Raw genomic sequence first — 70071 nt, 5'->3', positions numbered from 1 at the left:
TGCGGCGAATGGGAGCCAGCCGCCGGCACTGTAGCTTGCACGGGTACTTGTGACGGGTTGTGTGAGGAGCGCGGTCGTCCCTTCCCTTTGCCAGTCCTGCTGCGCATTTATGGCGAGGCCGATGGGGGGACCCACAGGATTTTGTCTGTCTTGCCCATCTGGACCATATCCGAGGGGGATCCCTGCCCCGGGGGCCCCAGCGCGCCCGACCCCTTTGCTTGGGGTCGGACGAGGCGGAACTCCGTGGCGAGGGGTCGGGCGCCCCCGACCCCGGGGTCGCAGTCGGGCGAGGCGGAAACTTTGGAGAGGGGGGTCGGCCGTTCCCGATCCCCGCGCCGTGGTCGGGCGAGGCGGAGCTTTGATCATGTCTAGGTGGGCCCGGGCCTTCGTGTCTGTTTCCTTAAGTGGCATATTTAAGGGATCGTTAATATTTCCCCCCAACAGTAGCCCCCGAGCCTGTGGTGGAGCAGAAGTGCTCCTCCGGAGGCTTTTTTCGCTGTTTCACCGCGGGCTCTGTTTTATGGTGCGTTTGTTTTATTTCAGCCTGGCTGGGGAGCCTGCAAATTGTGACCACACGCGTGGTGGCTGGTTGCAAAACTGGCCCCCGAGCTCCTGCTCGTTGCAGGAAACCGATCGGGAGGCTATGTCGACTTTTTGATCGTTGTCCCTCAAGCGTCCGTTCGCTAGGACGGAGGGGTTGAGCCGGGCCACGTTATCCGTGTTGGACGAACCGTGGTGCTCGTTTGAGCTGCAAACGGGTAGGTTCGAGTGGAGTCCCGGTCCCCGTTCGGGAGGGTTCGGCTCGGGCCAAGCTGGTGGCGCACTCCAATTTCCCGCCGGCCAGTTCATATAGTTCCCGGATCCGTTCAACCGGATCTGGGGGCTCGTTGCCTTTCCTCGTGGAAAAACCATGAATTTTATACCGGGCGGGACTTGAACGTGAGGTTGGGGCGCCCTTGGCTTTCGCTCGCCTGGGTACTGGCCGCTAGCGGACCCGTCCCTTCTCACCCCTTGCTCGGGGGACGTCGTGAGGCAGCTGTCGAACCCGTGTTGGGCCAGCTTTCGAACCTCTGGACCGTAATGGGCTGTAGGGGCGTTTTCAGCCCCGTATCCCTTTCTTACCTCCCTGCGGGCCTTGGGCCGGAGTGGAGCGGTCGTTGCGCCTGGGCCGAACGTGGGGGGCGTCGTGGGCGCGCTACCCGGGAAGTGGAGTTATGGGGAGCGCCGTCCCGCGAATCGAGGAGGATAGGATGTTTTCGCGGCCGATCGTGCGCGCGGTTTTCGAAAAGGAAACGGGCGTGGCAGGAGCGTACCTGGCGCTGCATTTGTGGCGGCCGGGGCATCGATTTGGCTTCCCCGGTACCTTTCCTATAAAAGCAGGAGCTCGCCGCGCCGTTTCCGCCTTCCTTCTGCACTCGAGCCTTCTTGCCTTCCAGCCTCACGCTCAGTTCATCCGCGCTCGTCTCATTTCCTTCGCTCCAAGCCGCGCGCTCTTCTTCCCGTCTCCGTCGATCTCCTCCCTCCTCCGGCGATGGGTTCCTGGGGAGTTTCTCATTTCAGCTCCTCGCGCACCGAGGGCCTGGTGCGGAAGGGTCTCCTCTGCGAGAGGACGGCGGCGGGCGAGTGGGAGCTGCCGGGGACAGAGCAAGTTCCGTCGCCTCCCCCCGGCTACGTCGTCTCCTTCGCTCACTTCCATGAGCGGGGATTCGCTTCTCCCCCGAGCCGCTTCTTCCGCAGGCTCCTCCACCACTATGGGCTCGAGCTCCAGCACCTCAACCCCAACGGGATCCAGCACATTGCGGCGTTCGTCGCGCTGTGCGAGGGATTCCTGGGCATCGAGCCCCACTTCGCGCTGTGGAAATACTTTTTCACAGTGAGTCTGTACCAGAAGTCGGGGAAAGCCAGGAGCCAGCAGCGGTCGCCTCCGGTGCCGATCGGGTGTGCCGGGATCCATCTCCGTCATACTCGCTCCAAGGAGTATATGACGGTGAAGACCTCGGCGTCCCACAAGGGGTGGCACAACCAGTGGTTCTACGTGAGGAGCTACCCGGACTCCCCCCTGCCAGCTTTCACCGGCCGCACCATCGACGTGGCGCCAGAGGTATGGGCGTACGGGCCGGTGGAAAAGGAGAAGAAGCGGTTCTCCAACCTGCTGCAGGCCATCGAGCAGCTGAAGAGGAATGGGCTCACCGGCGCCGGGGTCATCGAAGCGTACCACGCCCGGCGGGTGGCGCCGCTGATGCTCCGGGTCCGGCCGCTTGGCGCCATGACCCCTGACGCGCCGACCGAGGGCACCACCTTGGCGACGGGCGCACTTGCCGCCTCCGAGATCCGGCAACGGCTTCGGGAGGCGCTGGAGGATAGGGACGTCGAGTACCCGATTCCCGGGCACCCGCCGATGCGCCCGGAGCCGGGCTTCATAGACCTGGTAAGGAGTTGGGGCGTCGTCTTCCTTTCCTTGTGTTCCGCTATTTGTTGCCCTGACGCGGAGCTGCTTTGCGTTTGCAGGGCTCACTAACCCAGGTCGCGGACTCCCTTCCGCCGGTGCCGGAAGATGCTGAACGGAGAGCTCGCAATCGTCTCCAAGCCGAGGCGCAGAAGCGCCGCAAGGACAAGGAGACGGCGAGGAAGCGGAAGAAGGCCGCCAAGGAGTTCCAGCAGCGGCGGAGGGGGTCGGTCGTGTCCGACGATGACGACGACAACAATGAAGATGAAGAGGATGAAGATGAGGAAGATGATGAGGAGGAAGAGCTCGTTCCCCCCCCCGGTTGGGGGCCTTGGTGATTCGTGAGGCGCCCCCGCAGACGGCCGCGGGGGGTGAAGCGGGGGAGGCGTCTACCCGGGCTTCGGCTCCTCCAGGCCCTGGGGCTGTGCCTCAGGGGCCAGCATAGCGCGCGCCCCAAGAGCTGGCGCGGGCCGCCCCCCAGGGGTCGGCGCAGGACGTCCCCAGGAGCAGGTGCAGGGCGCCTCCCAGGGGTCGGCGCAAGGCGTCCCCCAGGATCGGGCGCGGGACGCTGCCCCGGGGTCGGCAAGGGGTGCCCCCCTGGTGTTGACACGGGGCGCCCCTCAGGGGTCTTCGGAGCCTGCCCCCGCCGCGGCTTTGGGTCCGGCGCGGGGCGCTCCCCAGGAGTCCGCTCGGGGCGCTCCTCGGGGGTCCGTGGAGCCCGCCTCCACCGCCGTGCCCGCTGCCGGAGAGCAGCGAGGCGGTGACAAGCGGCCGTTGCCGGATGCACCGGGGTCGGCATCTGGCTCCGAGTCGAAGCGCGCGCGCCGCCCTTGCGCTTTGAGGACGTAAGTTGTCCTTCCCTGCGTGTCGTTTTTCTCCTCTTTTTTCGTTCGTTTCTGCTGACGTCTGGCCATTGATGTGTAGCACTTCTCCCCGTGGCCTCACCCTGCAGCTGGCGCCCAAGAAGGCGCTGCGATTGTCGGCCTCCTCCGGGGGGCGGGCCGCGGCCCCGCCTGCGGCGAGCGGCGGGTTTCCTGGTACGGCCGCGGATCCCCCCGCGGAGGTGGCCCCTGTGGCGGCGGCTAGCGGAGCGACGGCGGTGTCAGCCGCGGGAGGGGGAGCGGACTCTACTCCGCCTTCGGTTCCTCCGGTCGCCCCTTCAGCTCAGGGCGTCATCCTCCCGGGCTCTCAGGCCGGGGAGGTGATCGACCTCGACGCCGACGAGGCAGAGGAGGTGGCGGCGACGGGAGGTAGGGTGGATGCCCCCGCAGCCGTGGCGGGATCAGAGGCGGAGGGAGCGCCTGCTCCCGGAGGCGCGGCGGTGGTTGAGGCAGTGGTGATGGAGGGAGGGGCCACCGCCCCGGTCACCCCCGTGGGAGTGGCTCCGGCGGCTGAGGTGGAGGTGCCCACTGGGATACCGTTGGCGGCCTCGGCGGCGACGAGCGTGCAGGTGCCGGGGCCGTCGGCGGATACGGCGGCTTCTAGTGCCATGGTGCCGACCTCGACGGCAGCGTCAGGGTCGGCCCCTGTCTTAGCCTCGGCTTCCTCCGTTCCCAGGGCGTGGAGGGGGTCCGTCCTCCGCTGGTCATCCCGCGATGACCCGCCGAGGCATCTCTTCGCGCTGGACGCCGCCGCCGCGTGGCACAAGTGGCAGGCGTTGCAGGGCGGCATCGCCCAGGTCCAGGCGGCTCTGTCTTCGGCGCTGGGAGTTCTGGGCAACACCGTCCTCCCTGGCAGCCAGGTATGTTGCTTCTACTATTGGTGATGAGTACCTCTCTTTTGCCTTTTGCCTTAACGGCGTGTTGCTTTGCAGGCTCTCCAAGAGGGCAGTCGGGGCAAATCCGATTTCCTCCGGCGACAGCAGGGTCTTTGGGATCGCTTCAATACCGAGAGGGAGCGCACCGGGGACCTGTCCCTGCAACTTGGCGCCGCCCAGGGGGTCATTCGCGACCTGCAGGGGCGTGAGCGGGCGGCGTCGGAGGAGGCGCGGCGTGCGGGGGCCAGGCTCCAAGCCGTCACCGAGAAGGCCCGCCTCGACCTCGAGGAGTTCCAGGCCGTCGCCGAAAGGGCCCGCCGCGATGCCGAGGGGCTTCAAGCTGCTGCTGAGAGGGCCCGCCGCGACGTCGAGGAGCTCGCGCAGCTGAGGGGGGAGCGTGACGCCCTCCGCACGGAGACCGGCCAACTTCGCTCGCAGGTGCAGGGACTTCAATCCGCCGTGTCCCGAGGGGCCGAACGGGAGCGTGAGTTGAAGACCCAGGCCGACGGTGAGGTTTCTTCTGTTCCCACGTTCCCGTGTTGTTTATGTTCTGTTCTCTGACTTGGTGGGATTTTCTGGGTGGCTTCTGCAGGTGAAATCGCCATGTTGCGGGGTCTGCTCGACGAGGAGCACGGTGAGCACAGCGCCCTGCGAGATGCGGCCCGCGTCGTCTGCGACGACTTTGGCGTATCTCCGGAGGAGGGGTCAAGCTCTGTGCCGGCTCGTATCCTCGGGGTACGCCGTCGCCGTCGCGAGATCGCCGTGGACGCGCTTCACCTTGGCGTGCGGCGAGCCTTCGGGGTCTTCGGCTCTCACTATTCTGGCATCAATTTTGCCGGGATGAGTGAAGGGTACGCCGCGGGCTACACCGAAGCTGAGCATGACGAGATCGATGCTGCAGTGACCACGCCGGCGGAGGCCCTCGCGAAGCTCCTGGAGGATGAGGCCGTCCCTCCTGCCGACCCTTCGTCAAGTTAGCTGTGCCGGGCTTGCGCCTCAAAAAAGTTTGTAATTATGTCAGTCTTTGAACTCGTTTTGCGTTGGCCATACGGGCCTGTTCTATGACTTTTGTTGCGTGAAAAACCCGATTCCCTTTGTTATTTCTTTGGGCTCGAAAGTTTAGAATGCGTTGTCGGGTGCGTCAGTAAGTTTTGATGAGCGAAGGTGCCGTAGCCGCTGGGGCGTAGGGTTTTCGCGGTCCGATCAAAACTTGCCTGAGCACCGTGCACGCATCTTTCTCTTTTTTGCATCCAAAGGTCTAGAAAGGGAGTGTTTGCTTTGAAAAAGAAAAAACGTTTTCTTTTTAAATGGCGCCCAGCGGCTGGGGTCGGGACCCCTGATAGCCCCCGAGGGGTATGCGGTCCTGGAGTAAGGCCAGGGTCGGATACCCCTGAGCTTAAAGGAAAAGGCCTGAACCGAGGTGGCTCGGGGTTTCTTTTTTCGCAGAAGAACAAAACTGGTAGCCCCCGAGGGGTATGCGGCCCTGGAACGAGGCCAGGGTCGGATGCCCCTGAGCTTTAAATGAAAGGACGGAAATGACGGCAAGTTTATGCAGAACTTGGAAGTGAAAGCTATGGGTAAAAGCGCCTTAGCTGTTCTATGTTCCAGGCGTTGCTGAAGATCTGCCCGTCGGGAGTTGCCAGCTTGTAGGTGCCTGGTCGTAGTACTTGTATGACGATGAACGGGCCTTCCCATGGGGGAGTCAACTTGTGCCGACCCCTGTTGTCCTGGACGAGGCGGAGCACTAAATCACCGACGTTGAAGGCGCGGCCTTGTATTTTGCGGCTGTGGTAACACCGTAGGGCCTGCTGGTATTTAGCCGAGTGTAGTAGGGCTACATCTCGCGCCTCGTCGAGTTGATCTTGTGCGTCCTCGAGTGACGCCTGGTTTCCCTGTTCGTCGTATGCCTTGACCCTTGGCGACCCGTACTCTAGGTCGGTGGGCAAAATGGCCTCTGACCCATAGATCATGAAGAACGGGGTGAATCCCGTCGCCCGGCTGGGGGTCGTCCTCAAGCTCCAGAGGACTGTTGGAAGCTCCGCAACCCACCGTCCGCCGAACTTTTTAAGGCGGTCGAAGATCCGTGGCTTGAGACCCTGGAGTATCATGCCGTTGGCTCGCTCGACTTGCCCGTTCGTGCGGGGGTGCGCCACTACCACCCAATCCACTCGAATGTGGTGGTCATCGCAGAATTGGAGAAATCTCTTCCCGGTGAACTGCGTGCCGTTGTCGGTGATGATGGAATTTGGGATCCCGAAGTGGTGGATGATGTCGGTGAAGAACTGTACCGCTTGCTCGGACCTGATTTGTGCCACTGGTCTTGCTTCGATCCATTTGGAGAACTTGTCGACAGCGACGAGCAGATGGGTGAAGCCCCCGGGCGCCCTTTTGAAGGGTCCGATGAGATCCAGCCCCCAGACCGCAAACGGCCATGTGATGGGGATGGTTTGCAACGCCTGCGCGGGCAGGTGAGTTTGGCGGGCAAAGAACTGGCATCCTTCGCAGGTGCGGACTACTTGGGTAGCATCCGCGACCGCGGTTGGCCAGTAAAAACCTTGTCGGAAGGCGTTGCCAACAAGTGTCCTTGGCGCGGCATGCTGACCGCAAGCCCCGGCGTGGATATCCTGGATCAGAACCTTTCCCTGCTCGATCGGGATGCAGCGCTGGAGGATCCCAGTGTGACTTCTCTTGTAGAGCTCCTAGTCGATGATGGTGAAGGATTTTGCGCGGCGCGCGATCCTGCGGGCTTCTGTTTTGTCTGCCGGGAGCGTGCCGCGGACAAGGTAATCGAGGTACAGGGCTCTGCAGTCGATTGGGGGGTCGGCCCCCGCAGCGGGGTCTGCCGTGATTTCCATGACTGCGGGTTCGGACGGCTTGGCTTCCAAGGTCGAGTCGGGTGAGGCAGCGTTGATTCCCTCGGGACCGGTGCTCGGGTCCGGGACAGGTGGCGCGTTGCCGACCTCCCCCGGCTCGGGTCCCAACCCCAGGGCTGGGAGTGCTTCGCCGACCCCTGCCGGCTCCAGATAATGGATTGAAGGCCTCAACTGGTCGCTAACGAAAACGCCGTCGGGGACGGGCATCCGGCCGGACGTCGCCTTCGCCAGCTCGTCAGCGGCTTCATTGAAGCGCCTTGCGACGTGGTTGAGTTCCAACCCGTCGAACTTGTCCTCGAGCTTACGAACCTCGTTGCAGTAGGCTGCCATTTTGGGGTCGTGGCAGCTCCACTCCTTCATGACTTGTTCGACGACCAACTGAGAATCGCCCCGGATGTCTAGCCGACGGATACCCAGCTCGATGGCGATGCGGAGCTCGTTGAGTAGGGCTTCGTACTCGGCGACATTATTGGATGCAGGGAAATGGAGGCGGATCATGTACCTGATGCGCACGCCCAACGGAGAGATGAAGACGAGGCCTGCTCCGGCGCGGGCCCTCATCAGTGACCCGTCGAAGTACATCGTCCAGTACTCCTGCTCCTCTGGCGCCGACGGTGCTTGCACCTCCGTCCACTCGGCCATGAAGTCGGCAAGTACCTGGGACTTGATGGCGGTGTGGGGGACGTAGGTGATACCCTGGTCCATAAGCTCAAGCGCCCACTTCGCGATCCTTCCTGTAGCATTTGGGTTCTGGATTACTTCACCAAGAGGGAATGATGAAACGACCGTTACCGGGTGGGAGGTGAAGTAGTGACGCAGCTTCCTCTTCGTGATAAGGATGGCGTAGACGAGCTTCTGGATCTGTGGATATCGTGTCTTGGACTCGGACAAGACTTCACTGATGAAGTACACCGGGCGTTGTACCTTAAGAGCGTGCCCCTCCTCCTCCCGCTCCACCACTAGGGCCGCGCTGACCACCTGGGTGGTCGCCGCGACGTAGAGCAGGAGGGACTCGCCGTCAGCGGGCGGGACTAGAATTGGGGCCTTCGTCAGGAGGTCCTTGAGTCGGTCAAGTGCCTCCTAGGCCTCGCTGGTCCATTCGAAGCGGTCAGATTTCTTCAGGAGCCGATAGAGAGGGAGACCTCGCTCGCCGAGGCGCGAGATGAAGCGGCTTAGGGCTGCTAAGCATCCCATGACGCGCTGCACCCCCTTTATGTTCCGGATTGGCCCTATGTCGCTGATGGCCGCTATCTTCTCCGGGTTTGCCTCGATGCCGCGCACAGAGATGACGAAGCCTAACAGCATGCCCCTTGGGACACCGAACACACATTTCTCGGGATTAAGCTTAATACGCTTACCCCTCTTCCTTTCGAAGGCTAGCTCCAGGTCGGGAACGAGCTGGTCACCCTTCCTGGATTTAACCACGATGTCGTCGACGTAGGCCTCAACGGTCCGCCCGATGAGATCTCCGAAGCACTTCAACATGCATCGCTAGAAGGTAGCCCCCGCGTTTTTGAGGCCGAACGGCATCTTAACGTAGCAGTAGGGACCAAAGGGGGTGATGAAGGAGGTAGCGAGCTGGTCGGCCTCTTTCATCGCGATCTGGTGGTAGCCGGAATAAGCGTCGAGAAAGCTGAGGGTCTCGCACCCGGCGGTTGAGTCGACTATTTGATCTATGCGTGGCAAAGGAAACGGATCCTTTGGACACGCTTTGTTGAGACCGGTATAATCGACTCAGTTGTGGCAAGACTCACGAAGAAGCAAAGTGCGCTTGTTCGGACAGTCCCGAATCACATGGCCAAATCCTTTGCAATGATGACACTGAATATCCCGTGTACGGCCTGTGGGAGGGGCGGCGCCTGTGGAAGGGGCAGCGCTGGCAGGTTTGGCCGTTCGCTCGCGCGGTGTAGTGGTGGGTGTGGGTGGCGCAGGGAGAGCGGGTGCGGAGTTGGATGTCGAGCTTCTTCCTGCAAAGGAGTTAGAATATGTCTTCGAGCGGCGTCCCTGCACTTCACGTTCAGCTTTGCAAGCATATTCAAATAATGTTGTCATATCTGTGTAGTCCTTATAATCAAGTATATCCTGAATTTCGCGGTTCAAACCACCACGAAAACGTGCCATAGCAGCGTCGTTTTCCTCCAATAACCCACAACGAATCATGCCTATTTGTAATTCCTGGAAATATTTCTCAACAGATTTGGAACCTTGCTGAAAACGTTGCATTTTATTAAGCAAATCGCGAGCATAATAAGAAGGCACAAATCTGTGGCGCATAGCAGTTTTTAATTGCTCCCAAGTGGTTGGAATGGTATTGGGATGTTTGTGTTTATATTCACGCCACCAAATTAAAGCAAAATCAGTAAATTCACTAATAGCAGCTTTAACTTGAGAATTAGCAAGAATATCATGGCATGAAAATTTCTGTTCAACTTCTAATTCCCAATCAAGATATGCAGCAGGATCATATTTGCCATTAAAAGGTGGAATTTTAAATTTAATCTTGGAAAAGGAATCATTACCACCGGGACGGCGTGGCACGCGGCGGGCACGACCTCGGCGGTCGCCATCGTCCTGGTCCGAGTCACTACCATAACCCTGCTGCAACTCTGCGACTGTTGTGTGCAATGCATCGAGTCTTGCCACAACTGAGTCGAGTGTGGCCTTAGCGGCCGTCTGTGCAAGGTCGAGCTGATCACACCGCTTGGTCGTCGAGGAGATCGTCGAGTCCAGCCGTTCATGAATCGTCTGAATGTCGGTGACAAGCCCTTCAACATGCGCCCGTATGCCCTGCAGCTCGTTAGCCCCCGCGTCGACATCATCTGCCATGGTTAGCGCAAATACAAGAACAAAAGCGACGACAAAACAGGGGTGTAACGGCTCATAAGGCGCTCACACTAGTGCTGTTATCAAATTCTTATCCGTTCTTACCACGCACACAGGGGCGAACTGCAACCAACCGGTGGAACTTGTGAAAGATTGGAGGAGCGATTGCCTGGAGAAACAAAAGCTGCTCGTCGTAGAACTATGTGGATTTTTGGGAAGGCTGCACTCAAATGAAGGATTAGCACAAGCAAACAATAATGCAAAGTTGAATTATAGAGCCAAACACGTAACAAGAGTTGCTGGTAACAAGGGAAATCGAAAGAACAGAGGCAAAGGTGGAGAGGGCGCACCTCTTTTGTTTTTTTTTCTGTTTTTTTTTTCACAGAGGGTGCCCCAAAACTGATAATATGAACACAGAGGATCTCAAACAGCAAATTGTGGCACTCTCTCTCTCTCTCTCTCTCTCTCTCTCTAGAGTAAGGCGGACCTCAGAATAAAAAAAGTACCAAGAAAGAGAGATATGGATATGAAAAGCTGGCACGGAATGCGTGGGGGGGGGGGTGCGGTATGCGTGGGGGGTGCGGAGTTGCCCCGGAGAGTCGTGACCCAGGGGGGTTCACGGCGCGCGCAAAGGGAGTTTCCACCGAAACAAAACCGGATCACCTTCCTTCTCCCTGTTGGACTCTTTTTTTTGGTGCTTCTTTCCTTTTTTTTTGCACTTTCCTTTTTTTGATTGCTTTCTATCTTTCTTTTTTTTTGGATAGGGGATGGGGCGATCGGAGGGGTGGGATGGCGCGACGCGGTTGTCGCGAAGGGGGGCAGTGGGCGTGGCGTGGTAGGGTTGGCGAGCAGCGGAACGGCGACGGCGGCGAAAACTAGGGTTAGAGGAAAAACGAGAAACAAGAGATTAAACACAAGTAACCAACAACAATTGAACGAGTAGGCACACAAATTCAACAAAGACACTTATTGAAAGAATGTGCGAGGCTAAACGGTTGCTGGGACAAGGATCTAACCTGAAAAAATTTCTTTTGGTTTTTGTGGACTGTAGGAAGGGAAAACACTCGGTAAAACTCACCGATCAACCTGGAAAGCTGATACCACTTGATAGAGTCGGAGTGCCCGATGTTTCGGTGAGTGGAGATAAATTCGACTTGGTGGAAGTAGACCCTCACGATCCGACTACGACGAGCGAACCCGAAGCGCCAATGCAATCGCTGAACAAACTTCCTATGGTTACCAACCTTGCTGGCGCAAGATCAGCCTGATCACGAAGATCGATTCCTGTCCGCAATCGAAGAACGAACAAGAAAGAGAGGCGAGCAATCTAAATATCACTCGAAGGTGGAGTTCTGAATCACACAAGGACAGCGCGTATTTGCGCGTGTTCGAGAGTAGCTAAAGCTAGATGTAAAACAAAACTCAAGTCGTAAACAAAAAGGACTCGGACTAAATAAAGGGGGCGCAGCCCCTGGAGTCCGAAGGGGTCACGCACGCCCAACCCTAGGCGCCCCACCTGGGCTGCCTTGTTGGGCTATCTTCTTATTCCGATGGGCCTTCGTTCCTTAACACCATGATGAAGTTTAATTCTCTCGCACGGGCCCGAGTGATTGGCCCAACTGGATGATCAACTGTAGGCGCCTGAGGTGGAGGAGCAACTGGAGGCGCCTGAGGTGCTGCTGGTGTAGATGTACTTGTGGTGTCCTCATCATCCTCCATTTCCCGTTCTTTTTTGGTACAAGGACAGGATTGGCCAGCCACTCGGGGTGGCGCACTTCCTTGATGAACCCAGCCGCCAGGAGCTTCTGGAGCTCTTCACCAATAGCCCTGCGCCTTTCCTCGTCGAAACGGCGCAAGCCTTGCTTCACTGGTTTAGAGCCGGCCCTGATGTTCAAGGAATGCTCGACAACTTCTCTCGGGATGCCAGGCATGTCCGAGGGCTTCCACGCGAAGACGTCGCTGTTCGCGCGGAGGAAGTCGACGAGCGTGCTTTCCTATTTGGGGGATAGAGCCGCGCTGATCCGCACAACCCCGCCATCGGAATAGCCGGGATCGAGAGGGACTTCTTTGATACCTTCGGTGGGCTCAAAGGAGGTATTCGACTGCTTGGCGTCGGGTTGATCTTCGGTCACCTCCGCAAGCTGGACCGCCATGCCGCTTGTGACGGTGATGGCCGCGGCGTACTCGCTACACTCTACGTCGCACTCATATGCCTTCTGGAACGTCGTGCCGACGGTGATGACCCCGTTGGGCCCTGGCAGCTTGAGCTTGAGGTAGGTGTAGTTGGGGATTGCCATGAACTTCGCGTAGCACGGCCGTCCTAAGATGGCATAGTAGGTTCCGCGAAACCCCACCACCTCGAAGGTGAGGACCTCCTTCCTATAGTTGGAAGGGGTCCCAAACGTAACAGGCAGGTCGATCTGCCCGAGGGGCGTCGCCTGCTTCCCTGGCACGACGCCATGGAAGGGTGCCTTGCTGGGACGGAGGCGGGAGCGATCGATCCCCATAGCGTCGAGAGTCTCGGCGTAGAGGAGGTTGAGGCCGCTGCCCCCATCCATGAGTACCTTGGTGAGGCGCGTCGTGCCGACGATGGGGTCGACGACGAGAGGGTAACGCCCTGGATGTCGGACGCGTCCAGGGTGGTCGGACCTATCGAAGGTGATGGCCGGCCCGGACCAGTCGAGGAAGGCCGAAGTCGCAGGCTCGGCCGCGTAGACCTCCCGGCGCTCCAGCTTTTGCTGGCGCTTGGTGTTGTACGCTGCGGAGCCGCCGAAGATCATGAAGCAGCCGTCGACTTTAGGGAAGCCGTCTTCCTTCTCTTCGTCGCCCTTCTTTTCCTCATCGGGCTTCCGCTTCCGGTTGCCTTTCACCGGATTGCCCATGAAGTACCTCTTCATGAGGTTACAATCTTTGTAGGCGTGCTTGACGGGGAACTCGTGGTTCGGGCACGGTCCCTCGAGCAACTTGTCGAAGAAGCTGGGAGCGCCTTCGGGGGGCGGCTGCCCCCGCTTGCGCTCGACCGCGGCCACGAGGGGGGCCTCGCGCCGCTGCTTGCCCTTCTTCTTCTGCTGGCGGTTGGAAGTGCCTTCGTCGACGTCCTCCTCTCATTTCGCCTTGCCTTTGGAACGATCGAAGATCGCTCCGACAGCCTCTTCGCCAGAGGCGTAGCTAGTGGCGATATTAAGGAGCTCTTCCGTGGTTCGCGGGCCTCGGCTCCCCAACTCGTGGACGAGGGGCCGGCAAGAGGTCCCTGCTAGGAAGGCTCCTATGACATCGGCGTCCGCGACGTTGGAGAGCTCGGTGCGCTTTCTGGAGAAGCGCCGAATATAATCCCGGAGGGACTCGTCCGCCCCCTGACGGCAGCTCCGGAGATCCCAGGAGTTGCCGGGGCGCGTGTACGTCCCTTGGAAGTTTCCTATGAAAACCTCTTTCAGGTCGTTCCAGTTGCGAACGCGTCCCGAAGTGATATGTTCTAGCCAAGCTCGCGTGGAGTCTACCAGGAAAAGGGGTAGGTTGCGGATGATAAACAGGTCATCATCCGCCCCGCCGGCTTGACATGCAAGCCGGTAATCGCTGAGCCACACTCCAGGATTTGTCTCCCCTGAGTATTTGGCTACACTCGTGGGTTGCCTGAAACGCGGCGGAAAGGGCGCATTTAGGATGCGCGCGGAGAAGGCCCGAGGCCCAGCCGTTCCTGGGCTCGGGCTGCGGTCTTCCCCACCACGGTGAACGTGGTAGCCTCGATCTGCCCCGTCCCCCCTGTCCGCGCGGGAGCGTCTCCGCGCGTTCAGGGTGTCGCGGGCGTCGCGGATGAGACCGACGCGCTGGTGGACGGATCGAGCCTCGCCTCCCGCGGGTGGCGGAGTTCGTCGGGCGGACGCGGCCTGATTCGCCCCCAGAGGGGGTTGATGGACAGATTCCCCCCGCCGTTCTGGTGGTGCGTCAGGCGTCGCCCGGCTGGCGTTCTGCCCGCGTCGCCGGGACGCCGAACTTTCCGCCTGCTGGACGGCGGCGCACTCGAGCAGGCTACGCATCTCTTGGCGTGCCCGTCGCTCCTCGGGCGTCGCCGGTTCGGGGAGCTGTCGGAGCAATACCGCCGCGGCTGCGACGTTTTGGCTAGCGCGGGCAAAGAGCGGCGGACGCTCTCCGTCCGCACAGATGCGTTGCTGGACGTCGCGCGCCCGTTGTCGCGCTCCCCCCTCGTGGTGGGGGTGCTCTACTTCTTGGCGAGCGCCCACGCGCGCTTCTGGTTGCCGAGAGCACTCCGGGGCCCTGGGTAAGGCTCCAGTTGTAGCTGCGGCGCGCGAGGGGGGAACCCGTTGTCTCCCCTCGGCACCATCGCCGTTGGACCCCTCGGAGTGCGCGTCGACCACAAGGCACTCGCGCGAGGGGTGGGGACTCCCGCTGCTGGAGCCAGCGTCAGAGATTGTCCTCGCCGCGCCTACGAGCTCGTTGCTTGCGGGCGACGTGGTCAAGGACCGCGCTAGGAGGCGTCCCTAAGCCCCCGTGGCGTTGCATAGCCCGAAGGGCTGTCCTCTTGGTGAGGTCCTTCCAGTGGGCGAGCGACCGCTCGCCGCCGTCCCGGCGGCAGGGCCGGGGGCAGCTGGGCGAGCGGGTAGGACGAGGACAGGGATCAGCTCGATCCCTTCCCCGGTGGCGAGGAAGTCCAGGCTCCCGAAACGGATCAGGGAGCCCAGAGCAAAGCTGCTATCATAATTGGCCATCTGAGACTGGAGATGTACGCGCAAAGGTCCCCTACCTGGCGCGCCAACTGTCGTTGTCAAGATCAGCGGATCAAGACTTAGACTAGTAAATTTCTTTTATGCGCGTAAGCCTCAGGTGGTTGCGTGGGAGACACGGGTTTAGACTGGTTCGGGCAAAGGAAGCCCTACATCTAGTATCGAGGATGTTCGTGTTGCCCACGCGGGGTTCTGTAGTAGGGGTTACAGGTCGACGAGAGAGGGACTGGTCCCAAGTCTCTTTAGTGCTTGCGCTCTCAGGAAGAGTCGTTGTCTGCTATGGCTTGTGGGAGAAGAAGCCGATCCCCCCTCCGGCCCTGGGTTCTGCCTTTTATATCGCAAGGGGGTGGCCGGAGTTACAGTGGGGATCGGGTAAAGAGGACTGTAAAGAGTAAAGCGTAGAATGGTAAAAAATACGGCAGGAAGGAGGAGCAAGATCCTAGGCGTCCGACGCCTCTGTCGGCCCTGGGCGAACGCCGGCGCGCATGCCGGAGGGGGAGGTCGCCGTATGCCAAGTGTTGTTGCACCCTACAGGTAGCTCCTTCGATACCCGTAGGCGTCGGGTCATGATGAGGGCGTTCCGTCGTTACCCTGGTGTCTGTTGGGGAGGACGGTGGATGCTGTTATTCAGACGATGGCTCCCGGAGGGAGGGCGTCACATCCTTGCTGTGCGGGACCTGAGGGTGCGCGAGGCCCGAGGACAGGCCGGTCTCTCCTTCGCTCCGGCCGGCGCAGGCCATGAGTACTCTGCGGCGAATGGGAGCCAGCCGCCGGCACTGTAGCTTGCACGGGTACTTGTGACGGGTTGTGTGAGGAGTGCGGTCGTCCCTTCCCTCTGCCAATCCTGCTGCGCACTTATGGCAAGGCCGACGGGGGGACCCACAGGATTTTGTCTGTCTTGCCCATCTGGACCGTATCCGAGGGGGATCCCTGCCCCGGGGGCCCCAGCGCGCCCGACCCCTTTGCTTGGGGTCGGACGAGGTGGAACTTCGTGGCGAGGGGTCGGGCGCCCCCGACCCCGGGGTCGCAGTCGGGCGAGGCGGAAACTTTGGAGAGGGGGGTCGACCGTTCCCGATCCCCGCGCCGTGGTCGGGCGAGGCGGAAACTTTGGAGAGGGGGGTCGGCCCTTCCCGATCCCCGCGCCGTGGTCGGGCGAGGCGGAGCTTTGATCATGTCTAGGTTGGCCCGGGCCTTCGTGTCTGTTTCCTTAAGTGGCATATTTAGGGGATCGTTAATATTTCCCCCCAACAGTTTGACACGTTGCCCTCGAAGTCCTTGAGCATCATGTCCGTCTTGGTCAAGTCGTCATCGCTTTTTCCAAGCTTCCGGAGCACGGCGTATGGCATGATTTGACTGCAGCTCCCCCGTCTACCATCAGTCTAGTGAGGGGGCGGCCGTCGACATGCCCTTTAAGGAATAGCGCTTTCATGTGTTGTCGTTCATCATCTTCGGGCTTCTCGAACGTGGCCATCATTGGCTCCAAAGCCAACTGTGCCATCTGTTCTTCTATTGCCGATATATCCTGTTGATCGGCGGGAGTCATGAATTCCATCGGCAGTATGAAAACCATGCCGATATCGGCTGCCGATTCGTCACCCGCTGATTCGTCGTTCTCTTTATCGTTTCTTTTGGGGCGCCATACCCGAAGTCTTCCTTCCTTCTTGTCCGTCGTGCTCTGTTGTTCCTCTTCCTGCTGTTCCCATTGGCGGAGACGTTGGATTCTTCGTTTTTGAGACTTGGTCAATCCATCGGGACACCACCTGGGGTTTATCGGTTTGCCCCCTGACTTGGCGCGTTCCCACTCCGTTTCTCGTCCTAACGGGTTTTCGTCTGTCACCCAAGCATCGGCCATCTCTTCGAGCCGGCTGTGAACATTGGCCTTGTTTTCTGACCGGTCATGTCGATCAGTCCTGCCCCCCTGCCTGTCATGGCGTCTATCTTCCGACCGATCGTATCGGTCACTTCTGCCCCCCAGCCGATCATGCACGGGAGGGCGCTGGTCATCTTGATTGCGCCAATTCCTGCTGATCGGTTCTGGCCTTCCGTCTCTGGAGTGAGACCTGTTGAACGGCCGATTGCTATGATATGGACCGTTGCATTCTGGGCAATTATCGGCCGAAGGTAGCCTGAGGTTGTTTTCCCAACAGTGGATGAAGAACGGGCACCTCCAGTGATCTTCGTACCGTCGCATTGCTTCTTCCCGGGATCTTGAGCGTTCATGCTGAAGTTGGTATTTCCGGAGCAGGAACTGGGAAGTAATGCGTGGCTCTTCCGATTCGCCATCGTCGTCCTCCATCCGCCGCTTCCCCTTGACATCTTCAGGCGTAGCTTGATTTCTGGGGTCAACGGCGCCACTCTTTTTAGCCGATTCGGACGTCAGCACCTTTGTTTGGAGTGAATTCTTTCCCGTATCAACCGTGTTGGTGGGGAAGGGGTGCTGGTCGATCTTCATTGGCTTGGCCGATTTTGTCGGCACTTCAAATTTAAGTCTGCCCTGCTCAATGGCTGACTGTATCTGCTGCCTGAAGATTTTGCACTCATTAGTATCATGGGATGTGGCGTTGTGCCACTTGCAGTATTTCATCTTTTTTAGTTGTTCGGCAGAAGGTATTGTATGATACGGTGAGAGTTTAACCTGTCCTTCCTGGAGGAGAAGGTCGAAGATTTTATCGGCCTTCGTCGTGTCAAAACCGAACACCTCTGGCTCCTTTTTGCCGAATGGGCATGATATCGGCTTCTTTCCAATGATCCACTCCGCAAGTCCGACTTCAACGTCTTCCTCGTCCTCCAACTCTTCCAGGAACGCCACTTTCTTCTGGAAATTCCTCCGTGGATCGAAGGAACGTACCTCCTGTCCAGACAATCGGTGGACGATCTGGCTTAAACTCTCGAATCCGCAGCGTCTGACACACGACCCAGGAGAATCTGCTTAGCTACTGTTCGGGTGATCGCCCTGGTGCGGTTCGCGCGGCGTGCCAGCCAATCTGACCTGTTGATTGGCAAGGTAGAATACGTGTCAGATCCAGAAATCGCGATCGGCTAAGTTTCCGATCTTGAGAGAGCTTATCAGCGAATCGGCCGATTTGCCGTAATAAAGAAATCGGCTATAAGGCAGCCGATCACTGTAGCCTTGTAGACAGAAAACTACTAGAGTAATTGACACAATGCTATAGTAACAACACTAGGAATAGATCCAATCGGCAATATAAAATAGATGAATTTAATAGCAAAACGTAAAGAAAAGCCGAAACCACCGATTCCTAGCTGGATAACTGGTGATAAAACTAGAAAGACAGGTAAAACCTATAATTCTAGTAAATATCGATAACTAGTGAATAAATCTAAACGAAACAACAGCGATGCGCCCGAAGTTAGAGCTTAGAATCTACTCGGTAAACGGAACTTACAAGATCGGCCGGAGATCAAGTTGATGCAGCCCTGCCAACCTGTACGAACTCGTGAAAAGAGAAAGTATTTGGCGAAGTCGCCTGCTTGAAAGTAAGTACGAGGAAAAAGTAGTTGGTTGTATTGATTTGTTGATGATTACAGATTTACAAAGGTAACTATTTATAGCCCCGTATAGATGACTCCTTAACTAACTAGAACTCTATCTCTAATCCAAATAGAAAATGAATATTTGCAAGCACGATTCGTGCTGAGTTGGTTATTATACGCTCTACGGGCCGATCTCCTCTTCATCCTTCTATTCTTTTCCAAGCCCATAACGGCCCAATTATCCCAACCTCCTTAATCGGCCGATTCCATATCGGCAAAAGGTAACCGATCAGGAACCTGGCGTGTCCGATCCGGAAGCGAGGCAGAAGTCACTGGCCGATCCCGCACTGTAGCGTTGGCCGATCTTGGACTGTAGCACCAATCAACCAATCTAGAACTGTAGCGCCATTCGGCCGATTCCCAACTGTACTTTCCAATTCCCTCTCTTCTTGGCGCCGATTTTACTAGTGACGAAATCTGGCGTCAACAGTATGTCAAGTTCATGATAAAAATATATCTTTTTGGTTACTTGTATTATATAAGTATGGACTACAATTATGTCATAGCTATTCAAACCAACCAAGTGATGCATTTTATATATCATATTTATTCATCTTGTGATAGATATGCATATTTTCACCCTACCACTAATAGCTTTCATAAGTACAAACTACTTAGAAACAAGGATTTAAGTAACTTAAAATATTGTCTTTTAGACTTTACAAAGATTCTGAGGATGCAAAATTCAACAATAGCAAATTCATCCAATATGCAAAATAGATGAATTCTACGCACATGCTACTCTCCACTCTAGCAAACCAGTATTTCCAATATGGAGCCTATTAAGCTTCTAGTTAGTAGCTAATATGTGTTGACAAATGATAAATTTCCATCAAGAGAATAATTTGCTGAATGAATTTCCAATATGTGGTATGATATTATTTTGATCATATCAATGATAAATTATAAAAATGTGAGTGAACTTGCACAATAAGATCTATATGTTATCTCATTTGGTTTAGTTAAAATAATTATTGTATGGCCTGGAGTATCCACTTTGAGCATGTGTTCATTAATGTAATTTGCAGAGTATAAAAAAATGTGTTGTTTATTCAATTACTTCAAATCCTTCAGTGCAAAATGATATATTATTTGTGCAAATCCAACGAAAAACAAACGAGGTCCACTTTATTAATAAAGGAACACCATAAACCAACTCTCGCTAAGCATTTATAACATGTCATGTACAAGGATGAATATGCAATGTCATCAATCAAAGTATAAAAAAAATAAATATGCTAACACTTTCATCACTATTTATTACAAATTAGATTTGATAAAAAACAATTAGCTTGCCACTATGTCCAAAAATTAAGTAATAATTAATAGCTTACAAATAGTGATAGGTCAATAAATTTTATAAGATGTCCACTACATAAAATATATATCAAAGAAAACTCTCACGCCATGCCCCATAATAGCTACTCCGCCTCCTCTCGTGTTCACTAGAATCAGAAGTGTAGGCAAATTATTTACGATCACATGTGGTTATATGTAAACTCTATTATTGGCATGCACGTACAAGAAGAATTAATGGTATGAGTGGGTGGTGGACTCAGGGTTCTACCATTTCTTCTTATTTAATATAAGATATGCAAGAGATTTATATGTTCAAGAAAATATCTAAAATAATAAGTGTAAATGTACCAAACAATATAAACTTTCCCTTTCCTTTATTTTATATACTTTATATTTTTGCATATTATGATTGTAGAAATCTTCATACTTATGAATTGATTGTACTTTTCTTGTTGTGGAACCTACGTTCGAGTCCTTGTCTCGACACTGAGACTTGCATTTTTCTAGATTTATTTCATGATTTAACTGGCGCATTCATAAGTTTTCACCCTCCTTCGGTATTTATGTGTCAACTGTCAAGGGTGGAATAATGCAACCAAGATTTCGAATTCTATATGAGATGTATGTATGTTTGAATGAATGGATGGATGAACGAACGAACGAGCTAAGTAATAAATATTGAGTTTTCTAAAAACAATTGCCAGTCACTGAAGGAGGTGTTTCGACTTTCGCCTCATACCCCGCGTCAAGGGAGAGGGGCTTGAGACCCAAGGGATTGGTACAAAACTGAAGCCACAAATTCGATAGCGCGTTCGAAATGTACGAGGACTGGCCGAGTCTTCCCATGGGAGTGAGGGCATTTCGGTCATTCCGCTCCTCGGCACGGGCCGGGTCTTCGTCTGCGTACACACGCCACGCTGGATTAGAGTTTGTTTTTTTTGAACATTACGCTGGATTAGAACTCGGCATTCATTCACAGCGAGAGAGAGAGAGAGAAGGAGAGGGGGAATAAAAAGGAGGGCGAGGCGGCGAGAGAGCGCTAGAGGCCACAAGAGCTCAAGCTTCACGGCGACACCCCACCTAGCGCCGCCCCCTCCCCTCCCCTCCCCGGCGTCCTCCTCGCGCTCCGATCCAAGATGGTGAGTCTCGAGTCTCTACCCCCATCACCTATCCTGGTCGTGCTATTCCCCCCGATCTCCTCCCCACTTTTTGTTAGATTTTTGGGTATCTGAATCGGCCCTTGCGGGAATCGCTGCCGTCGAGGTTCTTTTGTCCCTTCACGGTTTCGATTCGTGGGTTAACTTGTATAATCTGATGTGCGAAGTGTTGGAATCTGACCTATTTTTCAAAAGATAATATTGCTGATTTGGGTGCTATGTGCGCGCGCGCTGTGCAGTATAAGCTGGGGAGAGGAAACCGCGACAAGGTGCAGCAGTTCATGACCATAACTGGCGCCAGGTAAGGCTATCTGATTGGTGCTGGAATTTTATTTTGTATGTGGACTCTAGGGTCTCGAATTAATATGGTCATTTGCAAGGTTGCTAGTAGCTTGGTTACATGGTTAGGTGGTTAAATGGTTGATGTGTTGGTCGAAATCTTAATGATACTGTGCATTCTCATCTTCAAATTGCAATACACTTGCTGCCAATCCATGTATGATATGCTTATTCTGATCTAAGATGGATTTTAGTGCTTGCCATAATATCGATGTTCCAAAATTTGGTACCTGTTCTGGTCCGTGTACCTTGTATCCAGTTCCCACACAGGGAGCCCGTGTTGTTTCTGTCTGCATTGTTTTGTATTTCATCTCATCTCTTGTAGGCATATACTTGCTAGGAATCTTACTAGCTTCGGAATACAAATTTCAAGTGTACTTGGTGCCTTGACATCTTGTTTTTAATAAATAATTATTTATGTTGGCGCTATAACATCACTTATTGTGGTTCCTCTACAATTTATAGATATCTAGTTGGCTAGATGAATTTCGATAGCTGGCAATTCTGAAATGATGTCTCTTTGGCTAGATGAATTTCGATAGCTGGCAATTCTGAAATGATGTCTCTTTAGGCAAACTTCAATTTCGGTGCATAAGGCATTAAAATCAGGAATACAAAATACATGGTTGCCCCATGGCTCCAAACATCATTTCTGAATTCAGAAATGGTGTATGTTCAACTAATGGAGATTGAAGTTCATTTATCACAAATTTTGTAATCAATTTTTGTCATCCGATGCAGTGAGAAGGTTGCCCTTCAGGCACTGAAAGCTAGTGATTGGCACTTGGAAGGAGCTTTTGACTTCTTCTATAGCCAGCCTCAGATTTCTGCGGTCAATACTCGGCACCTTGAAGACATTTTCAATAGATACAAAGGTAACCATTTCCATTGCCTTACCTGATACATTTGGATGTTCCCAAGCTGTTATGCAGTATGAAGTACTACAATGTCCGTAACACATACATTAATCCTATTCTTCGTTTCTTTGACCTGTTGTGATTTTTTGTTCAAATTAGGATTTCACAGTGTATTTTGTTTTTGTTGGCAGAACCTGATGCTGATATGATCATGGTGGAGGGAGTATCTCAACTTTGCAATGATCTGCAGGTGAGGAGAGCTATTTTCATCTGTAAATATACATTCACTTTTTACTCACTTGATTTCCACCTCTTGGCATATGTAGTGCGTACTCCATTTTATTGCAAATAGAAAATGAAATTGGGACATTTACATGGTCTCTGAGGTAGCATTTTGATGTTATTTGCTATCTTAAATGTTTTTATATATTTTTTAAAAAGATACTATTCTGAAACTATATCCATGATAGATTCAGCTATACCAATTTCTTGTGCCAATCTACATACTCAGGCTAGGAATTTTCAATTAGCATGAACCCCAGGCAGCATATTTATTTATGCAATAGGATGTGCTACTTATTTTAGCAGTTTAGCAGACATCTATGCATTGGAAAAGGATTTGATTTTGTTTCAATTATTATGGTTTATTTGAATGTTTTGGAAGAGATAGATTATACTAGCATAGTATTGTTTTCGTTGACACCGATCAGATTTACTCAAATTTGGATTTGATTGGCTTTATAGTTTGTATATGTTGGCTTATTGGTTCATCGCTTTGTGCTTGTCTCTAGCAGATGATCTAGACTGGATTATGATATGTGATTTGAGTTTGTAATTTCCATTTACTATTGTCTATATTTCATGGAGGGTTTTAAAGCACGAATTTCTTTTATTTATATGGCTTTCCATTTATTCTGTCACGGGGAAAGTGCTTGTAAAATGTGCCTTTTGTTTAGTACATTATATTGCCTATTTTTGGTACCAACTTTCTATATATTTCTGATGCATGTATTTCATCTTTATTTCACAGGTGGATCCTCAGGATATTGTCATGGTATGTGCTTAGCTTCTTCTGAGCTGACCTTTTATTAAAGTTTTTTGCGAATTAGTTCTGTGGAAGATATAGTAGTGTAATCTGGTCCACCAGAGTTAGATTCGGTTCTGTTTGTGTTGCATGTAGTGCTTGCACAGAAAAAATGAAGTTTACAATGATATGCTTTTTCTACCTGTGAAAACCTTGTGGTAGAGCCTCCAGTTGAGAGGCTGCCCATCCAGGCTCATACCAGGTTGCTCTCAGGTTGTGTGAGTACATCTCAAAATGGGTTTGGTAGTCCCCTGTCTTAAGACAAAGCAAAGGAGATGTTTTCTCCCTGCTTGAGTTTCTTAATGCTTATTCTATCTATTTAATTTGACACTGCTATCTTTGGATCATTATTACTCTTAGTTATATAGTTCTGTGTGCTGTTAACAGCTTGTCATATCGTGGCACATGAAAGCCGCCACAATGTGTGAATTTACTCGCCAGGAATTCATTGGTGGACTGCAGTCAATTGGGTGAGTGCTGTTGGCAATCGTTATATTCCAATATGAAGTTGATCAGGATCCTGAATCGATCATTCATATAATTCTTTTTATAAGTTTAGTTGTTATTTGCAGGGTAGATTCAATTGAGAAATTTCGTGGAAAGTTACCATCATTACGAGCTGAGCTAAAAGATGACAGTGAGTTTCCTTTTTTTCAAGGAAAACTTCTCTACTATTGGAGTTTAGATGTGGCCCCTTGTTAGTTCAGAAAGTTATTCTGCAATGCGTAGAAAGTCTGCATTCACGGCAAAGGGTTTCCTTTTCTTTAGAATTAGATGTGTAGAGTGAAATGAGTTCCTTTTCTTTTCCATATCCAACCTGTGTGTTTACACTTTTCTCACCCAGATAAGTTTCGTGAGATCTACAACTTCGCGTTCACTTGGGCAAGGGAAAAGGTTAGCCTTAACTGCAGAATATTTCATCCAGTAGACACAGTGGCTATTCATATCTATTGGCTGTTGGCAGTTTTTTCTTCATAAAATAGTATACATATGCTGATATTTTCTATGCATCTTTTTTTATCACATTCCCTTATTTGACAGGGTCAAAAGTCTCTCTCACTGGAGACTGCTATTGGAATGTGGCAGTTGCTATTTGCTGAAAGGAACTGGCCTCTTCTGGATCATTGGTGCCAGTTTTTACAGGTATAACTGAAGTCAGGTGGCTCCACTACTCTCATTCTCAAAGTCTATGGCGTCCTGCATCAGTGTTGCTCATATTGAGTTCTTCCAATTTCAGGTTAGGCACAATAAAGCCATATCTAGAGACACATGGGCCCAGCTGCTGGAATTTGTAAAGGTACTTGTGTCCATTTTACCTCCCTTTCCTTGTATATGGAACTCCTGTTGTGGCCTGTGGTTAACATAGATGCCCAGTGTGAATGCTAGAGCATTTAGAACCCCTGCTTATGACGCCAGTCTAGCAGATAAATGTGATTGAGATTATTAAGAGGTAAATCCGTCCAGTTGAGGTGGTTCGACTGTAGCTGACATCTAGGCCTGCAATCTGCATTTCTGAGGTCGAACTAGTTAAGCTAAAGCTTTGAACAGCTAATAAGTCGCTCATAAGCAACCTGCAGTCTTGTTCCTTGTCATTGTGTCTCCTTTTAGGCTCTAGGGGCTTCCATGATTTGCTTAGTTTTCCTCTCTTTTTTGCAAATTATTAAATTTTGTTTTCTCGCAGACAATCGATCCACAGCTATCCAACTACGACGACGAAGGTGCTTGGCCCTACCTCATAGATGAGTTTGTGGAGTACCTGACCGAGAATGGATTTGTTCAGCGCAAGAAGTGAACGACGACGGGGAGGCTCCGTTCTCCACCAAGCAATGGTTGGGCTGTACAAACATGATTCATCTCGGTCTATATGATGCCCAGGACCTGATGTTGGCACTCCTGCTCAATCCACCCGCCAAACTGTTTGGCATATCATTGCATGACTGAATTTGCTGATAAACGCGGAGAAAACGTAACTTAGCCTGGGAAGTGGTGGCTCTGAACCTGCGATCGTGAACTTACCGAAAAATGCAATCAAGAGTTTGGGACTCTGGTTAACGATATGATTTGTTTCAGATGTATCCCTGTCACCTATATATTTCTACTATCCCTCATCCTGCCATGTCTTCTGTTTGTGTATTCTCCAGTCCACATCTTGCTGATCTATTTGCATTGTTGATTGGTGCTGTGCTCTTGGGGTCAGCTCTTTCTATCATTGGTGACAGACGAGGGGTTGGGTCAATTTACCAAGCATGCACGCCGGCTACCAGACACCGCCGGCCACCGTGCGGTGTGCGAACGGCGTCGGCGTACGCGTGCGAAACCAGGGTCAATTTACCGTGCGGTGGCCGGTGGGTGCAGCGTCGCGGTGGCGCTTTGCATAGTTGCGCTTAGTTTTAACTGGGTATCACATGGCCTTGGCCCATGGACGGGCTTGGCCGGCCTGTCCTTGTCCGTGCCCATTGGCCGGTGAGATTCAAGGACACCCACCTTTTTGTTACACAACAACTGCTGACCTGCCAGCGTCACGAAAAGAAGAAGAAAATGCCGCGGATCTGCTGTGTATTCTGTTGCTCCCGTCCGTGACGCAGGCATCTCGAATTCATGTAAAACAGTTTGACCTGCATTCATGAATTCGGCCAGTTCTGTTAGATGACGCTGTAGATTTCGTGAAAAGCGGTCATGATGACGAACATCAGTAAGGCCATTTGAGCTTGAACTGACGGGTTTCGGTCACAATACAGTTGTGGCCTAAACCATATATGCACCGACCGGCTGCCATTACCAACCATCGCTATGGACAGATAGGCTTTTGCAGAAGGTCCGCCCTTGGCACATAGGTCACTGCTTACAGCTTTTCAGAAATTCCCGGTGAAATTCAGGTCTGCTTTTGATATGTCGATGTAGAGTGAAAAGTCATTCTCACCCATTTCCTTTGAAAAGCAGGCCTTTTGAAAGGCGTAGGCTGCAGCTTGGATTTGGTTGGTCCAAGTCCATTCTTGTTGCGGCACAGTGGACCGTGGCTGAGCCAGTCAACCCCCATAATCCACGAACAGTGCTCTTTGCCACCGGCAAACTTCTAGGCTACTCCCATACATTCATGCGCCATTGGCTAATTGAGCTGCCGGTAACGCTACCGGAATTTGTCAGTGCGCTACTTTCTTCAAACTTAAGCCCTGCATCCATAACAAGCTAAGTGCAAGAGGAGAAGCTAAATTTAGGTATCAAACTTTCCAGTAAGTAGTTTGCAAATAAAATAAGAGTAAATTGCAACCACCATACCATACAACAAACTTATCAGGTGGGTGCAAATTGGTACAATCTTGTACAATAACTTTACAAATGGATGCAGATTAGTCCAAAAACTTGCAAAATGCTTAAATTAGTGCAATAACTTGGTAAATTAGTGCATCTGCAGTCCAAATGTTATAATGAGCGAATATTTGCTAATGTCAGGTTAAGATATATATTCATGTTGGAATAAATTATTAAACATTATTTTACCATTGATATTCCTGTCACAGTGACAATGTATTTGGCAAGACTAAAACCTTGTGTTTAGAAAATTAATAATATATCTTCATATTAATTATTTTTATACAGTGATTTAATTTGACTAGAAATATTTAATTTCATATTCAATATTGATAAGTTCACCCTCACTGTTTTTTTACAGGTTTGATTATATTGCATTGTTAAGCTATAAAAAAGCTAATATGTTAATACATACTAATAATAGCATTTAGGAATTTTGCATATGTATTTTCTAAAGCATCACGTACTTGTTTAAAAAGAAAAAAAATTGATAAAATAACATAAACAAATGTGCTTCTATGTAGTTGTTGAATACATGAGCAGAAGCGCAAAGAAAACATAAGGTCCACATGGTCTCGCTTATGGACTTTAGTAGTATTTTAGTAATAACAATGGCGTAATTCTAAAATTTGATTCAATTTTAACTAATCAACAAATAATAGGTTATGTGCATAGTTGAGAAGCAATGGTCTGATCACTATCAAAAAAAATTATTGATAAAAATTAAGAATTATTGCGGGAATGTACTTTGTTTAATAAGTTGTCGGTTTGGACTGTAGGTGCACCAATTTTCTAAGTTACCAGTCAAAATGAGAATTTTACAAGTTGTTGGACCAATATTAACCCACCTATCAAGTTATTATTCTAAATTAAGCATTTACAAGTTGTTCATTTGCACCCACCTACAAAGTTGTTGTATCGCGGATGCAATTTACTCATTGAAGAGTATCTTGACCCCCTAAGTGATTTTTTGTGGATTAATGATGCAAGCTTAAGTCTAATGAACTTTCAAGTGCATAAGCAGGTTTAAAAGGAATGATGGACATGGAGTACTTATGACTGACCCCTAAAAAAGGAAATGAATAGATAGAGGGCTTGAAGGCTAAATTTATTTATGGTTTGAATTTGAGTATAGGAATGCCGCACTATTAAGAGAGATGTGTAACCATTGGTCTTTATGTTGAAAAAGATGCTCAAGATGATCTAACCAACCTATTAGAGACACCTTTGCACCTGCACATCACATGAGGATACTTAGAATGGTCCTAACATGAGAGCTCGGAATTTTTCCGAAGATTGTTCCGGAATATTTCGGAGATTCCAAAGTTTTCGGAAAATATCCCGGAAGTTTCTGGAGGACCAGAGTTTCCGGAAAATGTTCCGGAAGAGCACCTTGTTCTTCGTCAAGCTGGTGATTTCGCTTTTGTTACTCTTGGAGCTTCAAGCTTCTAGTTGGCTAGGCGTTGCCTGTGGAGCATCCAAGGTTGTGGTTGCCTACGGAAAGTTGTATTACCCCGACAATTGAGTAAATGACTCTAGCTTGATCTTTGTGGTCGTTAGAGTAAGGAAAGTGGCTTAGGTGTGAAAAGCTCACCCTTTGTGGGTCCTCAACGGAGACGTAGGCTTCAAGGTGTGAAGCTGAACTCTGGTAAACAAATCCTTGGGTCTCTTGTGCTTGTTGTTCTTAATTTTGTTCATATTCAAGCATACAACATATTTCTAGGGTTTGTGCTTGATCTACTTTTCTAGAAAGTTTCCAGCTATTCTATCTTGTGCCAAAGACCTAGAATATCCTGTTGCTTAACCTATATATGGCGATTTATATTTGAGCAAGGCTTGCATAAGGTCGTAGTTCAAAGTTGTATTTCTCCGGAAATTCCGCAAGTTGCAGAATTTCCGGAACAATCTCCGTAAACTCCGAAAGTTGTTGATAAGCTTATTCGAAGTTGTGAAAAATTTTCAGGTTGGACTATTCACCCCTCTAGTCAACATTCTAGATCCTTTCACTCATAAAATAACATCTCAAACTATGATCATGAGTAACCAAGGGATGTATTCATGTATATTTTTAACCTACTTATCATTTATAGGCTTTTAATTTAGGAAAGTTATTTATGACCGTTTTGTTGTTTGGGTCCACCAAATAGCTAAAACTTGAGGGTACTAGGTTAAAATTCAGCACTTAGCTAGTCTTCCTTATTCTTCCTACATCTTTTTTTCCATCCCAACGCCTCCACTCTCTCTCTCTCTCTGACAAGCATCTCCACCACGCGGATGGTCCTAGATTGTTTTCCTACTCTAACCTTGGCAACTCTCACCACCATATTTATTATATTAACTATGTTAAGTCAAGAACATAAGATATCAATATTATACTCATTGATGGTTGCCTTGCCATCTTGTCATACTCTCCCTATCTCCGCTATCTCGTCATAAACTCTTGCATCCGCTATCATACGCGGGGCTAGGCTACCGCTTCTATATTGATATTTTCCCCTCCAAAACCAAAATCAAAGGAGAGGGAGAAAGAATCTAACCCGAAATAAGAAATGAGAGCTCGCTAAAATAAGTATCTTTACTAACCCTAACCCTAATCTCGTTAGAGTTTTTTTCAAACAATCTCGCTAAAATTGGAGAAAGGTTAGAGTGAACCAGCACCAGCCCTCCCAAGGTCCGAAACCCAAGTCGGCCGTCGCGGCACCCAGCCGGTCAGGCGGGCGGTCACGCTCTCACGTTACGCGCCCACGAGCCCCGTGCTCCACTGCTGACGTCACTGACATCGCGCCCCGCGCGTATGCGAGCGAGACCGGCCGCTCTGCCTGTGAACGAGCTCCTCGCCCCCGCGGCCGAAAGCGACGCGCACGCACCGCAAAAACTCCCAAACCCAAAAGCCACCGAGCCGCCACCGCACCATTCTTTCTGGCTGCCGTCGCTTTCGCCGCCCCAGCTCGTGCGCTTCCACCACTCCCCGCTCCCCACCCCGGCTCGCCACTCGCCACAGTGGCCTGGCCTGGCCGCCGAACCCCTCCACCCAATTCCTACCCGGCTACCCCCCACCACCTCTTCCCCTCCCTCCCTCCCTCCCCTCCGCGGCATCGCTCGCCCGCCTGCTCCAAGCCGAAAGCTCCCGTCCCGAGGGTCTCAGGCCTCGTTGGCCCCTAGCTCCTCGTCGTCTTCCCGGGCCGCCGCTTTTAGGTGCGACTTCCGCATCTTGTCCAGACGGCGGGGATCGCTGGGTTCCTTCCCCCCGAAGATCGCATCTCTGGCCCGCCGGGGGATCCGATGAGATGCGGGGGCGGTCTCGCAGTCCGAGCTCCTAGCACGCATGGCTGAAGCGGCGGCCTCTTCTTCGTCCTCGTCCGCCGGATCCTTCGCCCCTCGCCGCCTCCATGGCGCCCGCGTCGTCAGGGACGCGCTCCCGTACGGTACCCTCGCCGCCCCGCCGCCGCCGCCCCAGCCGCAACTGCCGCCGGTGGTGGCGCAGCAGACGCCGGGCGTGGGTGGGGGAGGCGGAGGAGGAGGGAAGATTAGCCCCGCGGTGCTCTTCATCATCGTGATTCTCGCCGTGGTGTTCTTCATCTCCGGCCTGCTCCACCTCCTGGTGCGCGTCCTCATGAAGAAGCAGCACCGCCGCGGCGGCGGCCGAGGGGCCCCGGCGGCGGCGCGGGTCTCGGGAGGGGACGCCGGCGGGGCGGATGCGGCGCTGCAGCGGCAGCTGCAGCAGCTGTTCCACCTCCACGACTCCGGGCTGGACCAGGCCTTCATCGACGCGCTGCCCGTCTTCGCCTACCGGGAGATCGTCGTGGGCGGCGGCGGCGACGGCGACAAGGAGCCGTTCGACTGCGCGGTGTGCCTGTGCGAGTTCGACGCCGAGGACCGGCTCCGGCTGCTGCCGCTCTGCGGCCACGCCTTCCACCTCAACTGCATCGACACGTGGCTGCTCTCCAACTCCACCTGCCCGCTCTGCCGCGGGGTGCTCTTCGTCCCGGGGCTCATGGGCGAGGACGACACCATGTTCGACTTCGAGGAGAGGCTGGAGGAAGGGAGGCTGTCGGAGGACTGCGACGACGGGTTTGGATTGCCTGGGCAGAAGGCTTCAGGGCTGGCACAGACGCCGGTGGCTGAGAAGAGGGTGTTCCCCGTGAGGCTGGGGAAGTTCAAGAATGTCGGAACACAGGGTCCCGTGCAAGGTGGCAATGCTGACGTCAATGCCAGTGTGTTGAGTAGGGATCAAGGGGAGAGCAGCAGCAGCAGCCTGGATGGAAGGAGATGCTTCTCCATGGGCACCTATCAGTATGTTCTTGGCACTTCTGAGCTCCGGGTAGCTCTCCAGCCTGGCTGGAATAGGAATGGCGCTGGTGGTGCGATGAGGGGAAGACCTGCTGGTTTAAGTTCAATCAATGCTGATATTATGGAGGGGAAGAAGATCTGCGCGAGGAACAAAGGGGAAAGTTTCTCCGTGTCAAAGATTTGGCAATGGTCTAATCTGAAGGGCAAGCTACCTGCTGGTTCGGATGAATGTTCGGATGCCGGGAGCCTTCCATGGATGAAGAGAGGAGGTGCCGCGGATACATCAAACATATGACTCTGTACTAGTGTACTTTGATAGTAGCTAATGTTTCTTTTTATTAGAGATGATCACTCAATTCCTCACCTGTAGTCATTTTTCTTGCCTAATTTTCATATGCTGATTTTGATTGGAGTGTCAATCTCATTGGGGGCTTAACTTTTGGTAGTCATGCCAGCTTAGTATGTTGCACCATGTAGATTCCAATCACTTAGAATGATGTTATTCTGGCCTGCCATATATTTTGTGTTGATCTGATGCTGCAATTTATATCTCTGCAATTTCTGATGTGCTGATCAGAGTATAGTTGACATTGACCTATACCTTCTCCAGTCTTGACATCCGTTGATCGAAACACATGGGAAGACATATATGTTACTATTATGAGCTGCTATTACGAACCATCATTAACTGTTCATGCAGTAATAGAAAGAATTGGCATCTTTATCTTATCTCTGGCATTCTAGTTCTATATTCTCATACAGCCATACTTGGATGCACTTGGCAGATCTGTTATTTTTCCATGGAAAATACGTGTTGCCGCTAAAATGCTTTTCAATCACTGAAGCTAAGCTTAATGTTATTCACCTTAATGTTATTGCCTTATATGATAATGAGGATGTTTCAGATATTGGATCATTGTTCTTGTGTTTCTCTGACCTGTTTTCAGCCATGGAAGCTCTAATGAAGTAACTGATGCCCACTTCGCGGTCCTGAATTCATGTATGTTTTGTGAGTTTGAAGACTGTTACGCAGCACAACATCCATTGTTTTTGCCCTTGTTTTAGATTTGAGGCTCAGGTAGGAGCATCATAAATTTTGAATTCATGCAGCTAGGCGATGGATTCGTGATATTCCCGCCTTCACCCTTCTGGTGAGCACAGTGATTGACATGTACAGGAAATTCTAATGATTGAGTCTGCGCTCTCGGATTGAGCATATTTCTTTTGCTTTTAGCCTGTCAGCCATCTGCTATCTTTCTCAATGTCTTTTCCTTTGAAGACTACTTTGCATCTTCTCTTTCAAGAATCTCTTTACTCAAACGAAGGGGAAAGGTTAGAATGAGCAGAAAGAAATTCCTGGGCAGCAATAAGCCCATAATTGTCAAAGTATAGATGCACCAACAATTCATTATTTCTTTATGTCCATTTTTTTACGGATAACACTTGTCTGTCTATATTCGTACTATTTTAATATAGTACCAGTGTTTCTCAGGTTCTTTTTTATTTGTTGCTCACTTCCATTTTGTAGGATGAACTTCATCATTTGATTTCCTTGTCTATCAAAATTAAGATCCACAAAGCTGTTGAGGCATCAGCTGGCAAGTTGGTAAAGTGGAGCTAACACCTTTTGTGCTGGGGTTCCATCTCTGTGGAAAGGGCGACCATTTGGTCTCTGTCAGCTCTCTTTTCTGCATATATATCCAACTGAAAATCACCTCCCTTCAGCTTAACGCACCTCGTGGTGGTGGACGAGACAGTGACCAGGCTGAGTGGAACCGAGGTCTCTTCAGTAGGCCTACCACTGGATATCCATACCTTCTCCTTAAATTTACACCCACTTTAAATGGGGAGGGTATGGGTAAAAAATTATATACTCATTTGAAATTTGAAATGGGGAGGGTAGGGTATGGGGAGGGTATGATTAATCAATTGAATATATATATATATATATATATATATATATATTACAAAGTTAATTATTCATTGGATATGGGTGGAATTGGGGAGTGTAAGAAGTGGATAATAATTATTTGAATTTGGGTGTGAACAAGAGTGGGTTTGCCCGTACCCTCCCGTGGCAGGCCAATTTTTAGTGTGCAGTATGCTGTTGGCATATAAAAAATGACGGTGCTTCTAAATGAAGTGGAGTTCAGTGTCATGTAATGTGTTCACTCATCTTTTGGCTAGTTTTGAATAAGACAATGTGAAGTGCCTCCACCTAAGGACTCCACTAAATCAGATGAGCAGGCATCATCTGTCTTATCTCTTAGGCTACATACACGGCGATTTTGCACCTGGATCTGATCTGAGATGTGAATCAACTCACGCTCACAGATCCAGGTTCATTTGTTAATTCAACAGTTACTGTTAATAACCAGATCTGAATTCTTGAAATAGCTATTGTTTGTTTCCTTCTGACATCTGAGATCTCCATTTCGATGTTCATGGCATTTGACAAGCCTCAAAGATTCGTTCCATTTCAAATGTTTTGCAGGCCGGTCCAACAAACTTGATTCAGGTCCATGCCCCACCGTTGGTCGGATAAAGGCTGGTGCTGGTCACAAACTCACAGTACTGTTCTCGACGTGAAACCAGGTGGGCGCAGCCGCACAGTTTTCATCCAGCCAGGCTTTCAGCGCTACGACGACCACTGTTTCTTCTCGGATGCAGATGCGCTCATGAGTCATGAGTAAAGGCCAGGCTTGGGCATGATTGAAACGGACAAGAGCATCTGAACAAAAAACTGGAGGCTCGCGAGTCGCGACGCTACCGCCTACTGAATGAATGGCCGTGTTGTCAATTGTCATGACCGTTGTCGTACGTGTTTCTGATTTCCTGTTCTGACTCGTCAGCTTTCCTCTCAGAGCTGGGAGCTGTCTGAAGGTCAACGTGACCTTTGGACTTACCTCTCTTTGATCTCAGTGCTGTCAGTGCGTGATGGTACTGAGAGCCTTACGGGTACCGTTTAGGGTGCGAAGTTTAGTCCGGATTACATGGGATGTTTAATGCTAATTAGAAGTATTAAATATAGGTTAATGATAAAAATAATTGCATGAATGAGAGCTAATTCACGATGAATCTATTAAACCTAATTAGTTCATAATTAGCATATGCGATGCTACGGTAATCATGTACTAGCACTTCAGACTTTTGGCATTTAGTTCGATGTGATCCGGACTAAACTTGAGCCCGATGTGGCACATCAGGCTTTTGGCTAGCATTACAATTCGTCAACCAAAGAGGTCAAATAATTGGCTGATTGTCCGCTTACACTTTGGGCCAGTTTGGCAGGGCTCCGGCTCCGACTCTGTGCGCTTACCGAAGCACGGAGGAGCCGGAGCCGCACCAAACGGCATTGACCGCGGAGCCATTTTTTGGCACATTTGGGAGGAGCCGGAGCCGTTTTAGGCCTGCATGGAGGAGCCCAAAAAAGTGGCTCCGCGGCTCCGGCTCCGCACGAGGAGCCCCTCGCGAGGAGCCCTGCCAAACTGGCCCTTTGCCGTGCGTTTGGGTCCGAGGCCTCACAAATCATTCCGGCAGTACTCTGTCAAAGAAAATATTCAGACAAAACTTACAGGGTAACATGCAATTACACATTTACACTGCCAACATTCTTGCAATCTTATCTTGGTAACTTCTTCGGCTTAAAATGTCGACGTACTCGGGGGCGTTTTCTTCCACTGACTTATTTTTAGCACGTGTCACATCAAATGTTTAGATACTAATTAGGAGTATTAAACGTAGACTATTTACAAAATCCATTACACAAGACGAATCTAAACGGCGAGACGAATCTATTAAGCCTAATTAAGTCTAATTAATCCATCATTAGCAAATGTTTACTGTAGCAACACATTGTCAAATCATGGACTAATTAGGCTTAATAGATTCGTCTCGCCGTTTAGATTCGTCTTATGTAATGGGTTTTGTAAATAGTCTACGTTTAATACTCCTAATTAGTATCTAAACATTCGATGTGACAGGTGCTAAAAATAAGTCAGTGGAAGAAAACGGGGCTACAGTAAGGCAGTAAGCAGAGGACGGGTTTGTGTAGCAAGCTAACATCATTACATCAGCATGAACTGAAGCAAGGGGACCAGATTGGTTGAATGTTAACATCAAGGAGCCGGAATATTACCCATCTCGGATTCGATTCTTCAGTTGCGTCGCTCCCTGAAACCGTCCGTCAATGATTGAGCCATGCTTGCAGACCTAATGATCTGATCTGTCCAGTGTAGATGGCAGTTGGCACGTCACCAGTTTGTTTCGTTTAGCGTCTATCATAGAGTATTAAATACAGTCTAATTACAAAACTAATTGTACATATGGAGCCTAATTCGCGAGATGAATCTATTAAGCCTAATTAGTCCATGATTTGACAATGTGGTGCTACAGTAACCATTTGCTAATGATAGATTAATTAATCTTAATAGATTCATCTCGCGAATTAGACTCATATGTGCAATTAGTTTTGTAATTAGCTCATATTAAATCCTCCTAATTAGCATCCGAACATCCAATATAACCTTACTAAAGTTTAGCGGTGAATGCGGTGATGCCGGAGCCGAAGACGGTGGCTGCCGGTCTCGCCGTCGATGCACACACCAGTTAGGTTCGTTCCCTTTGGACCAAGACTCAGCAGACAATTCCAGTTGCCTAACCGGCGGCGAGGTCGGCACTTGCCCGGCATGGAGCTGAGGTCGGTCCTGACTCCTGATCGGATCGACCATGACCAGCACGCATGTGTGCTCGAGATTGATTCCAAGGTGCGAGATCATGGGATCGTGGCAACATGGGAGATGTGATTGCACGGGCCATGTCGGCAACGGCAATGCCCAGATTCACGGTCGCAGCCTTCCTGTTTGCAAAATATCAAAACACAATATGAAATATCAGATGCAGTCGTGACGTCCCCGGTTGCAGTCTTCCCCGTTTACAAAATAGAAAATGCACCAAATTTTGCATGAAACCGGTCAAATTCAGGCATGATTCAGCGTAGATTAAAAAGGCCTTTCAGATGGAGATGGGACCTAAGAGTTTCCGTTACAGTTACAGAAGCCACCAAGATAGCAAAATTAACGCACTACTACTGACATCTTATACTATAGGAGTAGGAAGTATCTCAACATGGATGATCATAGACCATGATGCTGTGTTTGTGTCTCATCTCTTCCTCCAAGAATGAACAATTTCTATGGCTATAGTGACAATTTTGGACGACATAGAGTAGCAATCTATTTTACAAAAGTTGCAAGCAAAACAGACAAAATGAAAAAGAAATTAAACAAGAACCTCCCTATGGACACCATCCACAAGCAAAAAGCAAGAACAACCGGACGACCAAGGGGGACGAAAGCGACGGCCTCCCCTCCTCCCTTATCGCCTCCGCCGCCCCATTAGTGACGCGCAGCCACAGCCGACGGTTACGCCGGCGCGCCGCGTCGACGTCAGCCCCTCGCCGCGGCGGCAGGAGGCGGGCGCGGCGAGTGCGCCTGGTGGAGGAACAGCGGCGGCGCGTCGCGGCCGCCGAGGTCCATGGAGGACTTGGCGGAGCCCGGCGGCGGCGCGACGAAGCGCGCGGAGAAGTCGGGCGGGTAGCCCGCGTAGTCGCCGCCCCCGGGGCTGCCGCCGGCGTGGCCCTCGTCGAAGTTGAGCGCGTAGCTGAGCGGGTCGTAGTTCAGCTTCCCACCGCCGCCAACGCCGCCGGCGGCCCCGTGGCGCGGGCTGCTGCGGCGGAACCGGCGGATGAAGGTCTTCCACCGCGGGCCGGCCACCAGCTCCGACCACTCTCGCACCTTCATCAGCGCGTCCACCCCGCGCCGCCACCACCGGCGCCGGCCTGAGGACGCCGCCCCGCCCCCGCCTTCCCCGACGCGGTGCCACCACTCCTGGTCCCCCCCCTGTTCCGCGCGGCGCGTTCGTGGGGACGGGGACGGGGAGGAGGAAGCCGCCCACGGCGGCGCCCAGAAGCAGCCGCAGCAGCGGTGCCCGCGCCGGGAGAAGAAGGCGGCGTCCGCCTCGTCGAGGCCGCCCGCCAAGACGGCGCCTCCGCCGGCGGCGTCCATGGCGATTAGGCGCGGCGGCGTGGTGTGGTGGGGAGGCTGGGGCGCGGGGGTGAGAGGCGCGCGGCTTTTTATTGGGCAGGCGGTTTCCGGCGGGCACTTGCCTGTGACGGGGGCGGGCGAGATTAACATAACCGCCGGCCTCGCGATGCGCGCCCCACCGACACGCGGGGCCCGTAGGCCATCCGTGTCAGTGGGAGGCGTGGTGTTTTCCTCGGGTTCCTGCGTCTATCATGTGGGGGGCATCTCCTTGTGGGCCCCGCTTGTCAGAGTAGAGGGAGTACTGGGTTGGGTCGACGACGGCATGTCTTGGGCTCTTGGTCTTGGGGACGGCCGGACGAGCAAGAGATACCGCCATTGCCGATGGCCCGATGGGTGTCTTGTGAAAGTGAAATGGAGCTGTGGGACGGTGGTTGTGCTAAGGATATCATACCACCCTTCGACCGTTTTATCTCTTATAGATCAATCTTAGTAGCTAGTTTTGTTCCATTACTTTTTAAAATAATAAATATCTAGAGTGAAATGAACCCTAAATAAAACAACACCTATAATGCAGATTTTATTTTAGGTAATGACTTCTTTCCAACCGGTTGTAATTTTGTTCAACTGCGTGGCCACGTCGATCTGCCGTCCACGTATGATCAGAGGATGTATATTAGGTGACTACTTTTCAGAGAAGCGCATGCCAGAGTCTTCCTTGTGCGCGGGCTGTGCGTGATGCTCTGCGTCCTCTACCATTTCCTTTCTTCCCAGCAGATTCACTCTTATCTTTTCACCTCTCTCTCTCTCTCTCCTATGAGCGGCTCACGCGGCAGCCCCCGACGAGGGAGAACGGCAGCGGGCCTGTTCGCTTCAGCTTATTCAGCTAGCTTATCAACCACCAAATAATATTTTTTCTCTCACAATAAATCAACCGTTTCAGCTTTTTAGCCGGCTTATAAGCTGAAGTAAACAGGCTCAGCGGCCCTACAAGGACGCACCCAGCAGCCCCCGACGAGGGAACGGTGGACCCCGCAAGGGCGCGCGTGGCGGCACTCGACCAGGGCGCGCGCGGCGGCTCCCATCAAGGTAGCGAAGCTCGAGCCGCTGCATGGCCCCAGCGTGCGCTTGACCACGGAGCGCTCAGGCGACGTGGCGGCGCTTGCCGAGAGCTACCGTTTCTTCAACATCTACAAACACATCACTGCGACGCTGGGATGTGGTACGGATGCTGGCTGCCCCGTGCTAGTCCCCATCTTTTTTTTTTCATTTTTTCTTCCAGTCTCTTCCAGTTAGCAGCGGGGACCTTAAGCTGCGTAGGCATGTGAGATTTTCAACGATATAGAATTGTTACCTTTGTTTGTACGAACCACGTGATACGCTGGTGTTTAATTTCCATCGAGTTGGCATTGGATGGTATAGTGGATAGTTTGAGATCTATTTTAGGTTAATTAACCATGCTAACAGTCATTTACATTGTACCATACGTCCTATGGTGATACAAGGAGATGTCGTTTGAGTTTAGTGAAAGATTGTAGGATAACACCCACCATCCTTTTTTGCTCTACTTTTTAGCACAATAATGTTCATGTTAGTCATATGTTAGACTGAATCTGGTAAGCCCCTCATAGTTTCCACCTGTCAAAGTTGGTGAATAATGGAGATTGCAACCCAAAGAATGAAAATAAACTTTTACTGTCTTTCTCTTTGCTGCATGGACTCGAGCTGACAAGCAAAAGTACGCTCTGATCTCCAGTTTTCCTAAAATGCCATGGCCTTCAAATTCATGACATGTTGTGATCTGGATATATATAAGCATTACAGTGAACCAGCTACACTCTTGTTTATTTTTTTTTGTGAACGGTTGTAATGAAGTTTTTCTTTTACCTAGGCATGCATAATATATTAAGTTCATCTATAGTGTCCTTTTGTTCCTAGCATTAGCTGTTGCATTCAGAATTTAAATTCCAGTAGAATGTCCTAGTTCGTGTCATAAAAATTGTGTTCCTGTTAGTCAATATTGTTACTCCTAGTTAGGCAAAAGTATTATCATCATTTTAGGCAAAGTGTCATTCTTAGGTAGCCAACGAACTATTCTCAACCAGGAAAGTATTTTTCTTAGATAGGCAAATCATTTTTATTACTTAAGCAAATTACTGTTGTTCGTTAGGCAAAATAATATTTTTTTGGGCAAATAATGTGCGGTGGTTGTCAACAACGGTTGAGCGGTCACACATGTTCTCAAGTTGTCCCCTGTGTTTGCTAGCTCTACTGTAGTGTTGTACTATCATATATGAATTTATAATTTGGTTCTCATTAGATATTTTTCAATAGGTAATAATATTGCAGTAAGGTTAGTTGGTGTATATGTAACGATAGAAATAACAACACTAGGAGTAGGTAGAACTGTAGTATTGGTAACCCTAGGTAAATTAGAAGTCTTTGGTAGTGTTGGGTCCCGCCACAGCCCGCTGACCTTTTTTGGTACTTCTAGTGTGACAATAATCTCCTCCGTTCCTTATCATCATCATTCCTGAAGTCCTACCAATCCTTTGCAGCATTGCATTTTTGTTGAATCTTTTTGATACTGAATTAGAAAATGATATGGACAAGAGTCAGCAATTTTATATGAGGTTTGGATTTATGCAAAACAAGAGAGTTCAATGTGCAATAATATGGCTATGAATTATATAATATGCTTCTGAATTATTCAAAACTATGTACCTCATTAGGCAATAATATGCTATAGTAGGCAAAGCTGCAGCAGGTACAAGCATACATGCAATTGTAGGCACCAAGGTTATTTTATTTTAGGTCCAGTAGAAAATGACTCCTTGTAATTTATTAGGCAATAATATGCTACTGAACTAGGCAAAACAATGTACGTCACAAGGCAATAATATGGTTCTAGTTAGCAAATACTATGGCTCTGAATTTGGCAATAATATGGACAAGAATAGGTAATAATATGGTTATGGATTATGTAAAACAATATAGAATCCCCTTTAAGCAATCAACTATGGACCTAGATCATTGGTCGGGTACCTTCAGGTCATGGCCGAATGAAACCCCCGGCTGGAGGGAATGCTACCAGCGGATAGCCGCTTCTAAGAGGGTCCAATGGGATGAGCGTAAAATCGGCCAGTGCATCGATCTGTCTTTGTCCCAAATGGAAAGAAATGAGCCGTTAGTGATGGCAGCCTCTTACTTCTGGTCCGATGCTCTTAATGCATTCCTTTTTGGACACGGACCCATGACCCCCACCTTGGCCGATGTAGTCTTGCTGACCGTCCTGGACACCCCTTTTCGCCTTTTGGCCACGACATCTCATCGGCTGGACACAAAGGGAATCAGCGGATGGAAGGGATTCATCAGATGTAACAAAAGGGCAGGATCAGTCGAGAACAGAGAGCACACGGCTTTCCTGATGATGTGGCTAGAGAAATATTTCTTCTGTGGGAGAGCAGCTGGTCCATCCACCAACACACAGGCTCTGGCCGAGGCACTATCGACAGGGGCCTCCGTTCCCCTTGGAAAACACCTACTGGGGGCAACCTATCATATGCTCCACCAAATCGGCACTAAATTATCCCAAGGGGAGCCGATTGGAAACCCCGGTGGGCCCTGGTGGTTTATCAACTTATGGCTGAACCTGTATATGAGCAAGATCTCTCAGCAGCGAGTGGAGCTCATGACATTCCCTAACATCGAATCGGCAGAGAACCCCACTGTCCGACGCCGATGTACATCTTTTGGCGAAGCAGCATCGGCCTTTTCTGGTTGCTCGTACTCTGTTACCAAGGTGGCCGAATACTTCTGGTGTTTTTATAACGGCTTTAGCGAAGATGCGACCAGTTGGTTCCCCTATTAGAGGGATGACTCGATCTTTGAGCTCCCCTCCTGTTTTGACTCAACCACCGGCCGATTCGATGAAGACCTCACAGACGAATTAATCAAATCGGGGATCTTACCGGCTAACTTTTTCTCGAGGAAAGATGCCCCTACCTATAAGTTCTACAACCCATCCATCGCAGCACGGCAATTCGGCATGGGTCAGGTGCCGATTTATGCATACTTCGCCGGCCGAGCAAAGTTCAGAGATGAATTTACCAAGGGTCTTGACTACAATCGGCTGCGAGATCGGATTCCAGACTCCAGTACCATAGATCTGAATGGATGGATAGCAGCCCCTTTCGCCGTCCAGCAATTTAAGCTATGGTGGGCCGAATGGAAACAACACCTCTTCTGCGCCTCTGCATCAGTATACTGCAATCTCCTGGATCCAACCAACATTGATCCGAACGTTGAGGTATTCTTCCTTCACCCGGCCGATTTTCATTTTCCCTTATTTTTACACATGTATACTGACATTTTGTTGTTGATCCAATCTGAAAGCCATGCTCCCCCGAAACGCAGCCGGAGCGGTCGGCCGATAGAGGACCGTTATCCATATACCACATTCCCCCTCATCGGCTATCATGCCCCTTCTGTGGACGTCATCGCCGGTCGAGCAAAACAGGCGCAGAAGAAAATTGTCAAGAAGACCAGTCGCCGAGTGCGTGCTCGTATAGAGTCGGCCGATCCACCCATGATTACATTGGCAGAAACTTCGGCCGCGCCGACCCTTCTGACTGCTGAAGAGGTGGACATCCAAGTTGCCACAGAAGCCAGAGCAGCCGCTGCGTCATTATTGGTGGAGGCTATGCAGGTAAACTTACCGTCCGATCTTCCCGATCGCTATCTCCATACTGACTCCTCTTATACTTAGACTGCACAGGCTACCCTTGTGAACCCTCAGCAATCGGCAGCAACCCAAGCAGTCGATGAAATGCCTGCACTCCCTCCTGCTGAGGTACACGATCTTTTAACCCGATCTTCTAATATTTGGATGATGCTCTTATTAACTTTGACACAGGTTACCGGCACACTAAGCATATTGCCTGATCAATCGTTGGCCATCCTTCAAGAAGCTAGCCCGAGCAGAGCGCCAATTGTCGTTGAGTCCTCTTCTTCCGACGAGCCAATGGCACCAGTCCTAGAGTCGAGGGTGACAGTCTCGCAAACGCAGCTGGAAGAAATCCGTTTTAAGGAGGTAAGAGATCTCCCACCCTTAATTGGCCGATTTGCTACTACCATCGGCTGACTTGTTTTTCTTTTCATTTACTATTTTACAGGAACAGGACACCCCTAATAACAGCCTTTTTTCGTTCGCGGTCGCTCTCTCCGATTACGAGGAAGTTGCTTCCCGTCAGGTCACTTTGAGCTCCGTTCCTGACGACATCCGTGCCAAGCTTGAAAGCATACGATCCCTTCTTCAAGAGGACATCGGCCGATTGGTAGAAGATGCCTCGCCGATTCGGCAGCTCTTTGGTGACATCAGCGGGCGAGTACCAGAAGAGGCGGAAGAAGCCTTGGCGCCGACCGCGTATATTGAGTCAATGCGGATTCCGGTCTTCAAGGCTCTACGTCACATGGCCGATCGCGCCAAACTGACCAAGACTCGTGAAGAAGAAGATCTATACAAGCATCAGGCTCAAGAGGTGCATCAACGGATTCATTTTCTGGAAGATTCTCGCCCTGGAATCGTCGGCACGATAGATCGCCTCAAACGCCGAAGAGCAGAACTTGCCAAGGAGATGGAGCAAGTGACCAAAGAAATAGCCGCTGAAGAGAAGAGACTTCAGGAACTTCCTTCCGTCATCGCCGATCTGAAATGGGAGAGGCAGCATCTAGCTCACGAAGCTCTTAAACTCCACCACCACATGTTAGAAGTCCCGGGATCGGCAGAGGATGACCAACGGGTCCTGGACTCGGCTGATCAGATTCGGCGTTGAGCGATTGCGGCTATCAACGCCCTTCTGGGCGACCTGTAAAAGCACTGGTAGTCTTGTACAAACATTAATGCCTCCTTTGATCGTCCTTCGCGGCGCCCCCTTATTTATTACCCTTTTTACTTCTGATGGGACGCGTCTTACCAAACATCCACGCCTTCTTCACTTATAAATACCGGCCTTGGTTCCATTTTTGAGAGCACCCGTTTAACTCGACTTTCTCTTCCCTGACTTGTTTCCGTCGGCGTGCTCTGCAGTCATGTCTTTTTCATCCTCTTCTTTTTCCTCTGTTAATCAAGTAAGAGATTTGCCACCGCCCTTTTTTTCTCAGTTTAATTCCTCTGAAAAGAATCACATCTTCGGCGGTTATACATTGTTCCTTTTCCCAGCCGCGGCGCCTTAGCCCTGAACTCGAACGAGCCATCAGGCTCGTGTACTCCGACGAACCATTGTCACAAGAAGACAAGGATCTAATCAGGGTTCATCGTGAAGAACTCAAAGAGCACGTCCCTGCCGATGTCCAACGGATCTGGGACTTCCTTGATGGAAACGACCACAGGCGACCTCGAGCCGACAGGAGTCACACGCTTCCACGTCAAATCGCTCTTGAAGATGCAGCGGCAGGGACATCACGTCCGGCAAAGGACCGGAGTCATCCTCTTCCCCGTCAAGTTGAAGCGGAAGCCGCGATGAAAGATATAGAAGAACGGCACATCCGTCTTCTGATAGAACTAGGTCGAGTCGAGAGAGAACTTAAGAAGAGGCGTGGTTAATTATTTTTTTGTTCTAAGGGCGACTTGTACTGCGTCGGCCGTGTAACCCATCGTCCGTACCGAATAATAAATCGGCCGATTTGGACAATTATGTTTTTTCTTTAGGCGATTCTTCTTGTATCGGCTGTGTGTTTGTTCATCTTGGTCGATTCTTATGCTCCGACCCATATACTAGGGTAGTACCTTTTCAAGTACCTTCCGTTCAAAAGCCTAGTAAACTCTTCCCCTTCGATCGTTTCCAGAATATAAGCGTTTCCCGGAGCACATCGGCCGATTTTATACGGCCCTTCCCACGTAGGGGACCACTTACCGAATTTAGGATCCTTTGACCCGATCGGCAGCACTAACTTCCATACCAAGTCCCCTGGAGAGAACTGTTTGACCTTGACCTTCTTATCATACCATCTGGCCACTTTCTTCTTGTTTTCTTCGATACTGATCAAAGCTCTCAATCGTTGGCCAGCCAAGTCATCAAGTTCCCTTTTCATGAGTGAGGAGTAGTCATCGGCCGTCAACTGATCTTGGAGCGAAGTGCGTCTCGACCCTGTCCTCAATTCCCATGGCAGTACCGCCTCGTGACCGTACACCAACTGATAAGGGGACATCTTGGTGGCCTCGTGGCAAGCCATCCTGTATGCCCATAGGGCCTCGGTCAAACATAAATGCCACTTTTTCGGCTGTTCTTCTATCTTCCTCTTGATTAACTTAATTATCCCTTTGTTGGAAGATTCAGCCTGACCATTAGCTTGGGCATAGTACGGAGAGGAGTTTAACAATTTGATTCCCATATCGGCCGTGAACTCTTCGAATTCTCCTGATGTAAACATCGTTCCTTGATCGGTTGTGATAGTCTGGGGAATACCGAAACGGTAGATGATATGGTCCCTTACAAAGTGAACCATAGCGGCCGATGTCACGGCCTTTAGCGGAATTGCCTCTACCCATTTAGTGAAATAATTTGTGGCTACTAGAATGAATTTGTGCCCTTTGCTTGACGGAGGATAAACTTGCCCGATGAGGTCTATTCCCCAACCTCTGAACGACTACGGTTTGATAATAGGATTCATGGCCGATGCGGGCGCACGTTGGATATTCCCGTATTTCTGACAATCCTGGCATCCTTTATAATATTTGAAGCAGTCTTCGAGGATCGTCGGCCAATAGTACCCATTATTCCTAATCATCCATTTCATCTTATGTGCCGATTGGTGGGCTCCACACACTCCCTCGTGGATTTATCCCATCAGAGTCTTCGCCTCCTCTGTTCCTAGACACTTGAGTAGGACGCCATCAATCGTTCGGTAGAACAAGTCATCTTCTAGTAACACATATTTTGTGGCCTGAAATCGTATCCGCTGATCCGCTTTCCTAGACGGATCTTTCAGGTAATCGGCGATCTCTTTTCGCCAGTCATCGGCCGCGAGTTCTAGAGCCATAGCGCCTTGAATCGGCCGATATCCGGATGCATGTTAGGCAAGCCTGTTGGCATCCTCGTTATGATTCCTAGGGATGTGCTTAATAAACGCGGACTTAAATTCTTTCAGGAGTCGAAGGCAATCCTCATAATAAATCCTCAGTATATCATCCTTGCATTCAGACCTTCCTGTTAATTGGTCCACGATAAGCATGGAATCCCCAAAAATCTCGACGGCATCAGCCTTGATTTCCCTCAATAATTGTAACCCCTTCAACACAGCTCGGTACTCTGCTTGATTGTTAGTGGCGGATGCTTCTATCGGCAGAGAGAAATCATAACTTGCCCCCCGAGGCGATATGAGGACGATGCTGATTCCTGATCCGGCCCCACATGACGAACCATCAAAGTATAAGGTCCATGGCACTGGCTCCAAGAAGGTAGCCTCTGGTCCGCAGTGCTGGGCGACGAAATCAGCCATGACCTGACCCTTGACGGCCTTTGCCGATTCATATCGAAGATCGAATTCCGATAAAGCCAAGATCCACTTCCCGATTCGTCCTTTCAAAATTGGCAATGACAGCATGTATTTTACCACATCGTCTTTGCATACGACTACACACTCTGCCGATAGCAAATAGTGCCTGAGTTTGGTGCATGAGAAGTAAAGGCATAGGCATAGCCGTTCTACTGGAGGATACCTTGTTTCGGCGTCCAAAAGTCTTCTACTGACATAATATATTACCCGTTCCTTTTCCTCGAACTCCTGGACCAGAGCCGACCCGATAGCTCGTTCATCGGCTGATAAATATAGTTTAAACGGCTTACCAGTTTGAGGCGGGACCAACACTGGTGGTGAGACTAAGTACTGCTTGATATCTTCCAGCGCCTTGCGTTGCTCTTCTCCCCATACGAACTCTTGGTCGGGCTTCAACTTTAACAATGGTGTGAAGGCTTGGATACACCCAGACAGATTAGATATGAATCTTCTGATGAAATTCATCTTGCCGATTAGAGATTGCAACTCAGTCTTATTTTGTGGGGCCACGACCTTATTGATGGCCGTTATGGTATTCCGGTTGATTTCTATTCCCCGCTCATGAACCATGAACCCGAAGGCACACTTATTCGGGTTCATCTTCAGCCCATGTTTCTTGGTACATTCCAGTACCTGCCGTAGATCGGCTAGATGCTCCTGGTGTCCTTTTGATTTGACTACGACATCGTCGATGTAAAATTTCTACCAGTATGCCGATAAGTTTATGAAATATGTAATTCATGGCTCGCTGATACGTAGCACCGGTGTTTTTCAAACCGAAAGTCATCACCACCCACTCGAATAAACCAAAGTGACCCGGGCACCTGAAAGCCATTTTGGATATGTCCTCTTCGGCCATTAGTATCTGATTGTATCCAGCGTTTCCATCCATGAAACTAATAACCTTGTGTCCTGCGGCGGCATCTATCAGCACATCGGCCGTCGGCATTGGGTATCCGTCCATTGGCGTGGCCTGATTGAGATTCCTGAAATCGATGCATACGTGGAGCTTTCCGTTCTTCTTGTATACGGGTACAATATTGGAGATCCATTCGGCGTAACGGCATTGCCGAATAAATTTTGCTTCGATTAGCCGCGTTATTTCGGCCTTTATATCAGGTAGGATTTTAGGATTACACCGCCGTGCCGGCTGTTGATACGGTCGATACCCCGGCTTTCTGGGTAACCGATGTTCGACAATAGATTGTTCTAATCCGGGCATCTCATGGTATTCCCAAGCAAAGCAGTCCTTAAATTCCCTTAATAAAATTGTCAATTTACATTTGTATTCTGGATCCAAATTTGCACTAATATACGTCGGCCTTGGCTTGGTGCCATCGCCTAAATCTATCATCTCTAATGAATCAGCCGACGTGAACCCGTGTCCCAGCTTTCCATCTTCCCGGGCGAACTGATCCATTTAGTCTGAATCTTCGGAGCCGACTGCTCGGATCGGCTGCAGGCCAAAATCGGACACCTTCAGAAAATCGGTGTCCCATATTCTCCCGGATATGCACTTGACATTCTCGCAGCTCCATTGCTGCGTATCGGCCACCGCGACGCTGTATGCGGAATCGGCAGTGACCACCTCAATATTGTCACCGACCCATTGTACGAGGTATTGGTGCATCGTAGACGGGATGCAGCAATTTGCATGTATCCAGTCCCAGCCGAGTAGCATGTTGTAGGACCCTTTGCCATTAATAATAAAGAAAGTGGTAGGAAGAGTCTTACTGCCGATGGTGAGCTCAACGCAGAGTGCGCCGCGGGCGGGGGATACGTTGCCTTCGAAGTCCTTGAGCATCATATCTGTCCTGGTCAGGTCGTCATCACTCTTTCCTAGCTTCCGGAACATGGCGTATGGTATGATGTTAACCGCAGCTCCTCCGTCTACTAGTAATCTGGTGATGGGTCGGCCGTTGACATGCCCTTTAAGGAACAATGCCTTCAGGTGTTGTCGTTTGTCGTCTTCGGGCTTCTCGAACCTGGCTATCATTGGCTCCAAAGCCAATTGTGCCATCTGCTCTTCTATTGCCGACATGTTCTGTCGGTCGGCAGGAGTCATGAATTCCATCGGTAGTATAAAAACCATGCTGATGTCGGCTGCCGATTCGTCGTCTCCCTTGTCGTTTCTTTTGGGGCGCCAGACTCGAGACCTGCCGTTTTTCTCGTCCGCCGTATGCCGTTGCTCTTCTTCCTGCTATTCCCACTGGCAGAGACGTTGGATTCTTCATTTTTGAGACTTGGTCAATCCATCAGGGCACCACTTGGGGTTCACTGGTTTGGTTCGTGGCCTGGTGCGTTCCCATTTTGGTTCGCGTCCTAAGGGGTTCTCGTCTGATACCCGAGCATCGGCCATCTCTTGGAGTCGGTCGTGAACGCTGACCTTGTTTTCTGGTTGATCGTGTCGATCGAATCTGCCCCCCGGCCTATCGTTCCGCTCGCGCCTGTCTTCCGACCGGTCATATCGGTCACTTCTGCCCCCCCAGCCGATCACACACTGGAGGGCGTTGGTCTTCTTGTTCGCGCCAGTTCCTGCTGATCGGCTCTGGTCTTCCATCTCTGGAGCGAGAGCTCCTGAACGGCTGATTGTTACGATACGGGTCATTGCATTCAGGGCAATTATCGGCCAATGGCAACCTGAGGTTGCTTTCCTAACAGTGGATGAAGAACGGGCATCGCCAATGATCTTCATGTCGCCGCATCGCCTTTTCCCGGGATCTTGAGCGTTCATGTTGCCGTTGATATTTGTTGAGCAGAAATTGGGAAGTAATGGGCCTGCGTGGTTCTCCCGATCCATCGTCATCGTCCTCCATCCGCCGTTTCCCCTTAACGTCTTCGGGTGCCACTTGATTTCTGGGGTCCACGGCGCCGCTTCTTTTAGCCGATTCGGACATCAGCACCTTGGTTTGGAGCGAATTTTTTCCCGTGTCAACCATGTTGGTGGGGAAGGGGTGCTGGTCGATCTTCATCGGTTTGGCTGGTTTTGTTGGAACTTCAAATTTGAGTCTTCCTTGCTCGATGGCCGACTGTATTTGCTACCGGAAGATTTTGCATTCATTCGTATTATGGGAGGTGGCGTTATGCCACTTGCAATATTTCATCTTCTTCCGCTGTTCGGCAGACGGAATCGTATGGTACGATGAGAGTTTGATCTGTCCTTCCTGGAGGAGAAGGTCGAAGATTTTATCGGCCTTTGATGTGTCAAATCCGAACGTTTCCGGCTCCTTCTTTCAGAATGGACACGATATCGGCTTTTTCCCTTTAATCCATTCCGCAAGGCCAATCTCTGTTTCTTCTTCCATTTCAAACTCTTCTAAGTATGCCACCTTCTTCTGGAAGTTCCTCCGTGGATCAAAAGGGTGTACTTCTTGACCAGACAGTCGGTGGACGATTTGGCTTAAGCTCTCAAACTCCTGCGAAGCGTATTTTTCTTTGATATGAGGCAGGAGACCCTGGAAGGCTATATCGGCCAATTGCGCATCGGTCAGGGCTAGGGAGTAGCACTTGTTCCTGATTTCCCTGAACCTTTGCACATATGAGGAAATCGGCTCGTCGCTTCTCTGTCTGAGGCTGGTTAAATCGGACAGCTTTATCTCGTGTATTCCGGCGTAGAAGTATTTATGAAATTGCCTTTCCAGATCAGCCCACGTAATTATCGAGTTGGGCGGTAATGTAGTGAACCATTGGAAGGCTGACCCAGACAGGGATGACGAGAAAAGGCGCACCCGTAGAGCATCTTGCGCCGTCGCTTCCCCGCATTGGATGATGAATCTGTTCACGTGTTCCACAGTTGAGGTGTCATCCAGCCCCGAAAACTTAGTGAAATCGGGAACTTTGTACCAATGGGGAAACGACAGTAAGTCATATGTAGGCGGGTATGGTGTCTTGTATATGTATGTCTGCATCTTCGGTTTTAAACCGAATTGCTCTTGAATCACCTCCGCTATGCGTGCCGTCCAGTCTGGTTGTTGCTGATGGATTATCGGCTGGGGAACCGGGACATGTTGGTATACTGGCGGCGGGATGACTTGGTGATGAGCGAAAGCGTGCGGCGCCTGATGTGTCATAGCCGGCTGCGTAGTCGGGGTCGGCTGTTTGAATGAATTAGCCGCTTCGTCATATAGTACGAGCGGTGCAACGCCCCGAAGTACTTTCGTTGCTTCTGACCCCCTGCTCATCTCCGGCGTGACAGGCTGATACTGTGGCATCGTCGGTCTAATGGCCGATTGGAAAGATGCCTGGAGTTGAGGACTTCCATGGCTGACCGATTGATCCTGGACCGCCATCACTGATGGTGCCCCCCAAGGCACTGAATTCGAAGGAGGAAACTGCGCGGAGGACAACTGAACGGAACGCGGCTGGAGATATGGCGCGCCGTTAGACCCCAGAGGGATTGACGATGAAGAAGCGCTGGGACCTCCAATTGGAATTTGGATCGGCTGAGGAGCCAAATAAGGTGCATTTGAATAACTCCTGGTCGGGGCCGTAATAGGTGGAGTATATGCTGGCCCCTGGTACCCTTGGGATACGCCGCTGGCCAAGGAGCTTATGACGGCATTGTATACCGTATTAGAAATCACCGGGGACTGATCAATGAAAGCCTGATAGACAGATTGTTGAACCATCTCGGACATCTTGTCCGAGTCTTCGGTGATTGTGATTTGGCGGGGAGTTGGAAACGGAGTCTTTTTGACAGTTTCCCCGCTCCTGGTACGACTGAAAGATTGTAGACATGTCTTCCGGTAGTATGCCATCTGCTTCTCCAATTCTTCCTTCTGGTCATCCCTGAGGTCCGCTTCGGTCACTTCAATGACGTTGTCTTCCGAGACATCGTCAGCTTTCGACATAGTGGCGGTTGTATTTGTCCCATTGAGCATGCCAAAAGTGTGTTGGCGCTAGAAATCGGCTGATCGAATTCCCAGCGTTGGACACACGACCCGAGAGAATCTGCTTAACTCTTGTTCGGGTGATCGCCCTGGTGCGGTTCGCGCGGCGTGCCAGCCAATCTGACCTGTTGATTGGCAAGGAAAGAAACGTGTCAGATCCCAGAGGTTGCGATCGGCTAAGGTTCCGATCTCGAGGTGGCTTATCAGCGAATCGGCCGATTTGCCGTAATAAAGAAATCGACTATAATGCAGCCGATTACCAAGCAACGTTGATAAAGAAAACCGCTAAAGTAATCTAAACAACGCTACAGTAGCAACACTAGGAACATATCTAATCGGCTATGCGTAAAATGAATAGACTAAATGACGAAGTGCAAGAAAGCCGAAATCTCCAATTCCTAGCTGGATAACTGGTGATAAAACTAGAACAACAGGTAAAACCTAGAATTCTAGTGAATATCGATAACTAGTGAATAAATCTAAACAAAACGACAGCGATGCGCCCGAAATTAAAGCTTAGATGTTATTCGATAAACGGAACTTACAAGATCAGCCGGAGGTCAAGTTGATGCAGCCCCGCCAACCAGTACGAACTCGTCAAAAAGAAGAAAAGTATTGGCGAAGTCGCCGGCTTGAAAGTAAGTACGAGGAAATAGTAGTTTGTTGTATTGAGTTGATGATGATTACAGATCTACAAGGATGGCTATTTATAGCCTGTCACAAACGACTTCTTATCCGACTAGAACTCTATCTCTAATTTTAAACAAAAAACGAATATTTACAAGTACGACTCGTACTAAGTCGATTATCGCGCCCTCCATGGTCCGACTCCCTCTTCATCTTCATAATCCTCTTTAGGCCCACACCGGCCCAATCGCTCCAGCCTCCTAATCGGCCGATTTCTACTCACTCCATCGGCAAGGAACAGCCGATTAGGGCCCACATGTCGGGGGCTCTGACTACTCCGATCCTGGGACCTAAGGTCGGGCGAGGCGGATATCCTCCCTCGGAGGGTCGGGCGCATCCGACCCAGGACTCAGGGGTCGGGCGAGGCGGAGCTGAACCCTTAAAGGGTAACCGGCCGATCCCTAACTGTAGCACCAATCGGCCGATTTCCAACCGTGACCTCTGTGTCTTATCGCATCCCCTGATTTCTTCCTTTCTTGTCGCCGATTTCACACGTGTCAAAATCTGGCGTCAACAGCAGTCAAGCAATTCCAAAACTTGAGAACTAGATGATTCGAATCGAAATTTATTAACATTGCTAGGTGAACCTAAACACACGACATATGTGTACCACGATGGGTTCACATATATCAACGATTCCCATCGATCCCTAGCGCGTGTCCAGGGCCCACTTCCCTTGGATACAAGGCCCCATCGGTCCCCGGAACGACGCCGTGCTGTGGCCGCATTTGTACCTACATTATGCACCAAGGGAACCCGATTCTAGAGAGAGTGGGGAAAAAGTCCACACCCCAATTTAGTCATGTACTAGGCTTGCTGATTCCCCATACTCTTAGCATGTGTTTAGTACGTTCAAACACTTGACCACGACTCTAACATATTTCGACCTTAGCCATTTTCCTCTATATAGACGGGGCATCAACAATTTCAGAACAAAGTACCAAGCCCCGCTCGTCAACCTTATGATTCCAACATAAGTAAACAGGCAACTCCTATAGCTCGCGAGTGATAGAAAATCACTCAATTTTTTACCGTGTCCCTATTTAGCATAGAAACTAAATGACTTATCATGCTAGTATTCAAACATGGGTACTAGGGAGCATGCAACTAAGGTTTCAATACAACTCCTATGAACTCCTATGAACCTAGTTTTGAGGAAGAATTTTTTAAGAAAAATTACCTAAGGGCAAGTACATTGCTACACGTCAGCGGTCTCATAGGTCGTCTCATGTAGTGCCACGTAGAATTTTTGATGATGTGGAGGAGAGAGAGCGAGGAGAGAGAAAGAGATCGTTGCTTCGCGAAACAACCATCTCATGAGCTAAATTGTAGGACTACGAGACAACTTAACAACCATTGTACGAGTTATTGTTGCCATGCAACTCATAATATTTTATTTGGTGTCGTCTAGTAGGCGGTCTCATGCATTGACACGTAATCTTGAGACGATTTAACAGGCAACCTGTACAATGGGTTGTCATATAAGTTGTCTGGTAGTGGTATATAATTCCTTAATTTGTGCATAAGAAAAATAAAATATTATGAGTTGCATGGCAACAATAACTTGTACAATGGTTGTTAAGTTGTCTCATAGTCCTACAATTTAGCTCATGAGGTGGTTGTTTCGTGAAGCAACGACCTCTTTCTCTCTCCTCGCTCTCTTTCCTCCACATCATCAAAAATCCTACGTAGCACTGCACGAGACGATCTATATGAGACCGTTGCCCGAGCAACCGGGTTCCCCTTAACCGCGGGAATCGGGATCTCGCTCCAGTTTTCTCTCCGCAGAAATAACAGCTCAGAACACATTATCAATCGAGTCAAAGATTCTCGCAACTGGGGAGTTGTTTGGCGAGTACTCGTGACAGCGATCGCGCGCGCGGCCGTTGGCCCTTATATTCGTCGATTCTTCCGTCGCGGCACCGTCGTCCGCTTCACTTCGACCCTCCCGCGTCGCCGCCGCCGCCGTCTTCCTCCTTTTTCGCCGAGTTCCTGATCGAGGTACTCTTGTTTTTCTGTCAGTCTGTCGCACAAATGGCGGCTTGCTCTCACCGGTTCCCTACCTATTTCTCCCTGTTTTCATTCCTACGTATACAGATCGACGACGATGGCTGGCGGCGCCGGCGCGTGCCCTCCGCCGGGGCTGGGTTTCGGCGGGGAGTACTACTCGGTGGTGGACGGCGTGTGCAGCCGCGACGGCAGCTTCTTCGGCGGGAAGCCGATTCTGTCGGAGGCCGTCGGGTACGCCGTCGTCCTCGGCTTCGGCGCCTTCTTCGCGCTCTTCACCTCCTTCCTGGTACTGCTTGCTTACCTCATCCCACTCACCCATGGACGTCTCCATCTCATGCTGACTCCACGGTTTGACTCTTCCTCGTCCTCTAGTGTTATTATCTGAGACTGAAGTCTGAACATACAGGTTGCAGATTTTCCACAAGCACCTATATGCATTGCACACGCAAATGGCCACTGCTAGCTAGTATGCATGATTGATCGTAGATTCTTTTTGTAATCTAATAAGAGTATAAATTTGCACAAATAAAACTCTGAAAGTCGTACCACTTAGCAAGCTGCATGTGAAACAGGTTGCATAGGTAGGTTGATGGTGTTTTTCACACCTAACTCAAAATTGTGGGAGATTCAATAATGAAGATTCTTGCAGCCATAGAATCGAACTCTAATCGACTACTAAAATTAGGTGTTTTTTGCAATTTGAACTTAGAAAAAAAATGAATAGTTGACTTGCGAGAAATAGAATGACTCTGTGTGGCCAGATTCTGTTTCACTAAATATGGGCTGGATCATGCGTGCGGAATTGAACAACAACACCAAGTTGCATGTCCGGCCTGATTTGACTTTGGATGTTTTTTTCCCCTGTTTTATTCACAGTTGGGTTTCCTTTCCGCAACAGCCACCATGATATATGCATAGGCACAATGCCACCATCCATATGTATAGGAGATTTAGCCCAAGTTTGACTTTGCATTATGAAAACGAAAGCTAAGCTGGCGTAGTGAAATCGCATTTGTCCTTGTGCCATCCCTTTTGAGAGTTACAGCAAAATATAATTGATGTATGCAGTCTCTTTTATTGGTGTAATAGTAGTTGATTTATGTGTGAAATTCCATGACTCTCAACTGGGAGAAGATGTATATTATACTAATATAAAATGATAGTGCCAAACATTTTGGTTGTAACGAAGTTGTGCAAATTGGTGGTATATTTGTAGTATTTCTAGTATGTGTGTCTACTTTCCCAACTCCCAGTTCTTTTTTTTCAGATTATTAAAAGTATTAGTATCATTCCTAGCCATCATCCATCTCCATGTCTAATTAATCGTTATGTTAATTATGTTAAGCACACAACTAACCAGGCTAGTATATACTCTCTACAGTCACAAATAAGTGTTTGGTTTTTCAATGCCATCACTAATGCTGTAATGCATTACTTTGACAACTAATAATTACTAGTATGAAATATATGCATAATTAAACAAAGTTATTGTCACATCTTAAAACTCGTTGTAGAGCAAAGCTAGCTATACCATATTTAAAAGGTAAATTCAAAACATTGAAAAAACATATTGGTGTAAAAGTGTGAATGTGTTGGTTGCAAGCAACCAAAAACGACACTCTTTTGGTCACTAGAGGGAGTGTATTCTTTTTGATAAAATACATAGCACTGCTTTTTTAATTCAAGCTGCATTAATTGCAAGTTTGATACATAAATTAATTTAGGCTGAGTTTCCTTATTTCTGCGCATACCTTTGTTATAAAGATATTTGATCATGGTAAAATGGTAAAATTAGTCTTTTGAAGCTTTGTGAATTACGTGTGTATGTTTCATGTGTTTTACAATTATCTGTTTTGCACTTGTACTTCCTCAATCCCACATTTTATCTACTCCAAGTGACCAGTTTAAGCTCCAACTTATTATAAACATTCAAGATTTCTAACACAAGGTCCAACCACTTGGAAGATTTCCTCTTTGCCTTTCTCATTTTTGTTGAATCCTGTGTTACATCGAAGGCCCTCTTTAGTTTGTAGGAATTTGTTAGAAAAGTGAAGGATTTAAATTCCTACATGAAGAATTTAACTGTGGGTAATCATATTCAGAACTGTAACATCAATGAAGAATTTATTGGCTAAGTTGATGGAAAATAAATGAAGCAACGGTCCCCTTTACAGCAAAGAGAAGATGGAGAAATCTCAAATGATTTGAATTTTGCAGAAAAAGTTCCTATCCGAGTGGCATGCTCTGTAGTGTGGCAGTGGTATAACTGTGAGTGCTTCTGCAGGTTTGGCTAGAGAAGCGGTATGTTGGGTCGCAGCACACCTCGGAATGGTTCAACACGGCTGGCCGGAGTGTCAAGACCGGCCTCATCGCCAGCGTCATCGTCTCCCAGGCACGCACTTGGCTGCTTACATTTGCTTAATTTTCCCTTGATTTAATTTGTCTTCAGCTTCAGTCACGAACAATAAACCAGCTAATGTAAGAACAGACTAACCGATCGTGCTCCAAATCGAACAGTGGACATGGGCAGCGACGATCCTGCAGAGCTCGAACGTGGCGTGGCAGTACGGCGTGAGCGGCCCGTTCTGGTACGCGAGCGGCGCCACCATCCAGGTGCTACTGTTCGGCGTCATGGCAATCGAGATCAAGCGCAAGGCACCCAACGCGCACACGGTCTGCGAGATCGTGCGCGCCCGGTGGGGCGGCGCGGCGCACGCCGTGTTCCTGGTGTTCTGCCTCACCACCAACGTCATCGTCACGGCCATGCTGCTGCTGGGCGGCTCTGCAGTGGCCAACGCGCTCACGGGCATCAACGTCTACGCCGCCAGCTTCCTCATCCCGCTCGGCGTCGTCGTGTACACGCTCGCGGGCGGGCTCAAGGCTACCTTCCTCGCCAGCTACATCCACTCCGTCGTCGTCCACGTCGTCCTCGTCATCTTCGTCTTCCTCGTGTACACCTCCAGCAACAGCCTTGGCAGCCCGAAGGTGGTGCACGATCACCTCACGGCCGTGGCCAGCGCGGCGCGGGACTGCTCCGCACCGCTCTCGCACTCTGACCAGGCATGCGGCCCTGTCCATGGAAACTTCAAAGGATCCTACCTCACCATGCTCAGCTCCGGGGGTCTCGTCTTCGGCATCATCAACATCGTTGGTAATTTCGGCACGGTCTTCGTCGACAATGTAAGTCCGGCCGGTACGTTTCTCTGATTTGATTATCTGCATTCAGGATTGCACGATGCAGAATTTAATTTATGCAATGCGGTGCAGGGTTACTGGATGAGCGCAATCGCGGCCCGGCCATCGTCGACGCACAAGGGATACCTGCTGGGCGGGCTGGTGTGGTTCGCGGTGCCCTTCTCGCTGGCCACCTCGCTTGGCCTCGGCGCGCTCGCCCTCGACCTCCCCATCACGGCAGGCGAGGCGGCCAAGGGTCTCGTCCCACCCGCCACCGCCACTGCGCTCATGGGCAAGTCCGGCTCCGTCCTCCTCCTCACCATGCTCTTCATGGCCGTCACCTCGGCGGGCTCGGCTGAGCTGGTGGCTGTCTCCTCCCTCTGCACCTACGACATCTACAGGACGTACATCAACCCGGACGCGACCGGCAAGCAGATTCTCCGTGTTTCCAGGGCAGTCATCCTTGCATTCGGCTGCCTCATGGGCGTCCTTGCCGTCATCCTCAACCTCGTCGGCGTCTCCCTGGGATGGATGTACCTGGCCATGGGCATCATCATAGGCTCCGCCGTCATCCCCATCGCGCTGCTGCTGCTCTGGAGCAAGGCCAACGCCATCGGGGCCATCCTTGGCAGCATCAGCGGCTGCGTCCTCGGCGTCATCGTCTGGCTCACGGTCGCCAAAGTCCAGTACGGGCGCGTGGACCTGGACAGCACCGGGCGGAACGCGCCCATGCTGGCGGGCAACCTGGTGTCCATCCTGTTGGGCGGGGCGGTGCACGCGGCGTGCAGCCTGGCGTGGCCGCAGAACTACGACTGGGAGAGCAGCAGGCAGATCACCACGGTGGAGAGCGTCGCCGCCGACGGCGAGTTGGCGGAGGAGCTCAAGGAGGAGCGGCTGGTGCACGCGAAGCGGTGGATCGTCAAGTGGGGCGTGGCGCTCACGGCCGTGATCGTGGTTCTGTGGCCCGTGCTGTCACTGCCGGCGGGGAAGTACAGCGCGAGCTACTTCACGCTGTGGGCGGCGATCGCGATCGCGTGGGGCACGGTCGGGTCGGCGGTGATCATCTTCCTGCCGCTGGTGGAGAGCTGGGTCACCATCTGCAAGGTGTGCGAGGGCATGTTCACCAACGACGCCGTCTACGAGCGCCTCGACGACATGAACCTGCGCCTCAAGGCTATCATGGGGGCCATGCCCGAGGCGGAGGAGCGTTACCAGGAGATGCAGAAGGAGAAGGGCATTGGCGCCATGGAGATGGTGCATCATCCGGCATCCGGCACCCACCCGTCCACGGTAGCCAATGATGACGGAGACGATCTTTCGCATGCTTAAATCAAATACTAGCACTATCCTTTCCGTATCGATGATTCATAGATTCAGTATCCGGCTAGCAGCAGCTAGTCTTATGTATCTCCTGCGTCGTGTTTGTACAGTCAATAAATTGTGTACTGAACATCGATAATCTCGATCGGTTTGCTTGTAGATTGTACTTCCAGTAGGTCTGAATTGTTCGTTTTCTTCCCTAAATGACACCTACTCCCTCCATCCTGAAATACAAGACAACCTGAATATTTTAGGATATCCTGTCCCTCCGTCCTGAAATACAAGACAACCTGAATATTTTAGGATATATTAGCAGGAGTAACAAAAGACGCATGTACCTCTGAGTTAATGTTAGTTGTAGATAATAAGAAATTTATTTTTAGTAATAATCCACCAATCATCCACCTTTATCTTCCTACAATACGTTATATTTGAGGATAAATTTTGAACGTTTTGATGCCTTGTATTACAGGACGGAGGAATAATTCAAATTTGTACTTTTGGATATGAAGCTATTCTAAATGGCACCTAATTCAAATTTATATTTTTGGATAGAAACTGAAAATAGTTGTTCTCCTCCGACTAAAGTCCATTTTACTCCCCTCACCTATTTACTTTGTCCACTTAACCTCCTAAGCAAAATTTAGGCTCACTTTACTCCCCCGAACTATTTCATTTGGTCCAATCTACCCCTAATTAGAATTCTCTTTTTTTGTTTCTTCACGTGCAAATTGAGTTTTAATTTTAGATTTTGCCAGTTGGATTATAACACGATGCTCTACGTTAGAAAAATACATTAGCAATTTATCATGATTACTTTTTTACAGTTTTATATATCTAAGATCAATTTCATATTAAATATTCCTAACATATGAAAATACCCATGAAAAATTCTTAGTATAATTTTTTAACATAAGACATCATGTTTTGTATCTGCTCACAAAATTTGAACTCAAAATTCAACCCATACACGGTGAAATAAAAAAGAGAAATTTAATTAGGGGATAGATTGGATCAAATGAAATAGTTTAGGGGAGTAAAGTGAGGCTAAATTTTGTTCAGGGGTTAAGCAGACAAAACTGATAAGTGAGGGGAGTAAAATGAACTTTTCACCTAGCCAGTAGCGTGTGCGCTGCCACCTCCATTTTGGGGGTGTTTGTTTCTTTAGTCACTCCTAAAATTCCTATCACATCGAATGTTTAGATACTAATTAGGAGTATTAAACATAGATTAATTACAAAACTAATTGCACAGATGGAGACTAATTTGCGAGACGAATCTATTAAGGCTAATTAGTCCATGATTTGACAATGTGATGCTACAGTAAACATGTGCTAATGATGGATTAATTAGGCTTAATAGATTCGTATCGTGAATTAGCCTCCATCTGTGTAATTAGTTTTATAATTAGCTCATGTTCAATCCTCCTAATTAGCCTTCGAATATTCGATGTGACATAAATTTTAGTCCGGACTAAAGATCCAAACACCCCCTTTTATCTTCGGTTGCTGGTTACCTTCTCTGTGCCTTATTATTTCTCATCCCCATGTGCCGCCTCCATTCCACTATGCCTTCCCATCGGGGCTTCCTCTTTGTCCTCCTCACTCAACAATCCAGAGGAGCCTGGGTTGTTCCTTTTAATTCTTGTTTCCACTTTTCTTTCTTAGCTCTGACAAGCTCGTGATCCCTTGCGCTGCCTAATCCCGTAGAAAAAATTAATGATTACAGCAGCTATACATTTTCTAATTTCTTAACAACAAAGTAATAAAGGAATCTAGAAGCAGATCTTTTAGGGAAGTTCTTTGTGCGATATATTTTGTATTGAGAATCTTTGGTTGCCAATTGGCAACAACCTGCAAGCCATAGAACGGCATCGATATAAAGTGCCAAGGCGTAGTCACTAGTAGAAAAGAAAGTGTCTTGACGTACCAAAGTCGTTGTATATATGGAATAAAGTTAGGATTATGATGCTGGGCCATTTGATGATCTCCAAACATATCCACGTTAGGCTTCGGCTCAATAGCTAGTTTGTGTTTGATATGCTTCTTGTGATTTAGATGAAACCCATGTTAATTCATTGTTGTGATCTTAGCGACATTTCATGACATTCTTTTTCCATGGAGGCTGAGAGTTGATTAACTCCAAAGAACGATTAAGGAGAAATGGAATAGAAAAACACTAGAAACGCTTGCGTGGTGTTGGGTTGGACCACCTTTGGATAGTGTATATTGTGCTGGTGGTACTTGTGAAAGAAACGTAGATCAACCAATGTTCTACTATTCTATATTTTAAAAAGAGCAATGCTGGTAATCCACTGCTGCCAGGTTAGGAAGACTATTAAGATTTCATTTTTTTTCACTTAAGGTCTTGAGTTGGAATTGTCTTTTGCAAAAAGACATTTTGCGTTTGAGTAGTAATTTTATGTATGAGTGTGCCACAACTTACCGGCAAGATCTTGGCATCAAATAGCACTACATAAATATTGCATATTTCGTGACAAAAAATATGACTCCAAATACTATATTATAGAAGTAAAATCTTATAGCAGGAGATATTAATTTGCAACTTTACTTTAGAGAAGAACGCATGGTCCGTATTGGGAACCAATTTGCATCTTAGACCTTTTGCTTCCTCATGTGCAGTCTCTGCTGTTATTAACTTCCAACACGAGATCACACATAGGAGTGCTAATTCATCATTCAAAAATTATAACCGGATACACTCAGCATTGGAATATCAGAATCATAGCAGTAGACAATAGTTGCGATTTGTGTAAAGGATCTGCTGCAATTAGCATTGCATAGCTTGAAAAAAGGAGCTACTAGACATATGAGGGACACGTGTTTAGCGGAGGCCTCTAATTAGGCGTACAACCTTGAACATTCCGAGTACTGTACCTAATTAATTGGTGAAGATTTTTTGATATGATTCTTTGAGTAAGCTTTCAGGTTGCTGGGACATTTAATTGAACAAGGTGTGTGTGCATATATTGCATAGCATTGGGACTACGTGCGATGTGTTGCTTGATGCCGAGTCAGCCTACAATAGTATCACCATGGATTAACTCGTCATACTGGCCCAGCTCCAGACATGCACACCCCATTTGTGGGCTGCCGAGTACCGACGCTTCACCTTGTCTTGGCATTGCCATTGTTGTTTATGTGCCCGTTACAGGTGATGAGTGCCACCGGGTAGAAGGAGAAGATGGGGATGACCGAGGGGAGTGGTGGCTAGCACTCCTCAATACAGTCGACTTGTCGTGGTTGTAGATTGACTAGCACTCCTCGATACAGTCGACTTGTCGTGGTTGTAGATGGGACGATCGAGGCTGAGCCGCGGCACGTATACAAGCGGAAAGGGGAGACGGTCTGCCATGGTGGTGTATTGGTGCTTGGAGATGGTGCCGGCTCGGAGGTCAGACATCAGAGGAGTGCGGAGGTACAAGCCACCAATAGGCGAGACTGTGGATGCGCCGTTGCAGAATAGGCCAAGGAGAGAAGTTTAGTCGAGTGCAGACAAAGGATGGAGAAACCTAGTGACAAAAGTGTGTGTTGGACGGATGGGACATGGGAATATGTTTTCTTGAGATCCAACGGCCAAGGACTGCAGGCAACATGGCCCAATGAGGAGGCCAAGCTTCATAATGGAGTGATTACAAATGCTCCATAGGCTGCAGCCTGTTAAGAAAAAACAAGGCACTTCCTTTTAGGCCCAAGGCCCAAGTGCTACCACGTCGTCGTCTTAACGTTAATGAACATCTGCCAAAAACCCCCGTCCCATGTCTCTCTCCGGCCCGGGGACCAGGTAGGAGGGCCGCCACAGTGCGACACGAAGCCTCTGGAAGGAAACGCACGACGCACACGCACGCGCACCAAGTTCACGAGTCCACGAAGATAAGCTTCCCCGCTCCGTCTCCGCTCCCGGGCCACAGCCGCTGGCCGCTGCTTGCCGCGCGCTCCCCCTTCGTGAGTCGTGACCGAGCCGCATCCTCCCCCGCGCCGACGGCCTCCGGCGAGCTAGGTATGGCCATCCTCCTCCGCGGCACGTCCGCCGCCGCCGCCGCGACCGCGGGCCCCTCCTCAACGCTCCTCGCCACCACCTTCCGCCGCGCCCGCGGCTGCGGGCGCCTCCTGCCTGCCGCACCGCGGCTCCGCCGCGCGTTCGCGGCCCGCGCCTCGGCACAGCCGCTCGAAGTCTGCGCGAAGGAGTCCATCACCGTCCCTGGCCGCCTAGGCGACTGTGAGCTCTCACTCAATATCTACTTGTGTGTGCACGCGCGCGGCTCGTTGTTGTAGGTGTAGCAGTAGAATACAATGTAGCTGAACTGGCAATGCAGGTTGTGCTGGCCGCTATTTGGATTCGCGGAGTTCTTTCTGAGTTTAATTTGCTCCGTCAAGACTCGAACTGCGATCGCTAGCTTGGACATTTCACGTTTAGATTTTAGAGTGAGGCTAGGTTTGCGACTTGGTTTCCATGTCCGTATCATGACTCATCAGTGGCTTATGAATACGCGTGTAATATATACCAAACAATCTAGGATGGCATGAAATGTGTGGTGGTGGCGTGGTAGGTTTTAGCTAACTACTACATTAGACAGGTTGGCGATCCAATTTTCGCCCAGCAGTTTGCACTTATCCAATTTGCGATAAAATGGTTTTGACTCGGTGTTCTTGTTTGAGCTATCACATGACAATATAAACTGTTTAAGTTCTCTGAATCATGTAGCCAACCATAATGTGTTGGAAAATCCCAAGGTGTACTTCTAGCATCACTTTTCATTTGGAGAAGGTTGGTTTATTTGTCTTGTCAGCGCTTGGGGAGTGGAGACGGTGGATGCTAATGTTGTTGTGGTATTTTGGGAGATGGACATGTGAAGGTGGTCTATGGAGTTCAGTTTCTTGATTAGTTGAATTGCTGCCTCCTGTCCTGCACTTCTTTAAGTTTTCCAGGAATGCACAATGTGTTTAAACCTTTATGAGAAAAAGACTTTGGGCTTTGGATTTGATAGATGATTTGATATGTCTATGCTTAAGCTTTAATAAGTTAACATTGTGATCTGTCTTTGATAATTTGTTATGTCAGTTTACGACATCTTTGGACTGTTAAAATGTAGAAGGGTGATGGTCACACACTCAGACTAAGAGTGAAAGAGCTCCTTCTCTGTATAGAAAAAATGCTTTATACTGGGAGTATTAACTTCTATAGAATACCTGTTCCTGTGATAGAATTATAAGCCTTCGGAAACAAACTAAACTTGGTTTACTTTTTTGTTATCTGTGTTTGCCTGCTAATAGCAAAAGTTGCTCTGCAGGTTCTGCTACATGTTTAGCTCAAGTAGGGAAATTACTAGTTGCATAATGATAATACACAACATAATATTTAGGCACCACCATTTTATCATATTAATAGTGACTTTACTAAGATAAGTAGATGCTTGCAAAGTCACTTTAATACTTTTAACATCTGACTGATGCTAAAGAGAAAAAGGTGGGCAACATTGTTATTCCCAAAATGGAAGAGCGTTAATCATGTTTCCCTTGATGTTAGAAGTGTAACACCACAACTTATCATTTTTACTGCATTGCAAGTTTTTATGCTCTGATTGTTGAAATACTGTCATTTATTTTCACATGTTGACCACAGGTCCTTTCACACAAAGGGTTTTGTTGACAATTGAGGAGAAGCATCTGCCATATGATCTAAAGCTAGTTGATCTAGCTAATAAACCGGATTGGTACCTATCTGCAAGATGAGACTAAGCTTTCTGGATTTAGGTTATCAGTGGATGTTTCTCTGCTTTATTTTTCCATGGCCCTGAATTGTCATTCTTTTGTGTTGCTTTGTTAGGTTGTTTGAAATGAACCCAGAAGGTAAGGTGCCTATTGTGAAGCTCGAGGACAAATGGATTGCTGATTCTGATGTTATAACACAAGCATTAGAGGAGAAGTACCCTGAACCACCCTTGGCAACTCCACTGGACAAAGCTTCAGTGTATGTGATTTTTCCAGTGCCATGATGAATGGCCCTGTTTTGCTTTCTTACGAGGGATCTTCGTTCAACGCTTTTGTTGAGAATGTTGAGCCATCCATGCATATTTTGTGTTAATTTCCTCTTCTGCCCTTAACTGTTTCATTCTTTCTCTGGAGCAATTGTGTTTCATCTTTCTGTATCACTTAATGGAACTGTGCTGTAGTTATTACTTGTGGTTGTCCATAGATGGCCTTGTAGTTCACTGACTTGGTATTTATACCATTACATCAGTGGCTCTATTGGCACATGCCGCATGAAACGTTGTTTGATTTGTATCTTGGAGCTGTCTGCCACTTTGTTAGCTTCCTTTTCTTTTGTTAATACCTGGAAGTAATGTTAGTACTGGCATCATAATTATTATTTTCTTATTGAAACTGCCATCATAATTGTTGTCCATAATTTTCATTGCAGAGGGTCAAAAATATTTTCCACCTTCATTGGTTTCCTCAAAAGCAAAGATCCGAGTGATGGAACAGAACAGGCACTACTTGATGAGCTGACTTCCTTTGATAGTTATCTAAAGGATAATGTAAGTGGGTGCTTCCAACTAGTACTATGGTTTTACATGAGCTGCAATATTCCTAATGTCTATAGGCTCTTCCACTTGCCACATCCACATGCTCATTCTAGTAATTCCTGTTCCATGTTGCATGAATTATACCATGTATTTGGTCACAGACATTAAAGACAACACAACTATCGGTAGCCCCTTCTTTTTTTTTCCTTTTTTTTTGCCTATGTATGGCCATCCCTCTCGAAACTCAACAGCTGGTGCACATTTTGACAGTTGATATCCAAAATTTTCATGTCCCGTGTATCTAATATACAAATTGTAGATACTACTGCCCATCTTTTTTTTTCCCTGTGAAACAGACTCACATTTGTGACCCATAACAGTAATATTGCTTAATGTTCTGCTGCATTGCATGCTTAAATGGTTAAAGCTACATTCTGACTAATAACACTAGTTGTAGCAAAACGTCGCTATCTTTCTGAGCTTCTACCCAAGTCATGCATATGTGAATATGAGAAAATAAGTTATATGATGCTGTGGAAATGTGGTTGTGTCAATGCATGCTCAAAAGTTAGAATAAAACTGACTACCAATCCTGATTTCTGAATAACTTACAATTGCATTGTCCCTTAGAATTATTGGTCATCTAATATGTTGTTTGCACTGCAATGACTCCAAAAGTTACCTTTTGCACATGTTAGGCTATTTAGATTTTAATAAACTAAATGCGCATATATCACGTCAGCTCTTATCTAGGTCTGTTAAATTTCAAATAAGGAATATGGTGATACCATTTTCCAACCATCAGTAATCAGAAGTAGAACAGCCTTGAGTTGTTGTTCAACTTTAGTTTGAGTTAAGAATTTAGATTAACTCAATTTCAGTTTAGCAAGTTTTATCAGCTAACTTGAATTTATTATATAATACCTTAAATAGCATTCAGTTTGTGTGGAAGGCGTTGTTTACTTCGCAAGAATGTGGGCCTAAGGATTAGAATATGTATTTAATAACTTAAGGCAAAATAGTCATTGTGGTCCTTCAACTCTGTCCTAAGGGTCAACTTCGTCCCTCAACTTTTGGATCAGCCAATTTAGTCCCTCATCTTTTGTTTTTGGGTCAAACTCGTCCTTGTGCTGATATGGCACTCCATAGTGATCCCTTGGCTCCCCCTCCTCAATTTCCATCGGCACTGGAAATTATTTTATTCATGACTTAATAAAGTTGGTGCGAAAGATGTGGATTATTCGGAAAAAAAAATAATGTCGGCCACTTGTGAATGAATAAAATGTATTTAAATTGTTGGCCATTTATAGAACATAAACTGTTAGAAAAGATAGCATTTATCGTAGTGATAGATCAACATTTAACTCGGGGCTACAATTTATGGATGTGCACACACACATGGTTAGCATGCAGTTCCCATATTCTATCCATTGGTGCATAATAAACAAGCAGCAGAACCACAAATGTAGGCCTAATTATCACATCACCTGATTATCAAGTGGTATGCTAGTAGCTGTTTAATCAACTGCAAAAATCTTTCCGTTGAATGTACGAGCGGATTCTATTCTTATTCTTCCATTAGTTATTAATTGTGCACACGCAGATACAATCTGTATTAAAATGAAAAGAGCATGGTTAAGTGTCGGCAAAAATTGAGGAGGTGAAGGAGTTAAAGGGCAGAAAGGACTTTTCACAATACGCTCATATCACAATGGCTCACCACATCAGCACAAGGATGAGTTTGACCCAAAAACGAAAGTAGAGGGACTAGATTGGCCAATTTGAAAGTTGAGGGACGAACTTGACCCTCGGGATAGAGTTGAGGGACCAAAATGCCTATTTTGCCATAACCTAATATTCATTTTTGCATACCTTATCTGAAATGCTCTATGTTCTTATTCTGAGATGCTGTTTGGTGCAGGGTCCTTTTATTAATGGTGGAACAATTTCTGCAGCTGATCTCTCTCTGGGCCCTAAACTGTATCACATGGAAATAGCTCTGGGTCACTACAAGAATTGGTCTGTTCCAGATTCACTTTCACATGTAAAACAATACATGAAGGTATGTTTTCATCCTTCGTGCAAGAAACTTTGTGCTTATCTTTTCAGTATTTGTTTTTTTTCTTTTAACTCATCTGTAACTGAACCTGAGGTGGATCCTATTGTTTTCACCTAGTTGTCATCCACATCTCCCAACAAACACGAACATGAAACTAATGTAGCTGTCCAAGGTTTAATTAATTTCTCACTTCTGTCCTTCACCTAAACAACAGAAACCAGTGCTTTACCAGTTGCATGGCATTTCTGGCTGTGTAGTTCCCATATTCACAATCATGATTAACGAAACATATTGTGGGAGTGAACAAAGAAGCCAAGTGTCTTGCAAGCGATTGGGGAACTGAAGAGATGACCCATGAACCCAAATCCATGTTAACTTGACTATCCGAGTTTTTTACTAGCAGTAAATTGGTTATTCTTATGTTGTATGTATAATGCAACATTACACCACTAAAAACCTTGCACTCTTTCAGAAGTATTAACAAGGAATGAGGACAGTACGTTTTGCTGCTAGATATCATGTCATATGGTTTACTTTACCACTTCCTTTTGTTTGGCATCTTCCTAAGGAGTTGGCATTGGGCGTTGTATCTTTATGGGAACATTTTAATTTCTTTTGCAGTCAATTTTCTCAATGGATTCTTTTGTAAAAACTCGAGCTTTGCCAGAGGATGTGATTGCTGGATGGCGCCCTAAAGTCATGGGTTAAATCACATTTGTAAAGTAACAAATTCAGGTAAACTGCATATGTTCCCACTGTAGAAAGGACATTTGCGCATCTAGATTTGCTTGGTCTGCTGCTGCTATTTTGCTTCTGTTGCAATAATGGTGATAGGATGCATGGTTCATACTTATGTAGTAACGTAGAAATATGGAGGCCTTCTTAAGCTTTGTTATTTCCTAATTATACGCAAAGCAATATTTCAATCAGATCTATAATTGAATATGCATAGAAATAAAAATACATTCTCGAAACTAAACACATGTAGTGAATTATCTATCATGTGATTGTGTGGGCGTTTCTGCTACTTGTTTATACAAGGGAAGATTATCATCTGTATGGTTGAGATTACTCCAATAGTAATTGTTCCACACTTTAATGATTCACTAATGATTGTGTAGTGGTTTAGACTTTGGCCTTCAATATCTAAATTATGTTAGGCTAGAAGCTAGTGGCAGCTCTGCAACTGTTGTGATGGGCCTCCTACTTACCAAGGCCCAGCAACCAATATATCTTCATAGTTCATACTGTTTTCCTTTTCTGAACTATGGCATCAGCTCAACTTGTTCATATGTAGTAGTTAATGGAAAGATAATAACATCGTGAGGTTTAGCTTCTTTGAAAACAGTGAATAATATTATCACAGCCAAACCATCATAATCGTATAATATTTTTCTGTTTTTATCTTCCAAAATGTTAAGTCTTAAAAGTAAGGTTTGCTTGTGCGGAAACATGTCTGCACTTAACCATAATCCATAGGTCTTTCTATTTCCTGAGTCATTTATCACAGAACTATCTTCTGTATCCTCTACATCTGAGCTGTTAGTGAATGTCTGTTGGAAAGTGAGAATCTACCATTCTGCTGTTTGCAATAGGGATATGTGCTGTCCATCTTTGCTTAAATCAGTTTCACGTGATGTGCATCTGATTTTAAAAGAGACATGCTGATTTGGCTAATTGGCTTATATCAAATGGCTTATCATATGATGTTATATTTCTTCTGTATTAGGAGAGACATGGCTATCAGAGGATCTAGATACACAGGTTCCTCGCATATGTTAAGTCTGTACATGAAAGGTGGTGGATTTTTATTGGAATTTCCAGGGCATAGCATGTAAGGTATTCATATCTGATCTCCTTTGCTTTCCGTGTCAAATAGAAAATGTCAATAAAAATCAGAGACCTCTCATGGAATCGAGCATTATTGTCAAACCTGTTGAACAAAGGGGAGTTGTTGTTTGCTGCATCATAGCAACGTTTATTTAACAAACAACATTCCAAATTAAGGATCTGTGGTACTAACCAACCTCTTGGTGAAGTCATGAAAGATTAAACAAAGAATTGTCCCATTTCATCACATGCTTATGGTTGTTCCTTGTGATTTAAGGATGCAATCGCAGAAACACTGAATGTTAGAGCCAAGGTTATAATCATTTGGCCCATCCTAATCCAAGGTCCCACGAAAAGTGAGGCACCTTTCTGCTGTTTTCAAAGCTACTAACCTCCAAATATATTTATCCAAGCATTCGCGTTTAATGAAGCATCACTGTGCATGAAGCTGAGCTGCCACATTATTCGGTGCCGCTTCTCTTTCGTCATGCTTCTGTGACACATCCACATTAGACCTGCAATGATTGACAAGAATTTTGCATTCAGCGTAAATGATTGAGGCGTGGAAGTTCCAACCATCACGCTTATGCCTGCGGTAGGTGATGTGCATTTTATTGCAAGACTCTGAAAGCACAGAGGTTTGATATGTGGATTGTCATATCTCTGTGATCTGACTATTGCTTATACCCTGAGATTTACACTGAGTTGACGTCAAAGGAACCCGGTATGCGTTCCATGTAAGCAGGTTCGTTTTCTTTCAACTCGGACCTTCAAATCAGCTCGACCGAAAGAGTACCCCGCATATAAGATAAGATAATATCTCAAAAAGATGTTTGCTATGTTCTTTTCCTCTTTGTTGGACGTGCATCGGTCATCGCTGGTCGGTTGTCACAATTATGTTTTGCGATCGTACTGGATGTAGTGGCCATCTGGGGAGGATATTGTGTCTCCACTAGCAGCTTCGCATTTTCTTAGTGGTATGAAGCACAGTTTACGTCAGTTCACCTGCATACCCCTCTTTCGTTGCATACAATGATTCTGCCTACCTTCCTGCCCTTTCGTGAACACGCATGACGCATACGCTTGTTCTGCTGGGTTTGGCTCGTATGATGGGCCGCATATATGTTTCATCCAGGCATGTTATGCAAGCACTATAGTAGATCAATTGATGTGCTCCCATCGTGTGCCACACTGACGATCATCAGAGCACGGCATTTCGAGTTGCCAAACTGTTCTGTCACGTTTGCTCGTGTTGAGCGTTACATTGCTGCCGCATATGCATGAACATCTTTGTGTATGTGGAGCTTCTAGTTCTAGCGGTTGTTTTTTTGGGATCACCGGGCATCTCGGCTTTTCCCTGCCGGTAGTGATGGAGTGCTGGCGGAGAAAATGCGGCCTACGTTTCACGTCGGGCGATTGATCGGTGTGATTTATATTGATTGATGATGATTGCTGAGGTTTGGTGTTTGATATCAGGTGCTAAATTTTAGCAGTGTCATATCGGATATTCGGATGCAAATTAGGAGGACTAAATATAAGCTAATTATAAAACTAATTGCAAAATCCATGTGCTAATTCGCGAGACGAATCTATTAAGCCTAATCAATCCATCATAGCAAATGGTCATTGTAGCACCACATTGTCAAATCATAGACTAATTAGGTTTAATAGATTCGTCTCGCGAATTAGACTCCATTTGTCCAATTAGTTTTGTAATTAGCTTATATTTAATACTCTTAATTAGCATCCAATATTTGATGTGACTAGGAGTATTCAAACGGAGCCTTATTGAGCTCGCTTACTCTGCTCCCCGACATCACTATCCGTATCCGCCGCAGATATCACGTCCAAGGCTCCAAGCTCGTGCGTTCTCACGTCCAACAGGCAACATGATGTCATCCAGAAAAAAAAAACCATGCCGGACGACTACCCGGAGTTCAAGCGTGCAACTCACATGATGTGTTGTTGATGTTCCATGCTCGTCTTCCTTTGTGCCCCAGCTGGCCCATGTTGCAGGCTTGCAGTCAGCGTGGGACACTGTAGCACAGCAGGATGGAGACTGACTGGTCACCGGCTCACCGTGCTGTTCATTTCATTCATCTCCTCTCATGGCATGCGGTGACGCCGCCGCGACACGAGGCCGCAGTGGCACCTTGCGTGACGGTACCGTACGCCTGAAAAGGAAGCTCGCTCGGGGCTCGCTTTCATGGCGACCGAGATGCATGGCTCATCGGCATGGGCACGGGCGCCTTCTGTGCACTGCACAACTGCAGGCCGTTCCCGTCGCGTCCCTTTCCCGTGAGATACAGACACCGGCGCACATGGCTCGACTCGATGCCCCTCGATCGCTGGCGAAATTCTCTCCGGTGTCAGTAGGATGCATGGCGTTCCTGGGCACTGTACCCCGGTCGCAGAAACTCCCTCGCTGGCA

The 70071-nt window shown here is 48.8% G+C and overlaps 5 protein-coding genes across 6 annotated transcripts; 4 read left to right on the top strand and 1 right to left on the bottom strand.

The window, feature by feature from the left end:
• Window positions 1–20452: 20452 nt before the first annotated feature.
• Window positions 20453–25044, top strand: LOC117853296 (uncharacterized). Its single transcript, XM_034735690.2, has 11 exons — window positions 20453–20630; window positions 20888–20949; window positions 21729–21862; window positions 22036–22094; window positions 22875–22898; window positions 23316–23398; window positions 23501–23565; window positions 23773–23822; window positions 23970–24071; window positions 24166–24225; window positions 24610–25044. Exons 1-11 carry the CDS (start codon window positions 20628–20630, stop codon window positions 24718–24720), a joined length of 753 nt encoding a protein of 250 aa, XP_034591581.1. The 5' UTR covers window positions 20453–20627; the 3' UTR covers window positions 24721–25044.
• Window positions 25045–29213: 4169 nt separating this feature from the next.
• Window positions 29214–31042, top strand: LOC117854049 (RING-H2 finger protein ATL46). The gene has a single exon (XM_034736330.2). It carries the CDS (start codon window positions 29563–29565, stop codon window positions 30820–30822), a length of 1260 nt encoding a protein of 419 aa, XP_034592221.1. The 5' UTR covers window positions 29214–29562; the 3' UTR covers window positions 30823–31042.
• A 4463-nt stretch (window positions 31043–35505) lies between these two features.
• Window positions 35506–36676, bottom strand: LOC117851574 (uncharacterized). Its single transcript, XM_034733406.2, has one exon. The coding sequence runs from the start codon at window positions 36590–36592 to the stop codon at window positions 35975–35977; it is 618 nt and encodes a 205-aa protein (XP_034589297.1). The 5' UTR covers window positions 36593–36676; the 3' UTR covers window positions 35506–35974.
• A 15786-nt stretch (window positions 36677–52462) lies between these two features.
• On the top strand, window positions 52463–57363 carry LOC117854271 (urea-proton symporter DUR3). Its single transcript, XM_034736578.2, has 5 exons — window positions 52463–52701; window positions 52798–52996; window positions 54995–55102; window positions 55228–55890; window positions 55978–57363. The coding sequence occupies exons 2-5, from the start codon at window positions 52808–52810 to the stop codon at window positions 57211–57213; spliced, it is 2196 nt and encodes a 731-aa protein (XP_034592469.1). The 5' UTR covers window positions 52463–52701; window positions 52798–52807; the 3' UTR covers window positions 57214–57363.
• Window positions 57364–61226: 3863 nt separating this feature from the next.
• Window positions 61227–68484, top strand: LOC117853206 (probable glutathione S-transferase DHAR2, chloroplastic). 2 transcript variants are annotated; one of them, XR_011898006.1, is made up of 8 exons: window positions 61227–61443; window positions 62848–62938; window positions 63052–63195; window positions 63646–63763; window positions 65673–65813; window positions 66432–66545; window positions 67540–67649; window positions 68187–68484. XR_011898006.1 is itself a non-coding variant. In XM_034735584.2 (7 exons), the coding sequence occupies exons 1-6, from the start codon at window positions 61227–61229 to the stop codon at window positions 66516–66518; spliced, it is 798 nt and encodes a 265-aa protein (XP_034591475.1). In that variant the 3' UTR covers window positions 66519–66545; window positions 67540–67816. The 2 variants fall into 2 exon arrangements, 1 of the variants encoding a protein (XP_034591475.1); XM_034735584.2 differs by lacking the exon at window positions 68187–68484 and having other exon boundaries at window positions 67540–67816.
• The last annotated feature ends 1587 nt before the right edge of the window (window positions 68485–70071 follow it).

The sequence above is a fragment of the Setaria viridis genome, chromosome 4 (assembly GCF_005286985.2).
Source record: "Setaria viridis chromosome 4, Setaria_viridis_v4.0, whole genome shotgun sequence".
Taxonomy (NCBI): domain Eukaryota; kingdom Viridiplantae; phylum Streptophyta; class Magnoliopsida; order Poales; family Poaceae; genus Setaria; species Setaria viridis.
The sequence above is the reverse complement of the archived record's forward strand: the minus strand, read 5'-3'. Positions and strand labels throughout refer to the sequence as shown.

Coding starts and splice junctions, on each gene's coding strand:
- LOC117851574 (XM_034733406.2), bottom strand. CDS start 36,592: ATGGACGCCGCCGGCGGAGGCGCCGTCTTGGCGGGCGGCCTCGACGAG.
- LOC117853206 (XM_034735584.2), top strand. CDS start 61,227: ATGGCCATCCTCCTCCGCGGCACGTCCGCCGCCGCCGCCGCGACCGCG. Junction 61,444..62,847: donor CCCTGGCCGCCTAGGCGACT/GTGAGCTCTCAC, acceptor TGTTGACCACAG/GTCCTTTCACACAAAGGGTT. Junction 63,764..65,672: donor ATAGTTATCTAAAGGATAAT/GTAAGTGGGTGC, acceptor TGTTTGGTGCAG/GGTCCTTTTATTAATGGTGG.
- LOC117854049 (XM_034736330.2), top strand. CDS start 29,563: ATGGCTGAAGCGGCGGCCTCTTCTTCGTCCTCGTCCGCCGGATCCTTC.
- LOC117854271 (XM_034736578.2), top strand. CDS start 52,808: ATGGCTGGCGGCGCCGGCGCGTGCCCTCCGCCGGGGCTGGGTTTCGGC. Junction 55,103..55,227: donor CCAGCGTCATCGTCTCCCAG/GCACGCACTTGG, acceptor CAAATCGAACAG/TGGACATGGGCAGCGACGAT. Junction 55,891..55,977: donor GCACGGTCTTCGTCGACAAT/GTAAGTCCGGCC, acceptor AATGCGGTGCAG/GGTTACTGGATGAGCGCAAT.
- LOC117853296 (XM_034735690.2), top strand. Junction 23,823..23,969: donor TCACTTGGGCAAGGGAAAAG/GTTAGCCTTAAC, acceptor CTTATTTGACAG/GGTCAAAAGTCTCTCTCACT. Junction 24,226..24,609: donor AGCTGCTGGAATTTGTAAAG/GTACTTGTGTCC, acceptor GTTTTCTCGCAG/ACAATCGATCCACAGCTATC.